Genomic DNA, 58,170 nt, shown 5'->3' with positions numbered 1-58,170 from the left:
AGGTGCGAATACAATCTTAAAGTGTTAATTGTAGGGCAGGATAAATTGTTTTGTCCTATGTGGAGAAAGGGGATGAGTTGAAGAGCCTGATAGCCACAGGGAGGAAGGACTTCCTGTGGCGTTCTGTGGAGCACCTCGGTGGTCTCAGTCTGCGACTGAAGGTGCTGCGGTAGGATTCCAGTGTGGCCTGAAGGGGGTGGGACTTGTTGTTGAGGATGTTGAGCAGTTTTCTCAGCATCCTCTGCTCAGACACCTCTGCCAGAGACTGCAGTTCCACTCCCAGGACAGAGCCAGATCTCCTGATGAGCTTACCGAGCCTGTTGGCCTCAGCTGTATTTGTTGTATAAACACTTTTATATTGCTTTTTGCTTTTGATATTTGTATAATTTGTAATAATTTGTTATTCTTTTATTCGTCACTGTGTGTAATGCTACTGCTGCACTGTAATTTCCCAGCCTGGGATCATTAATGTCTATCTATCTGTCTATCTGTCTTGCAGTCTGAAGCGTCGTGCAGTTGAATGCTGACTGACCGATGGACTCCCCCTCCTCTTCGCTTCCTTTCTGTCTGTCAGAGTCACGGTGACCTCAGTGAGGAGCTCAAATCCTCTTCTGCTTTCACATCAGACAAACAGTTCTCCCTCAACATTCAGCGGAGTCTCTCTGTTTGGGTCGACATCTGATGAATTTCTAATCGAGTTGAGAGTCATATTCACATATTTTCTCACGCTTCAGAGAACTTCCTCTGAGGTTTGCTTTGGCATGTCAGCAGGATGCAGCATAAAACAAACTGCTCTCATTTTCCTCTGCTGTTTCCAACAAAAAATATGAGAAGGATTTCTGTTTCACAGTCTCTGGTTTACTGCAGCAGCCTGATAATCACACTAAACTGCCATTCAGCTTCACTTTGTTCTGTGAACTGAATCAGAGAGGTGACTTAAGTCATGAGCAGCAGAGTCATCTGATATCAGCATCATTACAGGACTGTGATGTGGTGGACTAACTGCTCTCAGACCAGCTGCAGATATTGTTTTCAATTGCTCTGACTACATGTACATGACCTATGGTGCTGTTTGTGATGGCAGTTTGCGGGTTATTTCATGTTTTTAGAGTGCATTGACTGCTGTTATCCTCTCACATGAGCAGTGTTGTGGACAACAGACGATGGAAGATGTTTGCCATGTTTCCTCCCTGTAGGTATCAATCAGCACATCTGAATGCTGTGACTCTACACAGTCCATCCATTTTCCTCCGCTGTTCTGGTTTGGGTATTCTAGACGTCAGGTTGGATCCCAAGTTGGATCAGATATGTAATCCCTTCAGTTCTGGGACATTCTTTGACATAAAAACTAAAAGTTTTCATACTGTGACAGAGGAGGAACTTTGTTTCAGATCCATTAAGGCAAGTGAAAGTGAAAAGTGAAAGTGAAAATATCCTTTCAACACTAAATTTTGGTCTCCTGCCAGTATCATTCCCTGAACTCCACAGAGAAATTCCTCCTCGTGGAGGTGTGTCTGATTGGATGCTCCTCTGTGACACAGCCACCAGTGGAACAGAAACATGGCTGCCTCCTGGTCCCAACTGAGCCACTCAGAACAGCCTGAAACACTTCAGCCTTCAGTTGGGCTGAACTCCACTCATCCTGAGCGGCATATAATCAAGAGTTCTGTTGTGTTTTCTCTTGGTTTCTGTTGCTGGAAGTGTCTCTCAGGGCCTCACTGACTGTAAGCTGCTGATAATCATCTTTTCACAGCATGAAACAACAGCTTCTGGGTGTGTGGGGACATCCTGGCTGAAATTCTGGGAAACAACAAATCAGGATAAATCAACAATGATGAAAACATATCAAACAGTGCACTTTAAAAAAAGAAATCAGACGCTTTTGTGAGGCCAAACCCCTAATTCACTGTAGTAAACTGGAACCTGAAGAAATAACTGTGAGAACTTTCACAATTTTACAGTATACCATAGTTTAATAACATCCATTCATCCATTTTCTATACCGCTTATCCGTCAGGGTCGCGGGGGAGCTGGAGCCTATCCCAGCTGACTACGGGCGAGAGGCGGGGTTCACCCTGGACTGGTTGACTGGGGGCAGTCGTGGATCAGCGGTTAGGGTGTCGGACCCGTAACCGGTGGATCGCTGGTTCGATTCCCCGTACTGGTGTCCATGGCTGAGGTACCCTTGAGCAAGGTACCTAACCCCCACTGCTCCCACGCGGTCGCCCACTGCCCCGGGTTTGCTGTGTGTGTGTGCACGTCACTTGGGTGGGTTAAATGCAGAGCACAAATTTTGTTGCAGTGAGTTCCCTCCAATGACAAAATATGTCACTTTCACCTTTCAATCGCAGGGCCAACACACAAAGACAAACAACCACACACTCTCACACTCACACCTAGGGGGCAATTTAGAGCAGCCAGTTAACCTAATGTGCATGTTTTTGGTATTGTGGGAGGAAGCCGGAGAACCCGGAGAAAACCCACGCAGGCACAGGGAGAACATGCAAACTCCATATAGGAGGGCCCAGACCAGGATTCAAACCTGGAACCCTTTTGCTATGAGGTGACAGTGCTAACCACTGCACCACCGTGCTGCTCAGCTTAATAACAATAAGTGCTAATTAACTGTAAATACAAAGAAACTCATAAATGAGATGATCAACATTAACATAGTTGTATGTGCCCTACAGGCATCATAGATAACAATTAATCAATTTATCAAGTTTTCATATGTACTCTGATGTACAACTGCAGGCTGTGAAATTATTTGTGAACATAATTTCTAAATGAACCAGTAAAGTACCAGATTGATGGGTCCCCAGACTTGTTCCCACAATCTTGTCTTTATTCTTTCAGTTTTCTGTTGACAGTGCTGTGCTTCAGACCTGATTAGATTTAGGGACAAAAACCACTTGGTTTGGGTCACATAATGATCATGTTTTACCTTCAAATAGAATGTAATGTATCTGTGGTTTGCAGAAATGTAAAATGGCAACATTTTATTTTGTCAACCGGGGCAGTTACCACCATATTTAATAAAATTTAATCTGTTGATTACTGATGATGAGATCATAAAGTATCCATCCATTTTCTATACCGCTTATCCGTCAGGGTCGCGGGGGAGCTGGAGCCTATCCCAGCTGACTATGGGCGAGAGGCGGGGTTCACCCTGGACTGGTCGCCAGTCAATCGCAGGGCCAACACACAAAGACAGACAACCACACACTCTCACACTCACACCTAGGGGCAATTTAGAGTAGCCAATTAACCTAATGTGCATGTTTTTGGTATTGTGGGAGGAAGCCGGAGAACCCGGAGAAAACCCACGCAGGCACAGGGAGAGCATGCAAACTCCACATAGAAGGGCCCAGACCGGGATTCGAACCTGGGACCCTCTTGCTATGAGGCAACAGTGCTAACCACTGCACCACCGCGCCGCCCATCATAAAGTATATTACCAGAATTTTAACCACAGTGTTGGTATCAGATCTAAATGTTTCTTAAGGTTCCAGGTAAGAAACCCTCAGGTGGAATATGTGTTTTTCAATCCCAGTCAGCAGTGTGAGTAACAGAAGCTAATGTTCACAGTGTTTTTCTTTCACCCTCATCAGTGAACAGATCAGTGTGTTCTCCTCCCACCACTCATCTTATCCTTTCATCTCTACACTGTTTGGAATGTGACTGCACAGCTGCAGAAAATAGAAACTTATCTTTTGTCTCATCTCAAGTTTTGGCTTTCAGGACAAGTTTTGGCTTCTTCCTGTTGTGAAACAACTTTTGTAAAGCACTTAGTGACAGCACCTGTTGAAACTGCACCCCCACCAGAGAAACACAAAGTCTTATTAGAACTAAACTTCTTCAGTTTCAATCATTTGTCCCTGTATCATCATGGCTTTTTAAGACTAAAAGTTTGACAAGCAAACAACTCAGTCAAGCGCCGAGTTGTGCTAATGTTCATTACAGCCCACACTTCTGTTCAGGCAAACACACTGAAGGTATCAAACTTTCATAGTCCTCATCTTTCCTGCACCACAGGTCCAGTCTCGTTCCCTGGGGGTCAAATATCCCATCTCTCTGTGCCTCACCCAGATCCAGAGGGTTCCCTTCAGTGTTTAGATGAGATGCTGCATCTGCATCATTTTCATCCAATCAAATCAACTGCACAACACAATGTAGTTTTCAAAGCAAAGAAAGTCCAAACAGGTTGAAGGTTTCACATATGACTTTCACTCAGAAGACCAGAGTTTGAGTCCCATGTAAAAGCACACACCATCAATCTTTTCCAAAACACAAAAATGTTGTTTTAGTGCTTAAACTTAACTTTTCCTTTAACATTCATCATAACCACAGTCTTTCTCTAACGTTAACCATTCTGAGGTTTTCATAAAATGAAATGATTGTTTATTATACCTGTTTATACCTTTCTGGCAATGAAGTTGTGTTTACTGTGATATTGATACCTGCAGAGTATGTTTTTTGAAACATTTTCCCTCTTTCCTACTTAAAAACAGGCAGTGGGGCTGCCAAATACGTTCCTGTTAACAGGGAATCCTTAACACATTGTAGAACAGCCTACTAGAGCCGTCTCAAAGCTAATTTCATTTCAGTAAAATCCAAGCTAGGTTTTAACACACAAACCTATACAGTATTTCTTTTATATGTCCACTGAAATTTTTAGAGTTTCTATCGAGTCTCGTCCTTAAAACAAATAAGGTAATTATTATGGATAATTTCAATATCCATGTGGACAATAACAACGATAGCCTTTGCACAGTATTTATCTCTCTGTTAGATTCAATTGACTGTCAGTGTGTACATAAACCCACTCCCTGCTTCAATCACACTCTTGACCTTGTTTTGCCATATGGCATTGAAGTAGAACATTTAATAGTCTTTGAACAAATTCCTCTTTTATCTGACAATTTTTTAATAATTTTTGATTTTATAGTACTTGACTACATACCACCAAGCAAAAACTCCTAAACTAGATACCTGTCTGATAGTGCTATGGCTAAATTTAGAGACTATTGCCGTGGTATAATACTGAGGTTCGCATATTAAAGCAAAATGCGCAAAAACTAGAAAGGAAATGACATTTTTCCAAACTCATTAAATCTCGCTCAATTTGGCAAGACAGTCTTAGATTATATAGGAAGGGTCTACGGACTTCCAGAGCAGCCTGTTACTCCAAATGAATTGAGGATAACAAGCATAACCCCAGGTTTGTGTTCAGCTCTGTAGTCAGGCTGACAGAGAGCCATAGTGCTATTGAGCCTTGTATGTCACAGTTTGCTCTGCCCCTCATCTGCTCTACTGCTTCCACCTGCTGCTGTCACCTGCCCTCCATCTCCAATCAACCCTGTATATATGCAGTTTCACTCCTCTCACTCTTTGCCAGAATGTCCTCGCTCTCATTCCTGACTCTCCAGCACTTATTCCCGGACTGCTTACTTGGTTTCGACCTGTTTTGCCACCAACCTTTGCTTCTCGTCCCTGGTTCAGTCTATACCCGTTACAGTACAATCTGGCCACACTCCCACTTCACTTAATTGTCTCAAGGCAATTGAGAGAGTGCTGCAGCAGCATGAGGCCATGCTGACTGCATCTGCTACTGAAGCCAGACAGGCAGCTGAGACTCAGGGACAAGCACTAGTGGCATTAGCTGGACAGATGCACCAGGTAGCAGCCCAACTTTATCAGCTCTTTTCATCTGCTGGATCTTCTCCGCCTCCTAAAGTATCGACTCCTTGCCTGCGCCTGTACCTGTCTCTTTGGCCAGAGATGCTTCTGAGCCCCGGGTGGGAACCCGGAGCGTTATGACGGTGATCGACAGACTTGTGGCCCCTTCCTCACCAACTGCTCTCTTTTGTTCACCCTGCAGCCCCATACCTTTGCCACAGAACCGGCTAAGGTAGCATTTGTCATCCAACACCTCACAGGCAGAGCTTGACTATGGAGAACAGCTGAGTCATACAGGCAGTCTCCAGCCTGTGCTACCTTTGACCTGTTTGCTGCCGAGCTTCGCAAGGTTTTTGGTTTCAAGAATTGTGGTTCTGAGTCTGCAAGGGGATTGATGGGACTGAAACAAGGTGAGCGAACGGTGGCAGATTATTCTATTGTTTTCTGCACCAGATCCAGCCAAAGCAGTTGCTCAAGCAATAGCTCAGCCCACTGTTATGCCTTTCTCCATGGTTTGGCTGACTACATTACAGATGAACTGGTTTCTCATGACACCCCCATCACCTTGGACTGGGTGATTGATTTAGCAATCCGCATCGACCAACAAATCCAGACTCGACAAGAGAAGCGTCTAAGGGAAACCCAACATTCTCTTCCTCCTCACTCCCGTAGGGGTGCTGCTGCAGCCAACTCCTCCTCCTTGGGTCAGCAGATTGGAGATCCTGAGCCCATGCAGTTAGGTCGCTCCTGACTCTCCCTGAATGAGACCAATCTCTGCCTCTATTGTGGGGCAGGAGGACACTACGTCTCCAACTGTCTAGTAAAAGCCAGAGCCAGAGCAGTAGTTGGGGAGACCCTGGTGAGCTCAACTGCCCTAACCTCTCCCCAAAACCAGACTGGGGTTTCAAGATGTGCTGTGCAAGCTCTTTTGAAGAAGCACAAAGAAACGGGCAACGTTGAGGACTGTAGATGCAGTGGAAGAAAACTTAGTGCAGCAGAAAAACACATCAAGTTTATTGCCATTTGAAACTGGGAGATGTGCAGATAGTCCTGGAACTGATGGTATGGCCCCCACAGAGCCCTGATCTCAGCATCATCAAGCCTGTCTGGGATTACATGAAGAGACAGAAGGATTTGAGGAAGCTTACATCCACAGATGATCTGTAGTTAGTTCAGTCAAGTTCCTTCAAAATCAGTGTGCGAGTGTACCTAGAAGAATTGATGCTGTTTTAAAGGCAAAGTGTGGTCACACCAAATATTGATTTGATTTTGATTTCTCTTTTGTTCATTCATTGCATTGTGTTAATTGATGAAAACAAACTAACACTTTCAAATTTCATCCAATCCATTTTTAAAAGCATTCTTAGTTTACAGCATTTTTCACACCTGCCTAAAATTTTTGCACAGTACTGTATATTGAAATCTGATTCAGACTTGTTTAACAGGGTGGTGATTGATGTGGAAGTTCCATATGAACTGACATGAACTGGGATTACAGAGGAATGACAAGAACACCAGAAAAGGTGAAGTGAGATAACATATTACCCATGCGTTGACAGTACAGACGTGTTGTTGCAGGTACACAATATGAAATCTGATACAGAAGTTCAGATTAAATAAAAGCTCTGCAGCTAAAGGTTTATCAGACACTGAAGCTGAAAAGGAGCTTTATAAAAGACCATCACCAGCTAATCAGTGCGGTTCATCTACCTGAAGTCCATGTTCAAACTTGTTTCATTGACTAACATACAGATGATACCACTTTTCTGTTTCTTCTGTGTTTTTCTGAAACTTGTCTTGTTGTTGCACTGTGCAGTTTGTCCTTCTCATTGAAAGCTGCCTCATTTTGCACCAGGAGAAACAGATTTGTTCCTCCACGTGCTGCACTGTGTACAGAAGGGTCTGCTCACCCACAACAACTCACAAAATCCTGGAACATCTGATCGAACAAGTAGAAGAACACTGGCACAACAACAGCAGGTTCTGAACATTTTAAGTCGGTTGTGTCGTGACCTGATCAGAAGACTTGTGCTGAGGTTTTTATGTTCCGCTAATGTGATGTTTTTGTTCTGAATTTTTATATAATGTGTTTAAATATATAATATAATATATAATATATAATGTGTTGTGATGAAATTTCCTTCACTAGAATCCTGCTCACTTCCTCCTCCTCTTCTTCCTCAACTCAACATTTGAGAACAATTAGCACATTATGATCAGGATTATGCTCCATAAGAGGTCCATAATGCTGGTCCTCGTGCTAACTCCTGATCTGTCATATGCAGGTCAGAATGTTTAGTTCAGAGGTTTAACGGTGTCAGGTCACTGACTCCAAACTGAACACACAAACACAAAGGACAACGGGTTGACACACATTCATAGTGCAGGTACTTTGAAGACTTCTTTCAAGACTCAGTGTAGCTGGTGGAGGCTGCATACACAAAGTGTTAACTAACAAAATATTTGAGCAGATTTCTTCATTTCAGTTGTCATTGTACTAGTTTTATTGTAGCTGATTAAATTACAAAGTCATTTGGAGCTGTGACAGCTGTTACAATTTGTAGTGAACTGGTTTTAAATACTTAAACAAGGGCTGCGTTCATCATACAAGTGTGAAACCTGACTGACAGAAGCTGGACGAAACTGAACACAACATTGTTGGTGAACAAATCTGGATCAGGATCACAGTCAGAATCGGGATCAGGATCATGATTACACACAGTGTACTGACACAGGTCCGGGAACAACATTCAGAAAGATGTAGAGTCAAACCAAGGATGTGAAGATCAGAGGAGGTTTATGAGACACTTCAGGGCTGCTTTGACTTGACAGACTGGAATGTACTCTGCAAACCACATGGCGAAGACATTGGTGGGCTCACACAGTGCATCAGACACTTATTAAGACCAGCAGATTTAGGAACACAATTCTGTTCCCCACTGACTTTCCTAAATCACTAGCACATCTCATTGCCCCTCACATCCTTTTTCTTCCTGGGACTGATTGTAGTACATTTTCCCATCTGCACTACTGGAATGGTCACATGCACCGACAGTAAATGCTGTGGCTGACACATGTAGCTTCTTGCACTATCCTATGATCCAGTTAGAGTTTACTATACATATCACTGGTCTATAATTGTTATTTTTAATCCAGAGCCACTTATATACTGTACAACTGTAAACATCATGGTGTAGACTTTATTGTTGACATCTGCCTGTCATTCCTCTATGTACCGACTATGGGCGGGGTGGTTCTCCCTACGGGCCGAAATCGAACTGATAGGATAGTGATTCTCAACATCACATAAAAAAAAAGAATACATGAATGTTACAGCAGTTCATTATAATTTTCAATACTATAAATTTCCTATAACTTGTGAAATGTTAAAATCATATTGAGGTGGTAGCAAAAAGTGAAACTAAACAGTTGAGATTTTGTTTTGCTTATCTTTTTAGTAATGTCATTTCTCACGTTGCAAATTGCTTTCCTGCCTGTACAACATCCATTGCACGTCTGCCCGTCCTGGGTGAGGGATCCCTCCTCTGTTGCTCACCCTGAGGTTTCTTCCATTTTTTCCTGTTAAAGGTTTTTCTGGGAGTTTTTCCTTAGTCGATGTGAGGGTCGAAGGGCAGAGGATGTTGCTGATGTTATGTTAAGCCCTTTGAGACAAACTGCTTGTAAAAATGGGCTGTACAAATAAAGTTGACTTGACTTGACTTGACACCACTTTATATATCAACTGTACATCTGTAAATATGACCATATTTACTTATGTAAATACTGAGATGTACTTAATTTGGTCTGTGACTCTCTTTATTTCATGTGTTCATTTTTGTCACATAAACAGAGCTGTGAATGAACGGCAGGGATACTGAGATGCCTCCACAGCTTGGATGTGGAGGCATCTCAGGAAACAAGCAGCGGTCAGATTAATGAGCCACACATGAGACACTCTGACAGTTCAAACACTCAGCTGGTGGCACAAATGTCATGATCCCTGTCTGTTAAGTGTTTCATTTTTTCCCTCATGTTTCATGTCTTGTCTTCCTGATTTATTTTGCGATCACTCACCTCTGTCTCTGTTCCAGGTTCCTGTCTGCCCTCCCCCTCCCCGTCTGTGTGCACCTGATCCCTGATTGTTTCTCCTGCACCTGCCTCGTATCACTCCCCATTAGTCTTGTGTATATATACCCTCTTGTGTCTTGTCTCGTTGCCAGTTCGTCGTTGTTCATAGCTTCACGTTCCAGCATTTTTCACAGCCATAGTCATTGCCACCTAGTGTTTGATCCCTACTCGTTTTCTGACCTCGTCTTTTGCCTCACGTCCTGGATACCTCTGCCTGTTTTGACTGCCTTCTTGTGTACCGACCTCCGCCCGGAATAAACCTTGTTTCCTGCTCTACTCGAGTCGTGCAGTTGAGTTCTTACTTTCTCCTAGCCAGGGCCTTGACAACAAAGCCATATAAAAACCTGAAATCTTCAGCAATAACAAACAATGGGCCCCCCTTTTACCCTCACCTCCACACACATGGATGCTGGGAGTAGCTGAGAGAAGAAGTGTGATATGGATTCTGTCTTCCATCATAGAGTCTGTCAGGTCTGTGAGGACCCCCCTCCATCACTGTCACACTCGCTACAGATACTTGATTTAAAAGGAGTGAAATCCAGCATAAACTGAGGATTCATGTTTGTTATGCCTACGTCCACCAACAACCCGTCTGTCTGCAGAGACTTTCAACATGGCCAGCTTGAGCACGTCCCTCTGGTCCTAATCCCCTCCTCCTGATAAAGCACTACAGCAGCTCCAATCCCTGAGGCATGTGGCATCCAGACTACAAACCCACCAACACCACTCCCAGCCAGCAGCCCGTTCTGACTAACACCTTACACCTGTAAAAGTTGTCTTCACAGGTTTCAAAACCGCCTCCATTGGAAAGGGGCTGGTTCTGGCTCACCTGAAAACCTGCCCACCTCCCCCCACTGGACCAAAGGTTAATACTGGAAACAAGTTAGTAGCGTTTTTTTTATCTCACCAGAGAGACCACATGAATCCATTGAACTCTGATGGCTTCAGTCGTGGATCAGCGGTTAGGGTGTCGGACCCGTAACCGGTGGATCGCTGGTTCGATTCCCCGTACCGGTGTCCTTGAGCAAGGTACCTAACCCCCACTGCTCCCCGGGCGCTGCACGCGGTCGCCCACTGCCCCGGGTTTGCTGTGTGTGTGTGCACGTCACTTGGGTGGGTTAAATGCAGAGAACAAATTTCGTTGGAGTGAGTTCCCTCCAATGACAAGATATGTCACTTTCCTTTCCTTTCCTTTTCCTTTCCTTCAGATGTCCTCCTCTACCTCCATGTAATCAAAGAGCAGATTTATACTCTTCAGTCAGACCACCTCCATCTCATTGTATTTGTCCTCGGGACAGCCTCGATCAAAGAACAACTCGAGAGTGTCATTAAAGAGACACATCATTTCAGCAGAAAACTTCAGCACAAACAAGACCTGCTGCTCCTTTTAATTCTCATTTAATTCTAATTCATTCCTGACTAATTTAAAGGTCAGTGACTCCAACTGTAAATGTTGCAGTGCAGTGGGGGTCCAAACCCCACAAAAAAATTGGTTCAAAAGTTGATGAAACATGTAATTATCCTTTAAAATTCTGTGAAGCTGGTTTTTCATGCTGGAATAAATCAATGAGAGATACAGATACAGATACATACAAGTACATTAACACATTGTTCCAGTGTTCCAAAAACTGCTATTTAAAAAGAAAAAGCAGCCCAGTGACGTACGTATGATCTTCACGCTGGTCCTTCCTGTTAAAGGCTGCTTCAATACTGACCTCGACATAACACACACAAACCAAACGCTGAAGGTAACAGAGAAACCTGAAACGATTATCAACCGCAACAATCCAATGTAGCCACCATCAGTTTATAGCCATAAAACACATTGAGCTTCACCAAACATAGCGAAATCTACTCAAAAGTTCAGTTTGTGTCAAGACAGAAAAACAACAATCCATTTAAAATATTCAACAACAACATTCAATCATCTAAACTTTATTTGTACAGCTTGGCTCTGTGAAAGAGCACACAAGACAGGAAAGGAATGACAAAAAACATACCAAATAAATACATAACTAATATTTATACCCATACAATGTACACACTGCACTACAAACAGTCAAAGGAAACAGAGAACCTCACAGGTGTCTGTTCCACTTCTGAGCAGCGGAAAACTTAAAGTCAGTTTCTAAGTCATGTTCCTGTGATCTCATCTGATCTGATCTGATCTGATCTGATCTGTAGTCCCAGAGATGTGAGGGGGGCTGTGGTGGTTTTTCATAGACAAACAGAATGCGGAACAGAAAGTCTTGTGCAGTTCGTCTCCAGTTGAGAACCTGAGGGCACGATGAGTGACTGCATCGACATGCTTGAGAGAGATGTAAATCATTACAGTCCATAACGGATTATTGAGTCCGCTGGACTGTTTGGTTCCTGTTTGCTTCTGAGAACTTCATCTACGTTGTGTACGTTGAGTCAGCTTATCATTCAGAAACCAAGACAAAGTTCTGACAGCTAACCTCTCATTTTGTTTTAAACCAATTTCAACTATTTATTTCCTTCAACATCATATCACTAATAATGACTGTAGATGACAATAAAGAAAGAACATTTTGATCTGTGATTAGCCCACAAATTGACTCCTGATCAGAATCAGAATCAGAATCGTCTTTATTGCCATTGTAAGTGAAGAGGTTTCACATTACTAGGAATTTGTCTTGGTGATTGGTACAAATTGGTGATTGAAACGTCCTCAGCTGAAACTGCAATCAGCAATTTGGAATGTTTTTATTGTAAATTAAGTTTTATAGATATTGCAAAACTGCATGAAATTTACCATCATTGTGCTGTAACTGTATTTTAAACAGTGTATCAGCAACTGGGAAATGTGCTTCACATATTAAGTGTTTTCTAGATATGTCTGAATTGAAAAAGAATTCATGGAGCCTGTAAAATGTGGTCACTGAATGCATTCAGTGTGACAGAAACTGAAAATGATTTACAATCTGGACTTCTATTAGAGCTTGGACTTCAGTTTTGACTTCAGTTTTGATCGATGCTTTGTTGTTTACAGAACAGAGCCGATAATCCAGGCAGAGTTATGTGAATTACAGTTTGGGTGTTGGGGTTTCAGTGTAATGCATGCTGACCGGTCGGGTCAGGAGGACACTGTGTTCCTGTTCCTGTTCAAACACACTCTAATCCAGGCACCTCCAACACTTTGGTCACATTCACAGAGTTCTGAGTGATTAACGAGAGAACAACAGCCTGTTCCCACTGAGTCCACCTCTACTTTGAGACCGATGGCGTCCTTTGAAGCTGGCAAGAACGTCTGTCAGCAGACTAAAGAGGGACCTGCTGCAGGTTTCTGAGAGCTGTGCAGACAGTTGGTGTGCAGTCTGTGAACTGGACAGTCTGTTGTTGCTGCTGGAGAAACTTTAGTGTTGGTTCATAAAGGAGCTGCGGAATAGCTGAGTGACGAAAGCAGCGTGCTGACCACGTGTTTCCAGCTAACATAACACAGCCCACTCTGTTTTCCACACAGCACTTATCCCCTCTCAAGACTCTGGTTAGGTCAACCTGTTTTTTGGGAAGGCTGCTGTTCAGCCCTGCTAAAGCGGACTGCTATCTTAGTACACTCCACCTCCATCTGTTCCAATGTGCTACTACTGCAAATCTGCTTATCGGCTCACCTACTGCCTCGCCAACAGGAACATTACGTTTGGAATAGTAACCATGAGAAGTAGTATTTACTCATCCATCCAAAACAACAACACACGGCCCAGTCCTGTTGTAAACACCGTGTTGTCCCAGCCTGTAATCCTTCATGCTCTGTTTGGGAACTCTTGTTTTCACAGCAGATTATCCAAAACTGATTCCTGAAAAGGAACATGAAGCTTTCTCTCACCAAGTCTGTAGTAAACAGAACACCACAGGGGATATGATGTGTTGTGAGACACACATGATAATGTTAGTTAACACTTTTAAAGAGCTTTGCAGAAGGCAAGGGGAAGCTGCAAACCATATTTAATTATTTTCTAAATAATTAGAAAATATTTAAAATAATGTTTTACCAGTTAAAAGACATTACAGGTTCACACATGAGGAAGAAGAAAGTCCCAACCACCAGAGCAAAAGTGTGGGTGCTGTGACGACTGCAGATGTGCTTAATCTTCACATTTCAGTTTTCAGGTTTGTGTTATAGTAACTCTGAGCTTAAGGTGCGGTTAGATGTAGGCCCAGAAACGACCTACTCAGGATAACAGAAGATCAGCTCTGGGACAAGTTGAACTGAAAGTCCTGCTTCACTTTCTAATGGAAATAATAAACTTTTGTTGGGAATGATGAGCTTCACATGTGGTGCTTTGCTGTAAACTGTAAAATGAACTCATAAAATAAAATAAAAAGTATAGGGACAATGACATCTCACTGTCTCACTGTTGGAGTGTTTCTGTGGGAATTTGTGCCCATTCATGCAGTAGAGCATTTGTGAGGTCACACACTGATGTTGGACCAAAAGGCCTGGCTCACAATCTCCGTTCCAGTTCATCCCAAAGGTGTTGGATGGGGTTGAGGTCAGGGCTCTGTGTGGGCCAGTCAAGTACGTCCACACCAAACTCATCCAACCATGTCTTTATGGAGCTTTGCTTTGTGCACTGGGGCACAGTCATGCTGGAATAGAAAAGGGCCTTCAACAAACTGTTGCCACAAAGTTGGAAGCATAGCATTGTCCAAAATGTCTTGGTGTGCTGAAGCATTAAGATTTCCCTTCACTGGAAGTCAGGGGCCGAGCCCAAACCCTGAGGAACTGTCTGGATACTTTTGTCTATATAGTTTATCTTCAGTGGAATTGAACTCACTTGTCTTTGCTGTGATCTCAGCGGAAACAACAACACAAACTCTTAGGGAACTGCAGCATGTTCACCTAGACAGAGTGTTTATTGTTGCCAGAGATTTCAACCATGCAAATGTCAAATCAGGACTCCATAAATTCCATCACCATGTGGACTTTGCAATGAGAGGGGCAAATGCACCCCATCTTGTTTTCATCTCTGTTATGTTAATTCCAGCAGACAGAGCGCTTGTCAGACGTGTCAAACCTGTTGTGAAGCAGGTGAAAACCTGGCCAGCAGCAGCCATCTCTGCTCTTCTGGACTGTCTTGAGCACACTGACTGGCACATGTTCAGGGAGGCTGCAAATGGTAGCAACTCTACCCACTTGGAGGAATACACGTCAGTGAGCAGCTACATCAGCAAGTGCATTGATGACGCGACTGTCTCCAAGTTCATCACAACACGCCTCAGCCAGAAGCTGTGGATGACTGCGGAGGGGTGTGTGCTGCTGAAGATACGAGCCTTAGACAACACCACTCACCCCTCGCACACGCTCTTCACCCTCCTGCTGTCTGGCAGGAGGTACCAGAGCATTCGGCCCGCCACCACCACCAGACTCCGAATTAGATTATTTCCCGAAGCCTTCTGATTCCTGAACTCCCAGGAACAGGGAGTCACACAGTCACACACATGTTCCCTCCACACAAACACACACACGCACACTTTAACAACATTGTGTCTTGTCTTATTGTTTTGCACTGTCTTGTCTGTCTTGTGCTTAACTGTGTATATACTGTGGATATTTGTGCATATTTATATTTTTTAGTTTGATTTTTTTATATATTTTTCATTCTATATTTCTATTTTTATTCTTTATTTTTATGTTTCTTGTATTTTTATTTTATTTTACTTTTGTGCAGTCCTCTGTGTAGCATCCTGGAGGAACGACGTTTCATTGCTCGTGCTGCACATATACAGCTCTAATGACAAACAAAGCTCCTTGAAGCCCTGAATCCTTGAATCCTTAAATTGCATATTTAAAAGAAGTGACCTGTGTGCAAAACATCAAACTTCTCTCCATTTTGGCTGAGCCTCTTTGAGAAAATGAAATGAAAATGAAGCACCAACTTGCAGTCTCCAACGAACCAGAGCGCTGATTGGCCTGGTGGGTTGCAGTGCATCATGGTTTTTCACCTTTTGAGCCAAAGGGAACACCACAACACTTTTCCTCTTTTTTCTAAGGTCATGTAGCACCAATTAAAATATTAGTGTCTGTCTAAAACACAGACAGTTTCATGGCAGGCCCTTCTTTAATGTGGTGAAATTCTTCTTTCAATTAGTTGTTTCAAACTCTGAGAGCCTAGCCAGGAAATTCACCTAACATATGGTGTGTATTCTCACATTTCAGGAGAAAAGACATTCAAAGTCAGTCTCACTTTCATACTCAGAGCTCATTGTGCTTCAGGTAAGACAAACCAAGTCTGTTGTGTCATGGAAAAGAGTTTTTACTCAACGTCTGAACTAAAAGTGAGCTGATTAAATCCTTAGCTGGACTTCGACCTTTCAATCCACAACAGACAAAAACAGACGAAGGAAACATGCAAGGTGTTTGAGCAACAGAGGAAATAACGACGCGGTCCAAGAACAAGATTGTGGTTTGGGACAAGTATTAGAGTCTCAGTCATGGACACTAATGGCCTTGGGATCAGTGGTCCTGAGGTTCAGCTGGTGCCAGCAGGATCGTGACCACACAGATTAACTGTTGAGTAATCTGGCAGCCAGATTTGCCTGCACTGCTCAAGCGACAACACAACAGGAAGATAATGTAACATGACACTTAACGAGTGCTCATTTAACCTTCGCTAACTTACAAGATGATCCTGCAACCACACCACATTAGGAGGGAAGCGTCCACCTGAGGACTGATGAGGCACATCAGGTCAGGAAATGACCTGTGCTGCCATGACAAAGAGTGAAACTGAACCAACAGAGAGAAACAAGACAGAATCTGACCAAAACTGTTCCCATAATCGGCGCCTGTATTCACTCTGTTGTTCGTCTATGTGTCTTAACGCTCCTGTTGCTTCAGATCCACACACCTCCTGACCTGCAGTAACCTCCTCCCCGCTGTTCCTCACCTGATGTTCTTCATTTCCTCATTGGCCCTTTTCCACTCACTCAGTGCCAGATTATCTGGTTTACATCTGTCCAAGCTTTCCAGCCTTTGTTCTGCATGCCTGAATGCCTCCTTGATAAGTTTGCCTGCCTACATTTTTATCATGTCTACCTCTGAGTTGTACTTCCTGTTTTCCTGAGCCTTTTGACATCTGATATCTATTAAAGGGTTAGGGTTAAAATTGCAAATGTAGCCTAAGAGTATTTATCAGTAACTATTGGAATTTGTTCAACTGTAAGAAGAAGAGAAAAACATGGTCATATAAGGAAAATCAAATAATCAAGTGGACTTACAGAAAATAATAATAATAACAAACTGACGTGAATTTAAGAACTGTTGTTGGTCTTTTAAAGTCGTTGCACTTTTGTGCTGATATGAGACAGTTTAAAGAGCTCAAAAGATCAGAATTTTGTGTCAGTGTTACACAACATTACCTGTTTGATAGTTGACAGATCCTGCAGCCACAGACAAATCTGATGACGAAGGTGATGTTGATGGGTGAGTTTGTATCCAGGCAGATGGATGCAGACATGAGTAAACTCTGATCCAGCATCCAGCAGTCTTGTCTGTCTGTTCATTTTATAAATGAAAACCTGATGTGTTGAACTTTTGACTTTGACTTAGAGTAGAATTTAAGATCCTCCTCCTAACCTACAAAGCCGTGCATGGTCTGGCACCATCATATATCACTGATCTCATTGGACCATATCAGCCCTCTAGGGTGCTGCGTTCCTTAGATTCAGACTTACTGGTAATACCACCAATCTCCAAATATAAATATGGAGCCAGGGCCATCAGTTATCAAGCTCCTCTTCTGTGGAACCAATTACCAGCCTCAGTCCGGGCAGCACACACCCTCTCTATGTTTAAGAGTAGACTTAAACCCCTCCTTTTTGACAAAGCCTGTAGTTAGACCAACCCCTAGTTATGCTGCTATAGATTTAGATAGCTGGGGAGATCCTTAGACCCCGAGCTTTCAGAGCAGGAGGACTCACTCATCATGTCCCATCACTGGTACAGCACTAACTCGTCCTCTCCCCCGGAGCTCTTGTGCTCCATCTTTCCTTAGCGCTTCCGGAGCATGTTGCTGGATCCAGAATCTCCTACCCCGCCCTCCTGAGGCCTGGTACCACTGCTGGAGCCCTCTCCAAGGCCCTGCCTGGATTCTGCTGCTCCTGCTCTGCACTGTTCTCTCTATCCTCCCTTTCTCTCCTGTCCCCCCTCTCCTGTCTCCCCGTCTCTCCTCTCCCCCCTCTCCTGTCTCTCCCCCCTCTCCCTCCCAGGTGGTCACAGCAGAAGGCCGTCTGGTTCTACTCGACGTTTCTGCCTGTTAAAAGGAAGTTTTTTTTAAAGTTTACTTTATTAATCCCAAGATGGGAAATTACATCTCTGCAAAAGGAGATATGATGTTCTTGTCCACTGAGTTGATATGTTCAGTAAAGGCTTGCACTTCTTGCATTTTGAAAAAATGCCTTTAAATGTTGAACATTTTTTTAAAATGCAAGAAGTGCAAGCCTTTACTGAACATATCATCTCAGTGGACAAGAACATCAAGTTCACCAGAGAAGATGTCAAAGATAATAGTTTGCCCTTCTTAGATTGTGACGTCCACATAGAAAAGGACAGGAGCCTCCACATTGGGGTATACAGGAAACCCACACACACAGACCAATATCTCCTTTTCGACTCACACCACCCTTTGGAACACAAACTTGGTGTTATCAGAACCCTGCAACACAGAGCTGATAAGGTACCCACCAGCTCGGAGGCCCAAGGGGAAGAACATAAACACCTGAGGGATGCCCTCAAAACGTGTGGTTATCCCAGTTGGACCTTTGTGAAAACTGCAGCTGGTTCCAGGAAGAACACCACCAAGGTGGTTGAGGAGGAAAAACAGGACAAAAGAAACAACATAGTCATCCCATATGTATCCGGAGTATCAGAAAAACTCAGAAGGATCTTCAGCAAGCACCGTATCCCTGTGTATTTCAAACCCAGCAACACACTCAGACAGAGACTGGTACATCCCAAAGACAGAACACCACACACTCAAAAAAGCAATCTGGTGTATGCTGTCCAATGCAATGAGGAATGCTAAGACCTCTACATTGGGGAGACAAAACAACCACTACACAAGCGCATGTATCAGCACAGGAGGCCCAACTCCTCAGGCCTAGATTCTGCCGTCTACCTACACCTGAAGGAGAAAACTCACTCCTTTGAGGACAACAATGTCCACATCTTGGACAGAGAGGATAGATGGTTTGAAAGAGGAGTAAAAGAAGCCATCTATGTGAAATTAGAAAAACCATCTCTCAACAGAGGAGGAGGTCTGCGACACCACCTATCTCCAATTTACAATGCTGCCCTTTCATCCCTTCCCAGGAGATTCAACAACTTAACTTCTAACTGACTCCAACGACTGTCGTTATAACACAATAGAGCATTAACCAAGTCGAAACCAACTTCACCATCCACAACGACTGTCTCTCAACGACTGTCGTTTGTCACAATGGAACACTAAACGAGCCTATGACACCACTGGCCATGTGAATGCCTCCACAGAGGTTAAATACCTGGATCTCCACACCAGCTAGTTGGACTAGTCCCAGGCTAGTCAAGCGAGCATGAACTGATGAAGCCTCTTGGATGAGAGGTGAAACGTCTTCAAAGACAAATAACTAAGTCCAGTTGCATTCGACTGAATTTCCTTGAGATAACCATGACCTGGATGAATGAGAATATTCACAGGCTCTGCATTTAACCCATCACTTATTGAAACACACACACATGCAACAGCAGTGAAACACACACAGGAGCAGTGGACTGCACCAAGCACCCAGGGAGCATATTGGGAGTTAAATGTCTTGCTCAAGGGCACATCAGCTGGCTAATGGCAGGGACATTATCACTCCAACCCACTCAAATTTTTCCTACCTGTCCGGTGGGAGAATCGAACCAACGACCTTCCGATCATAAGCTGCTTCTCCAACCTCTAGGCCACGGCTGCTCTCCACTGTGGCCAAATGCTGACTCGGTGTGGGGCTTTGCCCTGGGACCTGTTTCTCTCTGATCCTCGTCTTTTTTTTTTTTTTTTTTTTTTTTGAATGTGTTGTTTGAACACCTGTAAATTGTCTTGAGATAAAATTGAATTTAATTGAACTTAATGATAATTTCATTAAAACGCAGGTGATAATGATGTCTGCATGCTGTTTGTCATAAAGGAGCATAAATATATCAGGAGTTATCTTCAAAATTCAACATTTTAAATGCTTCCTCCTCAAATTCACAGTAGAAAAATGCTAATATAATCTGAGTGTGGTTTGTGTTTTGTTGGGCCAATTGTTGAGTAGCCTCTGCCATCAGTGTGTGAAGTGTGTGAACATAACAGTCTTTTTATTGTGATTCAGTCAGTGTGACTTAGCATGTGATCCCTGATCACATTTTGATGACACATTATACATCCATATGTTACATCACAGGGTTTTAAGCCTTTCTTCAGTTATTTAGTTCCTCCTCATTCATTCATTGCCACGAGGAACAAAATGAAATGCGTCCCTCACACTTAACAGTTAGATATGTTAAATACACATGTCCTGCCTGCCCTGCAGATGGATTGGTGGACAAGACAGCTGTCTGTAGGGCAGGATGGACAGGACGGACAGGACGGCTGTCTGCAGGGCAGGATGGACAGGACAGACAGGATGGCTGTCTGCAGGGCAGGCTCTCTCAAGGCTGCTCCTCCAGGATCTGAGATCTGACATAAGACAGGATTCACCAGAGCAGATACTGGACTCAGAGCTCGTTGTATCTAATGCACATACAAAAGCATTTCCAGCACTCAATTTGGCACAACATGACCTCTATTTTTTCTCTTTGTGGCCACTGTGGGACATGCATAATCTGTCAGAATAAACTTTAACCATGTGAAAAATGATCAGACACAACAACTTGTCTAAAAGCAGTTTGATTCAGGAGTGGATCTTGATCATGCTCTGCACTGTGTGGACTTGAACCTCTCGTCAGGTTAAACATTCACTCTCGTGTTTAAAAAGTGTCTGGTCATGTGACTACTGATGTGTCCAAAAGTTCTACATTTACCATTCAAGTGCCGTTGAGTCAGTTGAACATGAGCTCACATGTGAGAAGCTTGTCTCACACAGACAATATGTTGTTTACTGCTGGAGCACTAATTGTTAAATGAAGCATACGCAGCATGCTATTGTTACTGTTCCTGTTTGCTGTGGACACGAGGTGTTATGACAGCGTCTGAATCGGGTTGGTGTCCACACTGGACGTCCTCGTGTCACGCCATCCTCTAATGAGAGTCTAAACACAGGCTGATCCTGAACCAGCAACACCACCTCCACAAAGACAGCATTCTTCAGCTGGGGCGGGAAGTTGACTTTTCACTGTGACTGAGCGCTGACTGTTCTGATCAGCCCCTTGTTCACATGTTCACACGGATTCTGTGTGAGTCCGGCTGAAGAAAACAGCTGAAACCAGGTCAGAGTGTTCGCATCCAAACAGGAGTCCAGCAGAGACTCATCAACCTCCATCTTCATGTTCTTCTAAATCAGAGTACACACACACACACACACACACACACACACACACACTCTGATTGTCTGACATGTGGACAGGAGGAGCTGTGGACTGAACCAGCAGCCCTGTAGTCTCTGGATCATGATTTTATCACGGGACAATTTCACACACATAAATGGTTTCAAAATGTCCATAAACAACATTTTCTGGTCCCAGTTTAAGATCCTGTCTCTCATCTGATGACTTTGGTTTTCAGGGGCACTTGGAAAAGTCAAAAAGTTTGTAGTCACACAGTAGACTGTTCAAAAGACTACAACAAAAAGATGGTTAGTTAACACTGCTGTCTTGCACTTAAATATTGCTGTTTTACTTTACTTATAAATATTGCCGTGTTTAGTTACATATAACTGATCTTTTGTAATCAAACCACTTCCACTCCCCAGATTTGCTCTCTTAACTCCTCTTCCATGGAGCTGGTGGAAATGTTGTTGTCACTTTCAGCCAGGCTTGTTGCTGCTCAGCAGTATGACATCATTCCCATCATTAATCAATAGGTGGTATTATTTTTTATTGTTTATTATTATTGTTATGACAATATGTTTTTTTGATTGAACTAAAATATGATTTTATTGTTACTGCGAATGATTCAATATGGCACAGACCTTCTAACATCAAAGACCGTAAACTCAGTGCAAAGTCGTCTCATTTTGTCCCTCTGAAACCAGTGCAGTTTACAGCTGTAAGTAGGTTCATTGTCGTGATTGTTTAAATACATCTGGTCACTTCTTTCATAAGCTATTTCTTCTGCCAATTTATTTTTATTTGGTGTCATTATGCTTTATAATGCTTAATGTTTTGTACAGATGGACAGTCAGTGTTAGGAGAAACTAGGCTGCATCAGTACAAGGACACCATACACGCACTGATAGATTATAGATGTGTGTGTGATTTTAGCCCTTGTGATTGTCAAAGTTTAAAAGGATAAGGAACTACAGGAAGGTCTGTTCTTTCCAAAAAAAATGAATGATTATAATCTGCCGTGATCAATAATCTACTTAGGATTTAGAGAGAATTAGAGTCAGTGTTTTGGCTCCATCTGAGCTGAAGGTGTTGCAGTCAAGTTGCTCTGGATTTGATGAGGTCAGGTGATTAAAAAAGTGACAGATCTGAGCAGAGAAACTTATACTTCATGTGGTTCTTCTTTTCAGGGTCTACAAACAAGAGAAGGTTTGTCCACTGAAGACAAACAGAAGAGTGGATATGTTCATGGGTTTCATGCAGTGATTTAAAACATCTACTTTTGCATCAGAAACTTTGGAGCTGAACTCAAAAATCAGTTAAGTGACCTGTACAATGAGCGCAGATCAGACTGACTGTCAGTGAGTTCGGTCAGTGTTGGTATCAGAAACATGTTGCATTAATCCGGCCTGAATGAGTGAAAGGAATCGGGCTCATGTTTGTGGTGAACAGCGTGGTCTCAGTTTGTGTTCTTTGTGTATCGGAGGTGAATGCTGTGTTTGTGTCTGTGATGGATTCATTTTTCTCGTGCTCAAACACATGACGCAGATACGGTTCAAACTCCTCATTTTACACTGAAAAACTAAAAGCTGTAGGTTCAAAAATTAAACCCTGCCAGCTTTATGTCCAGAAGTCTTCTTGGTGTTTCTGTGCTGAACGTTTTGTCCTTTCAACATAAAAAACAAATAACAAAAAATAAAATTAGCAAGACTTCTTTCATTTTACCCAGATATGAATAGTGATTTGAAATAATTCAGAATCAAGAAGTTGATTCAATCAAATTGAAAACCCTTTAAGTGGTAATAATAAGGTTCAGATCAGGTTGAGGTTCTGTCCTGGACCAGGACAGTCCTCCTTCACAACTGGTCTTCTGGAAAAAATCAACATGAGCATTGATGAACTGAATTGTAGTCCACAGATTGGGTCATAAAACTAACCATTCTGAACAACAGTGGGTGGGATGCAGGTCGGTGAAATAATAGGCTACATCTTTATTAAAGGAAAATATTAATTACAAACCTATTCTTACCAGGTTTTGTTGGTCTGCCACAATCACTTCCTACTGACTCAGGATAAAAATTCTTCTAACCACATCTCATCTTCAGACCAAAATGGCCGTGAGCCGTGAGCACAGAGTGAGTACCCTTAAACCACATAGGTGCTGTGTGGTATTAGGATAGAGATCCACTTCTCTCATGACCAGCAGAGGTTCATAACACTGAAGTGAGCAAATTATACCCAGCTTGTGATGACTCTGACTTTAAACACTGGTATGAACAAAAATATGAAAACTTTACTGCATGAGATCAATGTCTTTAATTCCTCCTTCCACATCACATATCCACACACTTGCATAGTTAGCCTGTTTAAAGCTTGCTGTTTGAGTTCATTAATGACTTGCCAGGTGCTCCTCCTCCAAAAAACCCTCAGTTTCCTCCCATTATCCACTGGTATCCATGGAGAGCAGCTGGTGTGGACCAGACTGCAGAGGAAATCTGTGACACACTGACCTCAATCTGCAGCTTTGTTGTTCACTTTGTCCTGCTAAGTGGACTGAAGCAGAGGGCATGTGTGCAGAGCAGCCCTGACCACTTTGTCTTCATGCTCTCTAGCTGGTCAAATGATCACAACATCGTCAACCCCCCTCAAACTCCACCAAACGCCCACAAACCTCACCAAACAGCGCCAACCCTCGCCATCCTCACAGGTTGTCCTCATGTTTTACTTCAGCAGCTATTTATTTGACCATTTTAGTTCTGTTTCTTTGACAGAGAAAATCAGCAACAAACTGCGTCTGTTCTCCGTGTTTTACACTCTATAACCTGGTATGTCTAGTTCTTCAAATCTCAAAAAAACTTAACTGACAGAATGTTTTCAGTCCTAGAAAGTGATTTATGGCAATCTTAAATAAAAACTTGAATGGAGCATTTATTTCTGGGATGTTTGGTCTGTTAGCAGCTTGTTAACGTCTGTCCACCACTTTGGTCCAGAATGGGGCACGTCAGCTGATCCAAATCCATCCATCCATTTTCTATATCACTTATCCATCAGGGTCACAGGGGGGCTGAAGTCTACCCCAGCTGACTACAGGTGAGAGGTGGGGTTCACCCTGGACTGGTCACCAGTCAATCACAGGGCATGTGGGGGGGCGGAGAACCCGGAGAAAACCCACACAGGCACAAGGAGAACATGCAAACTCCACACAGAAGGACCCAGACCAGGATTCAAACCTGGAACCCTCTGGCTGTGAGGTGGCAGTGCTAACCACTGCAGGCATTTTATCACATTTTCTCCTTGAATCAGCAGATCCAGGCTACCGTACCTTGACTTTTTCTCTCACAGCATTCTCTGATAGCAACGCCTGCCCCCAGCAGGACATTGCTCCTTGCCACTGCAAGGAATGATCAATGTTATTCACCTGTCAGCGGTGCAGTGCTCTGGCTGATGGTGAAATACATGCATCATGTATCATGTGGCGCTGTCGCCTCGGGTTTGAATCCCGGTCTGGTTCCTTCTGTGTGGAGTTTGCATGTTCTCTCTGTGCCTGCGAGGGTTTTCTCTGGGTTCTCCAGCTTCCTCCCACAATACCAAAAACATGCACATTAGGTTAACTGGCTGCCTTTTGTTGCCCCGAGGTGTGATTATAAGCTTGTCTGTTTTTGTGTGTCAGCCCTGTGATTGACTTGCGAACAGTCCAGGGTGAACCCGGCTCTCGCCCGTAGTCAGGTGTGATAGACTCCAGCCCCCATGTGACCCTGACGGATAAAGTGGTATAGAAAATTGATGGATGGATCATAGAATATTATATGCTGTAAGTCTTTCATGGTCACAATTACATTTCCTCTCTTCTGTTTGTCGTATATAGACCGAATATCCCAAGAAATAAAAATAACTTTACCATCTAAACAAAAAAGTGAATTTAGTGCCAAGTTTAAATTTCTATTTTTACCAAACCTAAACCCCAGAATATATTGGGACAAAACTTTGAAAGGACCGGCTGGTGAATCCAGGTGCCGCTTCCCACCACCTTCTTCTCCTCCTGCAGTAGCAGAAGTTTAGTCATCGCCCTCTGCAGTCCGGATCAGGTGGCATCTGCAGCCTCAGTCTGTGAGCTGAAAGTCGGCAGCAGCCAACACGAGCACCAAAACAAACAGCCAATAGTGTCACAGTCTGTATTTAGGCAGTTCTCAGAAACACGGCACACTGGATTCTTGGAGCAGCCCGGCTGTTGCCAGCCTGTTCTTGGCTCGCAGACGGCTGGCTGTAATGACTGCTTTTATTCACAGTGAACTGCAGGCATGTTTGGCCCAACAAGCTGCAATCAGACCCAGCTCTGCTGGACAGCAGTGAGGAAAAATGTTTTCCTTGACATGAAAGGCCTGCTGTGGTACGAGTCTGTCCTGGGGAGGACATTACACAACAGCAGATTTTTATCTAATTACCCTCAAAGAATTTCTTACACAGAACTTTTTTAAAACTCCGCTAGAGAGCCCAAGAGCTTTTTAAAACTTATTTTATGGTTGACATCTCACAGAACATCCTGACTGGAAACCTGCATCAGGTCTGCTGATATTCCCTCTTTTTCTTCTTGTCATTAAACTCATGATCATCACATACATGAAATGTACAAAACAACACGATCACAGTTCTTTGTAAGGTTGTCTATGTGATGACGCAGTGTTTCCTTTCCATCATGTTTAGTCTTGACTCCCTTCCTCACCTGCTGACACTCTCCTCGACTTTAGGGAATGAAACATAAAATTAGCTTGAATAAAATTACAGGTTTCTCTGGGTTTGAATATTGTCGGAACAGTTAGAGTAGTGTAAATACGCAACTCCGCAACATATATAACAACAGCCTTAGAGATTTTAACGTGGAAATGAACAGATTCCTCATCTTAACACATCAGTGAGCAAAAAGTACTCACAGTACATGCTCACACCTGTTCCATCTTTATATGGTTACAGATAAGCTGAACTAATTGAAATCAACCAGTTGTTCTCTCTCTTCAATTGTTTTTTGGCTATACAGAAGTCTAAATCCTCATCTAACCCTCTTCCTCAAACAGCTCAACAGTTGATGAAATCCATTTCTTTGTAGGTGTACAGGTTGATCCACCCTCCTGTCAGTGCACCAAATGAAGCTACAGCCAGCAGCTGGTTAGCTTAGCATAAAGACAGGAAACAGGGGGAAACAGCTAGCTGCCTCTGTCTGAGGGTGACAAAATCATAAGCTGATGCCAGTAGCTGATGCCACGGTCTGGCAGATGTGGAAGTGGTATTCATGGTCACATTGAACTATTCTCCAGAAACAAATAAGTGTATTGTGTAAGTGCTAAATGTGTGAATCCACAGTGCATCCATCTTAAGGGGCAGCTTCTATTATTCTTTGGTTGAGTTCTCTGAATGTTTCTCTTACTTGTGCTTCTCAAAGTGGACAGGCTAACCGTTCAGTCCTTGTTCACAGCATTTAGAATTCACAGTTCAGGACTGATCTGAGGTCATCTGGGGTTTCTCTTCATTTTTACATCTGTGACCTGAATATAAAGAATCAAAGCGCATCTAAGGTGACCCGACAGTCGTCTGCGTCTTGTCCGGTATGTGGTGGTCCCGTTCCTGTGGTGTGTCTGTTGTCATTAACCTTCAGGTTACAAGGTGATGATCGGTAAAGCTGATCAGGGACACGTGAGGAGTGTCCCCTCTGTCTGTGCGGGATGTGATGCATGTCAAACGCTGCTCAGATTAAGGGAAAGGGGTTAGAGCAGCTCAGCAGGTGTCTTCACAGCAGCAGATAATCATGTCAGACAGGCGGAGACGCTCACTGTGTGCTGCTGACCTGATCCTGATCACAGAGGAAAAGCTCAGAACGGCAGCTCATGGGAACAAGCAGCAGGTGACAGAGAGTAGTGAGCTAAGTAAACGTTAAGGTAATATAATGTAAAAACTGAGGTGCATGGGGAATAGGTTTTTGGGGGATTTTTGGCAGCAGGACCATGAGTGCTCACTGAAACAACTATTAATACACCTATTAACACTACTGTGTGAAAGCCATGGTTGTACTAATGACAGCTGGTCACAGCCACAGAGATGTTTGTTCCTGTGGGAAAGCGCTGTCGCCAAATTTGCAATGTGTGATAATCAATAATAATAATAACTAAGATAAACTAAGCAAAGGGTCACAAGTTGGGACTTCTTTGGTACTGACTTTGCTTTGGCAGTGTAAAAAACATTCACCATCAGTGAAAGCTTTGCCCTCTGACAAGCTTGTGTGACATTTGCATTTGGATAACTAATTATCACCACTGATTCTTCCATTGTTGACTGGTTTGTAAAATATGCTCCCTGGCAGTGCAGTTGGAACAGTTTCAGGGCTTTATCTTCTCTTTCCCTTCATGAGGTTTGTGGTGTAGTTAGCGTGGTTGAAAAATATCTGTAGATGTTGTTTTCTTTGAGCACTGCAATCCTTTCTAGGCATATCAAACATTAAATAGTAGTACAGACACACTGTAGTAATGTGCACTGAGATTCATTAACAGAATACTGCCTTTCATTGAATTCTCAGCCTCTGTCTCACTGGGACTGGGCTGCTGACCTTTGACTTCTGTGTTTGCTTGGCAGTAACTCTGTTATCTGTGTGGACAAGCTTGCATATGTCTGAAAAGTGTTTTGGTTGTGTGAGATTTAAAAGCTAGTAGAAACAGACTTAGCAAATAAATTATAACTTCCATGAAACATGTGACTTTTAACCCTAACCCTAACCCATTCATTCATACTGATAATTTCAGCTAAGCTAAGGAATAATGATAGGCTCTCTGAAAGGAATGGAACTATAACATATCCAGATCCATCCCCATGATGGATGAAACCTCTGGAAAAACTATACATTATCCCCTTTTCTACAAATTAAAGTCTGACTTAAATAACTGTTTAAATGATGTATAGCTCATGGTGTAAAGTCCATGATGCAAATGCATTCAGGGCTTGTGCAGGTGGGTGAAATAGTAGGCTACAAATATTAATTAATAATAATAATAAATATTAATTATAAACCTGCAGCAAACCTCTAGTAGCAGAAAACATACGTGAGTATCCCCATAAAAGAGACACCACATGTGCACACATGAGGCACATCAGCTAAACCTAAACCACAGATTGTTTAAATCTCCTTACACGCTGACAGGATCGTCAGGGTCTGATGTTAATTAATGTTCTATGTGTATAATGTTCTTCTCACCCTGTCCAGGTTCATACAGTGAACCTGTGTGGAGTAAAGTAGCTGTACTCCTGATAAATCCTGGGCTTCATCAGATCTGTTTGAGATCATTTCAGAAGTTTAATTCTGTTTCCTCTGGAGAGTTTCCTCTGCCCTGTCAGGTTTACAAATACAGCTCTTAGTTTTGGTGCTTAAATGTCCCACCATATTTGCTGCAGTGATGTTACTGCAGACATGGGAATGAGCAGAGTCTACGTCCATTGTGAAGCCGCCCATGTAGGCGCATTGTCTGCATAATACACCCTTAAAATAGCAGTACTGGTGCCTCAAGATAAAAATGTGGCAACAATGAGCCTCAACACCTCATTTTAAGACCAACACAACCATGGGCACAGAGGTGGGGGGGTTAGGGTTAGGGTTAGGGTTAGGGTTAGCACACATACATGTTCTGCTTACACCATGGGGCACTTAGGGTGAAAATGACGGCATCAGTCAGAAACTAACAGTGACACCTGTGCTTTGCCATGCTGCAGTGTGCCATGCTGTGCTGTTTTATGCCATGCTATGCAGTCCCGTGCTGTGTGGTGCTGTGCTGTGGCATGCCGTGCGGCGCCAAGGGGTGCTGTGCTATGCCATGCCATGCCATGCCATGCCATGCCATGCCATACCTCGCAGTGCTGTGCAGTGCTTTGTGCTGTGTTGTACTGTGCAGCACTTAATGCAGGGTATAAGATAGAAACAACAAGGTGTTTCATCCTGTGTGAATTTTGAGTGTTAAGAAATCAAATCAATATCAATCACTCAATACTAATGGTTATTCTATATGTGTCTCTGGTGTTTGTGTGTTTTTTTCTGTTTGTGTGTGTGTGTGTGTGTGGGCTCTAGAGTAGAAGCAGGACTGTAGTCCCTCCTCCCCCTGCAGCTCCTCTATATATACAGGGAGGCAGGGACGAGTTGAGCACTGACTCTGTTAACAGTCTGAGTGTGTACAGCAGAGAGGGAGAGCGGGAGAGAGACATACACACTAACTGGAGAGAAACACTGCACAGTAGACTCACTTCTGTTTCTTGTCTTTTCATTTGAAGCGGGACTAAAGAGAACAGACAGGCAGGTAAAGCAGACAGACAGGCAAATCAGGTGATCCTCTGATGATGGACGATTACACTCTTCCCCTCTGGATTTACCTGGGTGTCTTGATTGTGTTTGTTGGCGGAGCCATGAAGAAGATTTTGGCATCCCACCTGAGTGCCGCTCCCCCGCTGGTGGCCTGGCTGGGGGCCACCGTCCTGGTGGAGCGGCTATGGGCGCTCTGCCTGCCCGCTGTGCTGATGCTGGCACTGCTTGGTCTCGCCTGCTTTCTCTACTTTGCCGTCAGGACTGGCACGCCGCCTGCCACCCTGTCTGCCCACGGCAAGTCTGTCTTGATCACAGGTAAGAAGAGGCTCCGTCCACTCTTTTAGGTGTGTGTATGTGTGGCTCATAGACAAACAAAAATGAACTCTGTGCAGTTTTACTCTAAAAATTAAAGTTTTAAAGAGTTTTAGCTGTTGTTGGGCTAGCCTTGTTTCGACTGGATGTTTCATGTATTTTTTAGATTTGGCTTCAATTTAAGAGGTCTGGAAAATGGTTTTAACTTGTGCAGAAACATGAAAAACACCATAAATTGAGACACAAGGTTGTTGTTTTATTTTGTTGTTGTTTTATTTATACAAAATCAGAAATCATAGTACCTCAGTGGACTTAACAGTCTGTACAGCTCTCTGTGCTTAAAGCCTCAATTACAGTGTGGATTTTGATCTGAATTTCCTCTCTTAGTGTGATGCCTGAAATTAAAGTTTATGTGAGAGCTTCCAGCTGAAACTTCTTAAGAGAAGACTCAAGCTGCTCATTTAACATGAGTATCATTTTTCCCAAAATTGGAACAAATTTAGTTTGTTTGGTCAAAACTCTAAACTCACAAAACATGAGTTTAAATTTCAGAAAAAATGTCATACCTGTTCAGGCTTGAATTTTGTGGAAAAGTGCCAAAAATGGTGAACACCGGTCCAAAAGTGTCGGTAGAGCCGGGAAGGAACTGGGCTTTAAAATGTTAAAAGGTAAAATTTCATTATTGTGTGTGAATATAAATGTTAAAGTTGCACCAAACTTTCCTTTAAAAACCATTGTATTTGTATTGCTGCTCACAGCAGAGGGGTGATGTGATCCCACAGAGACTCAGTGTGTGTTTGGGGCATAAGCTTTATGAACAGTGGGCTGTGAGAGAGTTCCCCTTCACAATAAAAGGACGTGAGGAAGGTGTGTTCACAGCTTACTGACGAGTGCTTTTGTCCCACTTTCTGTTATCAGAGTGTTGTGGAAATGAGCCTGATAAGAGGACTGATTAGTTTATAGATCTGCCAGTGTGTGTGCTGTGTGTGTGTGTGTGTGTGTGTGTGTGTTGTGTCTATCGGTTGGTTGGTCTTTGGATCAGCCTTCACGCAGACTTAATCACATTTTGGTTGCTTGACGGCCAGCTGGCTCTGGGCTCTTTGTGTCGTAGTTAACGAGATAATCAGATCTGCAGATTAATGTGACTGTTTAATAACAACACACTCTGCCTTTGTGTAAGTGTACTCTCACGTAACATGCACAGAAACAGATTTACTGTGGAAACTTTCTCAAACTGGTCCTCAGGTAACCTGAAAGGTGGAAAACTGCTGTCACCAAAGGACTGTGGTGTCATATTACTTGTTCTATATGAAAGACATTGTATTGGATATAATAATAGTGGTTTGAATGAATGGAGTTAGTTCTCATTAGTCTTTCAGTTAATCACATCACGTTTTATCTTCAAATGCCTTTACTGAGTTACCCAATGTTCACTTTACTGTAAGACCTGACAAAGTATGAGATTTTTCCATTCATGAAACTGGAACCAGCATCCATTTCTGACTGCCATCTCGTTTGAATGATTATTTTACAATGATAAAAATAGTTTGTTTTATGTCTAATGTTTTAGTTCACTCTTTTGTGACTTTTGTGTGTTTTCTGTGGGACTTATTCAGACAGACAACATGAGGAAGTTTTGGCTTCTCTTTTGGAAATCTCATGTCATCCATCTTCATATACACTCTGAATATGAATTCAATTTCTCAGATTCGCTTCCAGTTATGTGTTTATAGAGATTATATAGATGTTGACTGACTCATTCTTGACCAGAGTCAGACAACAGACTCAGTACTCATTAAAGCCAACCTGACCAGAAAGTGGCACAGTGAAATTGTTCCACATATCCTCCTGAAATGTGTGTTTCGAGAGTTTTGGTGATGTAGGAAAACTGGTGAACAACTGTAGAGGGAGAGCTAGCTACTAATGACAACCATTTGCATGTTGATTTATTCATTCGTTCATTCATTTTCTATTCATAGATTTTAGATTCACTTAAAAAAAAAGTAAAACACAAGCAGAATCAACACAATTATGTCTCAAACCACTAAATTTAACATCCAATCAAATGTTGTACACAATGAAAAATTAATTACTTTTCTTTCATCCTGTCGGCACGCACTGCCCTCTTGTGGCCTAAAAACTGCACAACACTCAAAACTCAACAAAACAAAAAACTGGACCTGGTACTCAAAAGATGCAACATAACTTCTCTGCACTCATGCATGAAACTTTTTCTTCAAGTTTTTCAATTGTAGACAGTAACATATTGGACAGTAGATTATTAACAATCTTAACAATCCTTGGTTAGCATTCATCTACGGCTGCACTGAGTCTTGTATTTGCTGCTGTCTTTTTTCGTTCTTCCACCTCCAGCAGTTTGCTTGTGCGCAAACATTTTTAGACTTTGAACAAAGGTGTGGTCGACATCTCCAACAACCACCTCCCACGCAGGAAGGAGCGCTTGTTTGATCGGGATGAAAGAAATCTAGGTCACCCAAATATCAGCTGTATGTCACTGTGCACATTCACACAGTAAACCCAGCGAAACGTGTACAGGCAGGGAACACTTAAGCCTTTTTAAAGCCCTCAGCAGAATTTCAACTCCCACCATGACCGTGTGCAGTCACGTATGATCACGCATGCTGCTGATAATGTTGGTGTTCAGGAGCTCAGCCACTCGTGGGCAACTGTGAGCACCCACAGGCCATGCAGGAAAAAGAGCCTTGTGTTCAATACAGATAACTGAAGGAAAGCACAGTGAGATCGCATGTCTTCATTTTTATATGGGATCTGATTTCTAAATGTTAAGTGCTGCCATCTGACATGACTGAATCTAATAAATGCACAGTAATTTAAAAAAAAAAAAAGACAGAGAGTTTAACATTGTCTTTTAACACTGAAAACGGACTTTAGCTGTGCTGGGGATGTCGGTATCAGTCAGCCCATGATGGTATCCCTGACTGTGCCATCACTTTAATTATTGTATACGAAACTTTATATGCTGGTGTGACCACCAACCGAGAGACTCTCTCAGATCATGGGAAGTGTATCAAGTGAACTTTCTCTTTTAAATGGTACCAAATCACAGACAATATGCTTTTATGCTTCTCTGTAAAATTATCAGGAAATGATGGACCATTAAACTCCTTAATACTGTGCTATTACTACTGGCGGACAAAGGGAATGCAGGAGAAGGTTGACTCGCTCCTAGTAAATGGCTTCAGAAGGTTGTCTGGTGTCAAGGCAGCACAGTTCAAAATCCCAGAGATTCTCACATGACCGTTTCTGAATTTCACCTCTCGCTAGGTGGCATTTACGAGCTGAACACCTTTGCATGCATGCAAACACAAAAACCCACGAACAGCAGAGTACTTTCTCCTGCAATAGATTGGTCCTCCTGAATCTATGCAGTTCAGTAGGAAACTGGAGAACTTAGGTCTGATTACAGTGAGCTGGCTTGGATGCAGTAAAACAGACGATATCTAAGAGGAGATTTGAATCTGGTCCAGAGTCAAGATATTAATCAACAGCTTGCTCTTAATTGGCTCTGCTGAAAGCTGGTAAAGGTCAGCATGGGGTCAATCTGGAAATTAGTGCCAGGGTGGAAAAAAAGGCCCCAGTAAACCTCTTAGAAAGCTAATTGAACTGCTAGAGGCACATTCCTTGAAGGATGAGGACTGAAGTCGCAGGCTTGCTGACTGGGCAGCGCTGCACGCTGGAGTCCTGCCACCATGTGGAGGAAACCTCTCAGAGGGGCTCCTGTGAAGACTGCATCTATACAGCACATCTGTGTCACACTTTGTAACAGTATCTGAAGCCCAGTAGTTACTAACTTTTAGCCTTAAAACTTTACTAACTTTGTGAGAATGAGTAAATCCTGTCATGGAACCGTCGGCATAGTCTGGACCTCTTAATCTGTGCTTACATCTTCCATTTTTTCTGATTCGAACAGGTCGCGTAGGATGAAGTCTTTATGAGGTTGCCTTAGAGACATAGCAACTCTGTGATCAACATACTTGTGACAAATGTGGGTGAAGATTCTGTAGCATATGCAAACACTAAAGCACACATGTAACATGTGAACACATGAAAACAAGCCAGCAGCTCTGGTTTGTTTAGCAGGTGAGCTGCCCTGTTAATAATCAGCTATCACTGCTAATCCATGGCCCAGTTTTTGAGTTTACATATACTCTTTTACCTTAAGACAAGCATTTGAAATGCCTGTTAAATTTATTTGGAAAGATTTAGGAGTCTTGAGTTGCTAAATGTTCTTTTTTAAGTCATGTTTTCCAAATCTCTGCAACTGAAGGAGTGAATTCAAAATGTTTATGATTCTCAGACAGAATGACCACAAAATTCAGAGCATCAGAATGGCTTTGATGGCATGAGCATCTGCTAAAGCTTCACTCTTCAGAATTAAATAGTTTTGACTGGCATTTAAATTATATCATCTCTAATCACTACAGTGTTGAATCAGTGTTCACAGAAGATGTGATGAATGGTGCCCATGTAATTGTTGTGAGCACACTGGGCAGAGCCAACCAGATTTCATTGTACAGTAAGTATAATGACAATAAATGTTTCAATTCTGTTCTATTCTATTGTATTCTAAAAATGGGTTTTGATCTGGCTCTAAACTAAATCTAAGTCTAAGTCTTGTTCTATGTCAACTGAACAACAAATGAAGTCTGATATGCCTTCCCGCTTTGACTCAAAAATCAATCAAAACTGAGCACTGTCATGTTTCAGAGCAGAGAGCCATTGAAAATGATGACAACATAACAGATTCAGATAATCACATTAAAACCTGAAGGAAAATGTAGAAGATGCTGAAAATCAAAATCGGTCCTCAAATTTCTGTTTTCTATGCGTTCCTGAAGAAGCTGAGGAGCAGAACATTCTGGGCTTCATGAATGCAGCAGGACCAGCTGATATCACTTCAGAATCAGAATCAGAATTCCTTTATTTATCGAAGGAAAATTCTTTTTCGTACAGACATTGCACTAGCAGACAAGAAAGAAAAGTGATAGATATAAAAATAGGATAAACAAAAGCAAGATAAATATAAATCTAAAAATACAGGTATTTACATGTGCTAAAATATATAATATATATATAAAATACATAAAAGTAATATATAATATATAAAAGTAAGTATGTGTGTCCGTCACAGTGCAGAGTTTAACAGTTTGATGGCGACAGGCAGGAATGATTTCCTGTGTCGCTCTGTGGTGCATCGTGGGAGTCAGAGTCTGTGACTGAATGAGCTCCTGTAGCTGATCAGCACATTGTGGAGAGGGTGAGAGGGAAAGTCCAGTATAGTTCTTATTTTGGACAACATCCTCCTCTCAGACACCACTGTCAGAGAGTCCAGTTCCTCTCCCACAACATGGTGGCCTTCTTAATGATTCTATTGAGTCTGTTAGTGTCCCTCACCCTCAGGCAGCTGCCCCAGCAGACAGCAGCATATGTGATGGCACTGGACACCACCGACTCATAGAACATCCTCAGCATCGTCCTGCAGATGTTGAAGGACCTCAGCCGCCTCAGAAAGTAGAGGCGGCTCTGGCCCTTTCTGTAGACCATGTCCACGTTCTTGCACAAGTCCAGTTTGTGGTCTAAGTACACCCCCAGGTATTTGTACTCCTCCACCACCTCCACAGTGGCCCCTTTGATGTTGATAGGGGTCACTGGAGCCTTAGTCCTCCTCAGGTCCACCACCAGTTCCTTGGTCTTTGTCACATTGAGCTGTAGGTGGTTTTTCCCGCTCCATGTGACAAAGTTGTCCACTACCGTCCTGTACTCTCTGTCACCCCCCCCCAGTAATACACCCAACCACTGCAGAGTCATCAGAAAATTTCTGAAGATGGCAGGTCTCTGTGCAGTGCGTAAAGTCAGTGGTGTAGATAGTGAAGCGGAAGGGAGAGAGGACGGTCCCCTGTGGAGCCCCGGTGTTGCTGATAACTTTCCCTCAGCTAAGAGAACTTCTCAGCTCCACTAATTATTGAGCAGGGTCATCATTCTCATACTGAACATGGCATGATCCTGGAGCTCGTCCAAGGCCAAGCCCAGCTGAATTCTTTCATTTCTGTGATTGATTTCATTTAGTTTATTAAAGACTAGAATGCGTATAATGCACAGAGATGTCAGTGTGTCTCATATCAGGGCAATCAGTCAAATTTTGTGGTTTTTCTTTTTTTCCAATGGAGTTTATCCTTGTGAAAATGTATGCACCTTCTCCTCTGTTTTTACCCTGAAGTCATTCAATGCTGTACAACAGCTCAGGTAGTCAGACTTACAAAAGACTGTAGCAGATTCTCAACGAGTCACCAGAAATCACCGGTGCCCCATTAATAAAATGCAAATTCTGAATTGCGAAATCATTTCAGAGGCATTAAAATCACTGCTGTCCAGGACAAACTGGTTGTTACCTCTATGATGTGGGCCTTGAACTCGTCAGCTCCTGGGCCATGTGTATACGTCTGCTGTTGTGTTGAACCATGCTGCGACTGCACTAGAATCAAACTCCCTCATCTTAACTGTGTGCTTATTACTCACAGGAGATCTAAAATTACACAGCTGCAGTAAACCATAACACCAGCTGTTCTCACCTTTTCTGTTCTATTCTATTCTAAGCTTGTTGAATCAGAGTTGTACTTTCTTTCTTCTTTGGCTCTTCCTTACTTTGATTGTTTATTTTTCTATTTATTACCAGTTGTATTTTCTTCTTCCTATATTTTTCTTCTTCTGTTGTTTTTCCTTTTTCCATGATTCCTTTTCTTTCTTTCTTTCTTTCTTTCTTTATCCTCCTTTGTTTTTTTTTTGTTCCATTTTTCTTTCCATTAATTGTTTTTATCCCTCTTCCTTCCTTGCCAATATAGAGGAAAAGAAAAGAAAAGAAAAGCTTCTTTCCTCCCTCTGTCCTTTCATTTTCTTCACTCTTTTCTTCTCTTTCATACTTCTTGTACCCGTTTCTCCTCATTTATTCCCTTCGGCTCTTCCTTCTACTCGTTCTTCCTCTCCACCCTCCTTCTCTTTGTTACCCATCAGCCATGTTTTTCATTTCTTTCCTTTTTTGCTTCTTTTCTCTCTCTCTTACTTTAACACCCCTTTCATACCGGTCTGTATTTCTTTTTTCTAACTTTCTCGTCTCTCCTTTCTTTTTAAATTCTCATTCTCTGCCATTTCCTACCCTATCTTTTCTTTAAATTTCTTCTTCCTCTTCTCTTAGTTGGTTTATCCTCTCAGGAGTTGGTATTTTTCTTTACACCTGAAAAAGTCTGTGCTCCTCTTGTGTTACAGAGCAAAGTCCTCCATGAGATTAAAACACAGCAGCAACAAAAGGAAACCTCATCTCACCTGTTGTAGAACACACACAATACACCTGTAGTGTGTGCCTGCATTGTTTTTTTCTAAGGCTTGTTTGATTTGACCAGCTGGAAATGCTGAAAAATTCAAAATGCACCGAATTTGCATTGAAAATGTTTTGAGACTTAAGAAAAAAGAATATTTGTGCAATTCAGTGTTTTGCGGCTGCTCCCGTTTTATTATAAAATGCAGATTAGATTAAGGGCAGGTAATTTGTATTCAGTAACCTGATCTGACCCCCTGTTATGTAATAGATCTGTGTTTAATGTTTACTCAAGAGTTCTGGATGATCAGCATTAGTTATTTAAGGAAAAAAAACGACTGTTCCTCCTCCTGTCACATGACCTCTGCTCACAGTTGGACGACAGTTTGTTATGACAGAGTTTTCCAAGCGATGAAGCAATGTTTGACCTTCACCATGTGAGTACGCAGCAGCACAGAGAGAGAGAGAGAGAGAGAGAGAGAGGAAGAATGGATGCAACAGAACAAACACCAGGAGCACATTAGAAAATATATCACTTCTTCTGAAAACTTCTCAGAAACCACTGAAACCTCCTCAATCCCTTGTTAGAGCCTAACAATTGACCCCTACAATCTCCTGAAGGACTGTTAGAACCTATTCAGGGTTTTGTACAGCCTTCTATGTGAAGAACCTCTTTAAGCATCTATAAAAGCTCTTCATGGAGCCTCTATAGGGACCCTTGGAAGAAGTTTCTCAAGAATACTTAGAAGTTTGACCAACCCCGTTCATGGATTCCAACGTCTTCAGTGATCCTCAGGAACTTCTTAATGATCAATAAAAACCTTTTCAGAGCCTGCTAGAATCTCATCAGTGACCTCTAATACCTCAAGATCCTTAGAAGCGCCACAGGAACCCAATGAACCTCACAGATGATAAATGACCCCTAAAACCTTCTAAAATATAGTTAGGACATGACTGGTGATAGAACTTCTTCAAGGACTGATGGAATCTTCCCACCTATCGAACGTCATCACTTAAAAATACTACTAAATACTGTCAATAAAGCTGATTCTTCTTCTTCATCAAAAACCTCGAGCACCCACAGCAATCCATCAAGGATGCTGAGTACGTTACCAATAACCCAGAGAAACTGATTACACTTATTCCAGTTCAAGGACACCTCATAACTCCTAAAGGACTGATAGAACATCATCAGGGTGGTGAATTTCATTAAATATTCCTGAAAGACCACCATGAGGTGGAACGCTTGCTTTAAGCACACTTTAAGGTTCTGTGTGAACTCTGCATGACCCTCTCATCAGTCTCTCTCATGGTTACATTCCTGTGTTGCTTCCTGTGTAAATGATGATGTTCTGCTTTGACAGCTGTGATTAAGATTAAACATGAAGTTGTTGGAACTGTGATGACTTCCAGCTGTATTTGACTGCTGGACAATAAGACAACGTAAGCTTTCAACCACAGAAGACAGTTATTTACAGACACATGGCTCCACTCCCACCTCTCTGAAGCTTTTTAATAGATCAGCAAGTGACGTCTCACGTGCTCAATGTTGACCATAAAATGAACCGTGAGGGGCCTGAAATGTTCTCCTGAGTGTTTCAGCACTGACCTGTACAGAAACCACTGACTGATTCTCATTTATGCTTTAACTCTCTGTAAATAAAACATGTAGGATCACATGGTGTCATTTATTACCTATGGAAGCCTATTTTGTCAGGTAAAGAGAAAAAGTTATACGTAATAAGAATAAAAAATACTAAAGATCAGACCCCAGACAACTTGAATTAGCAGTCACTGTCCCTCCACTCCAGTGCTGAACACCAAAGTCTCCCAGGGCTGTGTCCTCACCCCTCCTCCTGCTCACACTGAGTACCTATGGAGGTCCCTCTATGTTTGGGACTGACAGTTGCTGTGTTCACCCTGCCATCACCTGCCCACAGATTTAGAAGTATCTGTTGTTATCTTGAAACAGATACAGAAGTATCCTTCCTCAGACTGAGAGTCCTGAACTCATCCACAATAAAAAAACTATTTTTTCTGGAAAGCATACAGGGACCCCGTTCTTTAGAATGACCAATAAAAGAAACTTGAGCCTGACCAGTCTCACTTATATTACCTTGCTTTTCTCAATCGATGTCTTGTGGAACTTTTATGTGTTTACATAAATAGTTTTAATGCATGAAGTCATTAAGTTACTTTACATTACATTACACAACAGTGACTTACAGAATAACAAGTTTCAGTACAACAGAATTAGACTAAAGCAATAAGAGCTAGAAGTGAATTTAAATTCAGTAAATGCTTGTTTGAGCTCTCCTATCTACAAACGTGCAGGATGTTAGAACGTCATGGTACCGTGGACCAAGCTGCCATATCTGACACATTATGAGTGAGAATGGAGTGCTCACATGTGTATGGATGAAAATCTGTTCATGACGGTGATGCTGCTATGTGCAGATGTTGAGGCCTCCACTAGGAGACACATTAGTGTTTTGACCCCTACATCTGTCACTGCTTGTATGTCTGTCTCTGCACAGACTAGCGTTTATTTCTTCTTCTGAGGGGCCCATTGGTCACATTATGCAACTTTGCTCCTCCTCAGAGATGAATCCATTTCCTGCAACCTCACACTGTCTACTCTCTGATGAATCTTGAACTTTAACAGTTCATTTAAACAGGGGATGTTCCTTCAAGCTCACATTTCAGAGAAAAAACCTGTCCTAATAGGAGCTCCACAGCCTCATGCAGCTAGTGTTCATCACCTAGCAGGACCAGCTCCATCTCTCATTCTGTCTGAAACTTGAGGCCACATCACCCATCGCTCTCAGAGAAAATATGAATGCTTGCTGTGAGAGGTCAGCAGTGGACAGGATGAAGAATGTGGGACAGTGTGTGGTCTGAAAGTCGCCGCAGCACACAGAGTCCCAACTACCACATTGTGCACAACAAAGCCGAAGTGCTCATCGTAAGTTAAGCAAGTCACAAAAAACAAAACGTCCTCCTAAAAATGCAGAACTCCTTCTTTTCAGAGTCATATCGCAGGGATCAAACACACTGCTGGAAACAAGACTTAGGCTTGATCAGACGAAGTGTGTTTTGTGGGTTCACCACACCATCTTTCTTGTCGTAGCGAAAAGAGCAGTGCTGTGCACCCTTAAAAAATTGTTTTAAACAGTGAACACCAAAATGTGTAATTTACCTCCAGGCCTGCTGTTTGTTGTTCAAATCATGGCAGTTATGGTTAGTAAAGTCAGATGGCTCCCAAAAAGCCAGCACATATTATTGTCCAAGGGCTAGAAGCAAAGGCAACCAGACTTCTATTATGTTGTTGAAGACAAAAGAAATGTGATTGCCTTCACTTCTAGTACTTTAACTATCATGACGTGGATGACTGAGAACCTGCATTGACAAGCAGCTGTGAAATTTGTCATCACCACCATAACGTCTCCTCTCAATTCATTCAACGGGACAATGGGGGAAAAATACTAATAGTGGCAGGTGCTTTTCTGCTCTGAGGTAAAGTTTTTCAACGCGAACCATTCAAAGTTTTCTCCAAACCTTTAAAAAAATACACATGAAAAAAAGATGCCTACGACTGCACAAACCAATCTGTGAGCTCTGGAGTCTCCTGAAACTCTCACATCATCCATTCACTTTGATTGGCCAAACATGCTGACATGCAAACATGTACCGTGAGCTCTCAGTAAACTGAAAAACCACGTAGAAAAGAACAGAAAAACATACAGAGATATGAACTGCTAAACTTCAACATATTTTGTTTAAAACAAGATGTCCATTGCAGGTCAGTATTTTGGTCCGCTCAGGTATGGCTGCTGCTCCGCTGACTTAAGAGTGTGTGTGTGAGAGAAACCTGACAGCATGAAACCTGAAACCACACACACACACAAGTACATGCATGGTTATCAATCAGGTTGTAGACTGTTTGTGTAATGAGGAGTAGAGCGGCAGGACTTATTTCTGGAGCCAGCGTACACTCTATTTTTCTTCTCGGGACGTGACTCTGGAAGTCCTCCAAGGACAAGCAGCGTGCCAACGCCTTGACGCTCTCGCCAGCAGAGCTCTTTCAGACCCCCGCCGCCGCACAAAAGAACAAACAGAACAGCGAGTACTGCCGCAGATCAGGTTGTAGGTGCTGGGATTTCTGGGAAAGCGGGGGAGCCGTGAGCTACGTGACAGGTCCTTGTCTCTGAGGGATCTGCCCCCTTCTGGGAAAACATATGTGGATGTGTGGACTCAGGGGATTCTGTCCCATCTCTGCAGATCTGCTTAAGATGTTTGAGTGTTTCACACGGCAAACACATTTGACTTGTCTGTGAATAGAACAGTGTGAATAGGTTGCTATTATTTTTATTTATCATGTCAGAACTGGAGTGCTGCATATACAGAAGAGTTCAGGCCTTAAACTGAGACCCAGACCTGGCCTGAACCCTGAGACAGGCAGTCAGACAGGACCCGACTGAACTTTTCTGGTACTGCCCAACATGAGACATGAAGCGAGCCACCAGGCATACTTTAGACAAAGTCCTATGCAGCTTTGAATCAACTCCCATCAGATAATCCAGAGTGATGATCAGAGCAGCCAGAAGAATCAGTGAAATCATCTCTGCCAAGTAAAAGCTGATGGACGCCACAGACAGGAAGTGAACAATGTTATTAAAATGTTGCAGCAGTAAATTACAACCCAGATCCTTGTCACTGTCTCGTTTGTCTCTGAATGAATGATGCCGACCTCTGAGCTGTCTGTCCAAACCTGTCAAACTGTTATCAACATATCCAGACAAGGATTATGTCATAGTCTGCTCTGTTTGAGACGACACAGTTGATCAGTGATCTGCGGCTCAGATTAAACTTCAATACATTAATGCTATCTGCTTTTCTTATCCCGCCAGCCCTGCAGGAAGATTCTTGACGCATCACGACAGCTGCAGCACATTAAACTTTTATAAGGCTGTAAAATCGGACAATAATCTACCAGTGTTACTCTGTGAAATGTTTCTCTTCTCATGACGTTGACAGGCTGTAAAATTTTTTAAGTAGCACATAAATTTTTAGCAGAGACTTTGATTTTATCTTTATAATGTGAAGACCTGAAGCTTCTGACAGACGAGCTGCATTCACTCTATGAAGAACATCAGTAAGTTTTATGAAAATACTGATGAACATTATTACCAGATGATTCAATTCAATTCAATTCAATTTTATTTAAAGTGCCAAGTCATAACACAGTTATCTCAAGACACTTTACAGGTGTGTAAACAACAACAACAACCAAAAAGAACAGAATCAGAGAGAAACAGGTCCCAGGGCAAAACCCCACACTGAGTAAGCATATGGCAACAGTGGTGAGGAAAAACTTCCTTTTAACAGGCAGAAACCTCCAGCAGAACCAGACTCAGTGCTTTCTGCTGTGACCGCCTGGGAGGGAGAGGGGGGAGAGGAGAGATAGGGAGATGGAGAAAGACAGGAGAGGGGGAGATAGAGAGAAAACGGAGAAATAGAGAGAGACAGGGAGGATACAAGATACAAGATACAAGATAGGTTTATTTGTCACATATACAATCATACACGGTACAATGTGCAGTGAAATTCTTTGTGTCCCTGCTACCAGGGCCATGGAAAGGGTTCTGGATCCAACAGCACTATCAGTGCAGTAGGCAGGATCATAGAGGGCTCGGGATCCAGCAGTGGTACCAGGCCTCAGGAGGGCGGGGTAGGAGATTCTGGATCCAGCAACAGGCTCCGGAAGCGCTAAGGAAAGATGGAGCACAAGAGCTCTGGGGGAGAGGACCAGTTAGTGCTGTACCAGTGATGGGACATGATGAGTGAGTCCTCCTGCTCTGAAAGCTCGGGGTCTAAGGATCTCCCCCAGCTATCTAAACCTATAGCAGCATAACTAGGGGTTGGTCTAACTATAGGCTTTGTCAAAAAGGAGTTTTAAGTCTACTCTTAAACATAGAGAGGATGTCTGCCATCCAAACTGAGGCTGGTAATTGGTTCCACAGAAGAGGAGCTTGATAACTGAAGGCCCTGGCTCCATATTTATATTTGGAGATTCGTGGTATTACCAGTAAGTTTGAATCTAAGGAAAGCAGCACCCTAGAGTGCTGATATGGTTCAGTGAGATCAGTGATGTATGATGGTGCCAGACCATGCACGGCTTTGTAGGTTAGGAGGAGGATCTTAAATTCTACTCTAAATTTTACTGGAAGCCAATGTAGAGAGGCCAGCACAGGTGAAATGTGGTCATGCCTCTTAGTTTTAGTCAGGACACGAGCTGTTCGAACTGTGAAATTAACAACGAGTTCTGAATGAGCTGCAGAGTCCTGAGGGACTTTTAGGGCATCCTGACGAAAAAGACTTACAGTAATCCAGCCTAGAGGTAACAAAAGCATAAATGAGCTTCTCAGCAGCATCTAAGGAAAGGACATGCCTGATTTTTGCAATGTTACGAAGGTGGAAGTACGCAGTCCTCAAGATTTGTTTTATGTGCATGCTGAGAGACAAGTCCTGATCAAAGCTAACACCCAGGTTCTTTACAGTGGTGCTAGAGGCAGGAGCTAGTCCGTTATGAAAGGCCATATCATTAGCTAAAGATTGTCTAAGGTGTTTTGGACCAACTAGTAGAACCTCAGTTTTGTCTGAGTTCAACAGAAGAAAGTTGTGGGTCATCCAGGACTTAATATCTGCAACACAGGATTGCAGTTGTGTTAGCTGATTGCTTTCATCCGGCTTTATTGATAAATACAATTGGGTGTCGTCAGCATAACAGTGAAAATTTATAGAGTGCTTTCTGATCACATTGCGTAGTGGGAGCATACAGATTGTGAATAGTATCGGGCCAAGCACAGAACCTTGTGGAACACCATGGCTAACCTTAGTGTGCATGGACGAGTTGTGATTCACATGTACAAAGTGATGTCTGTCTGATAGATAGGACTTGGACCAGCTTAAAGCAGTTCCATTTATACCAATTTGATTTTCTAGTCTCTGTAAAAGAATCTGGTGGTCAACAGTATCAAATGCAGCACTGAGGTCCAGAAGGACAAGTACTAAAACATAGCACTGGTCAGAGGCCATTAACAGGTCGTTGGTGACTTTTACTAGTGTGGTCTCTGTGCTGTGATGTTCCCTAAAACCTGACTGAAAGACTTCGAATGGGCTGTTATTATGGGGATACTTGCACAGCTGACTGGCGACGACTTTCTCCAAACTTTTTGAAGTGAAGACCAGGTTAGAGATAGGCCTATAGTTTGCTAAAACTCCTGGATCAAGAGCAGGCTTTTTTAGCAGAGGTTTGATTACAGCAACTTTAAACATCTGTGGGACATAGCCTGATGTCAGGGACAAATTAATAATGTCTAGTAAGGAGGTGTCAAGTAAAGGGAACACTTCCTTAAGTAACTCAGTAGGAATAGGATCTAAGAGACAGGCTGTGGATTTAGAGGAGGAAACAATAGAAGCCAATTGTTGATGGTTGTTAGGAAGAAATGAGTCCAGGTACGTATCTGACTTAGTGGTTATCTCTAATGTTATCTCATGTTAAACATGTCTATAGAGGTCTATAGTTTATTTTATTGATGTTGTTGCTGTCCCTGCGATTGACTGCCGACCAGTCCAGGGTGAACCCCGCCTCTCGCCCGTAGTCAGCTGGGATAGGCTCCAGCTCCCCCGCAACCCTGACGGATAAGCGGTATAGAAAATGGATGGATGGATGGATGGATGTTGTTGCTGTTGATATTTATTTACATATATTCATGATGATTCCACAGACTCATGTATGGACCAGTTCTGTCATTTCTTTAGTGTCTATTTCTGTTTCGGTCCGCTGAGAAAAAAATAAAAACCAAATGCTCTGTATGTGTTCGTGTGCCTACCAGTAAAACTGATTGCTGTAAAGTGAGGATCAGCGGCAGACTCTGAGATGCAGGATGGAAAATGAAAAAGGTGGTGGAGCCCCAGCCAGCACAAAGTCATGATTTATTGATGGTCAAACAGTTACTTAAACTATGGTTCAGATTAAAAATGTTTTATTATGTGATGCAGATGTGATAACTACATCCATGTGATAAAACACACAGAGAAGCATTAACTCTTAGAGCCGCAACTCTTAACGGTTGTCCTTCAACTGAGCACAAAGGGCAATTTGTCATATTTCATCGTCCACAGTGGTGTCCAACAGGGCACTTCAGCCCTGTTTGTTTCACACACGGGGGCAACACCTCCCACATACCCCCATGAGTCCACCAGTGCTGGGAAGACTGTGGGCTTCATCTGCTTCCTGACAAAACACATCTGCTCCCATTTAATTTGTTCTGCAGCTACATCTGCTGATTTTTTCTTCCTGTTCAGCTTGCAAAACTCCCCAAATTTCTTTCCTTAAAGAGATGCCTGAGTCCAATTATGACTGGAGACGCAGTCACATCAGAGAGTTTAAAAGTGGAAGGTGGGCCTCCCCAAGAGGACTCCGAGCACGGGAGGCTCAACCCGAAAAAAAATATGACATCAGATATCAACAGGGAATCGACACAGAGTCCAAACGTGTGTGATTTAAAGAGATACTTCACTGCTTTTTCTCCCAGAGTCAGAAACCTGGTGTATTAGCTGCATTCCACACAGGGAGGAGGAAACTCTTGTCATTGCTTATCTTATGATTTTGTTGTCTGGGGTTTGGTGTGTCGGTGGAAAATCATCAGATGACAAGAAGTGTGGCCATGTCCCTGCAGGCTGTGACTCTGGATTCGGACATGCAACGGCAAAGCATCTGGACGCTCTTGGCTTTGAGGTGTTTGCCACAGTGTTGGACCTGTCAGGACATGGAGCCAGAGAGCTGCAGAGGATCTGCTCCCCCCGTCTCACCCTCCTCCAGGTGGACATCACCCAGCCGCAGCAGGTCCAACAGGCTCTGCTGGACACCAAGGCCAAGCTGGGCCTCAAAGGTAAAGATGCCTTGTTGTCAGTTCGATTAGCTTTTGTTGTGTGTGTGTGTCATTTATTCATTCAGAGGTTTTCAGTTTGAGAATGAGCAATTTGATTGGTTTTACCTGTCCACAGTGGAGCCAACAAGTGCACCTGTTTGCTGCATGTCATGACAAAACTTTGTCACAAAGGACAGGTGCACAGGTGAGTCCTCGGCTGCACCGAAGTCAGACTCTCTGAGAAAGGAGTGAGTAAGTTTCACATGAGTTCCTGCAAGCGCTGCAGGGCTGTGTAGACACTGTGGTTTCAAAGTTAAGGCTTCACACGCAGAAGGTTCAGTGGCCTTCAAGCAAATTATTAAAGTCCACAAGGTGCTGAGGTGAGACACCAAATAACAGCTAGAACTGATCTAAGTGCAGGCGACTGAAGGGGGAGGAAGGGAGGAGCTGAAGCAGAGAGGAGATGCTGGCTCACGTTTCACACATTGAATTCAGGGTAACTCTGTGATTGGCTCAGACCTGAAGCTCCCCCTGGTTTTGTAATTAGAGTTTAAGTTCAGCGCTCTGAGTCATCTGAGGATAGAGTGTGTATGTGTGTGTGTGTGTGTGTGTGTGTGTGCGTGTGTGTATTCCTGCAGTTGTGGGGACAAAAATCTGTTTACAGTCACATTGTAAGGATCTGTCTTACTTATGGGGACAAAATGCAAGTCCCCACAATGAAAACCATTAAATATTAGGGTGAAGAGTTGCTTTAAGGTTAGGCTGTTAAAGTAAGTAATTTAGTTTATTGTTATCGTCAGGTGGTGGTTAAACCTCCTGGAAGTGAATGGAAGTCTTGACTTATTAACCAGGCTGACAGCACGGATGCTTAATGTTTTTGAGAAATGGATGATTACGAGTGTGCTGTTCCATGAACACTGAAGTCCTGTTGTTGGGAGAAATCTGCACTGGGAAGATGTTTTGTCTTCTAACTCAAATAAAGATGTGAGATTTTACTGACCGTGGAACTGTAATGTAATCCAGTACCTTTGTAAACATTAACGTTATAAAATGTCATTTCATCATAATCGTTTCACAATAAAAGACTGTAATGCAGCTCACTTTTATTTACTTTGACCATTTTTCATTTCAAAATGTTTTTCCAGTGAGTTTTGACTCCATGATGACAGGTCGAACTGGTTCTTTGGTCAGAATAATCAAAGTGAAGTTTAATACATGCAGGGAGACTACCCTGTAGAACTTTATTTTGACAGGACTGAGCTTTTACCATCAAACTGCAGACAGGAAATTACCTGGGCGGGTCGCTCAGGTGTTTGGCTGTCAGCCAAGCTGGATATTTTTTTTCTTGTTATCTTTCATCAGCTTTGGAACAGTTCAGGCCTAAACAAAGCCCCCACAACGGCTTGTGAAACAAAGCTTGGGATTCTTGGCCCTCCACTTCAGATAAGGGTGAGCGAGGTTTGCTTACACTGAGAGAACAAGAAAGAGAGGTTGACCTCATGGTGTCCTGTGTTGGCAGTGAGTACAGTCTTATCTCCACACAGACTGCAGGACATCATGCACGTAAACTAATGTCTTAGACAGGATTTTAATTTCACAGTTCGAAGCAGAGAACATCTCTGACAGTCGGTGTCTCATGATTTGCTTGACTGTAAGGGCAGTTTTGAGAATGCATGCAAGAAATACTAATAAAAGCACACTACTCAAACATTAAAAATTAAAAAGTCCGGTACAAGCAGAATGTGTAATAATTTAAGGTGGATGGCAAACAGTGTGTAGTGCAGATTCCAGTGAGGAATGTTAACGTGTCCCACCCCCGTGGCGTTAATGATCCGCATAACGTGTCGCTGGAGCAGGACAGTGACAGCAGGCCGTCACTGAAGTTGCTTCTGTGCCTGGAGATGAAGCTGTGCAGTGGATGCAGTGAAAATAGTGGATTATTCGTTACTGACAGGTGCTTGCTCAGTACCCGTCGCTCTGCCACAGATGTCAAGCTGTCCAGCTCTGTGCTCACAGCAGAGCCGCCTTCCTCACCAGACATGAGGTGTCCCTCTTTCTGATGCTGCCTCTCTACCGTACCACAGCATAGTTCTCCATTCGCGCATACTGAGGTCTACCAGTCAGGTAGTCTGTAATTCATGCCACCAGGTGTGAGCCAACCCTCATCTCTGTTAGTTTATCTCTGAGGAGCAGAGGCTGGATGGTGTTGAAGGCACTGGAGAAATCCAAGAATGGAATCCTCGTAGCACCGAGGTGAGAGAGAGATTGGTGTAGCATGTAGACTATGGCGTCCTCCACTCCCACCTTCTCCTGGTGCGCAAACTGCAGAGGGTCAAGGGCATGGCGGACCTGTGTCCTCAGGTGTTGTGGCAGCAGCCGCTCCATGGTCTTCATCACATGATTAGTAAGCACAGGTAGCTGATGACAGTGTAATAATGATTCTTTATTAAAGATTCTTTTTTATTGTCTTTGTACAAAATGTACAACAAAATTAGGGTGCACTCAAGAACTGGATTGAGTGTATTAAAATGCTGTAAAAAATGCTATAAAATAAATAGAAAGTGTAAACAGATGCTCCCATTTCATTCACACAGAACACACATTTTACACTACATTGTTTAACATATACGCATTGCCAATTTATGCAGTAAAAAGCGAGATTAAAAACTGTATTTTCCATAATGATAAATAGCGCACATAGGGTGTACTTTCAGGATAAAAACGGTTCATAAATCTTGTGGTGTGTTTTGGTGGATCTGTGGTGTTCTCTGGAAAACAGTTCAAACAGATGATGAGCAGGATGAGTCCTTCAGGATGTTGTGTGTCTTTCACAGGTGGTGAAGATGTCATCTGGGGCAGGTAGCAGTTGGTTTGTGATGTTCTGTGTAGTCCTCATAATTCTCTGCAGGGATTTTATGTCTACCACACCAGGATGCTATGTGTGAGGACGCTGTCAAAGGAGCAGCAGAAGAATGACACCAAAAGTTGTTGCGATAGGTTTACCTTCCTGAGTGTTCACTTTTGTGTCTTCTTGACCAGTGCTGTGATGTCTGTTGTCCATGAGAGGTCCTCTGAAATGTGTGTGCCCAGGAATTTGATCAGCCCCACCACAGTTGTGTCATCTGCAAATTTAACTATGATGTTGCTGTTATGAGCCGGTAAACAGTCATGAGTATACAAATCACAGAGGAACAGATTCAGCACAGAGCCTTGCAGAGTTCCATCCAACTGACTGTGGCTGGTTTGTCAGGAAGTCCTTTGTCCACAGGCAGATGTTGTGCTGTCAGGTCAGACATCTTGGAAAACAGTCTGCTGGGTAAGATGGTATTAAACGCAGAGCTGTAGTCCACAAACGGCAGAAGTGCATATGGCCCTTGTTGTTTCAGGTGGTGCAGTACAGTATGGCGTGCAGTGGAGGTGACATCATCTGTGGACCTGTTGGTTTTGTACTGGTGAGGTGGCACGGCAGCCTTGATGTGTTACAAAACCAGTCTCTTCAGGCACTTCACTCGAGGGATGAGGGATGTTACATGCATGTTTATAGCAATATCAAGCATGGGTTTTAAGGCATCACCTCTCCCACATCTTAGACAGTCTGGCCACATCTCCTTGTTTTTAACTCCAGCATAAACACCACTTATCCACACGGTCAAACCAACAGCTAGAGCAAAACAAGCAAGGCCAGAGCAACGAAGAGCTGAGCTGCAGTGTGGTGGATGAGTCGGAGAGAGTGGAAAGAGAAAGACGTGTACAGAGACTTTAATCCACATGTGATGAGATACATGTGCGAACAACCTCCTCCTGATCAGCGAATGACACAGATGTTTTGATATGCTGAGGGTTTTTAATTGGAAGCAGGTGATTGAGGAGGCCATCATCAGTTTGTACCCTGACGGTTGGAGTGACTCCGGCATTTTCAGACTCTGTTCTGGTTTTAACCAGTGCTGAAGTCCAGGATGATTGTATAAACACTCCTTTTATCTTTGTGTGTGTGTGTGTGTGGCAGGTCTGTGGGGCTTGGTGAACAACGCTGGAGTGTGTGTGAACATTGGAGATGCCGAGCTATCACTGATGTCAAACTTCCGTGGCTGCATGGAGGTCAACTTCTTTGGCACCCTGAGCGTCACCAAGAGCTTCCTGCCGCTACTGCGTCAGGCCAAAGGACGCATTGTCACTATCTCCAGCCCCGCTGGTGTGTCCAATGCACACGCACACACACACACACTGTAATAAATCTTCATTGAATGTTCCAGAACAACTGAACCACAAATGAACTGACTGCTGCTCTCAAACTGCCAAACCAAACAAACAGGGCTGCTGCTCGTCTCTGCCGTCTGTTTGTCCAAATCAACTCTGTCGTCTCGCCAAAATATCAGCACAACCAAATCGATCACAAATGTTCAGCTGCCCTGGCAGAATTCATGCACTCAGCAGATTTCATCCGCCTGTTTTCACAATCATTGTGTGTCTTAGTTTATTACCAACAGCACATGAAGAAATTCGACATGAAATGTGATCAGATATCAAGTAATCAACGACTTGTGAGAGAATTTGAAAAATCAATAATAAACCACCATATCAGCATCACAGATCAACATCAGTATCAGCAATATAAAGGATGCTTGATTGACAGATGGTTTCACACTCATTTAAAATGGACTGAACTAATCAGATCTTGCTGAGGAAATAACGAGTTCGCACTTCACCATAAAACATTCCTTCAGGTGTGAATGCAGGACATGAAGGTGCGTTTGCTCACGAGGGTTACAGCAGACAGTGATGATGATGTTTGTTTTGAGAAGCAGCAGCAAGTCCTCCGCAAGGAGGCTGACTCGAGGACTCAGTGATAGATAGATAAATAGATACATTTATAACACAATAAAAATATTAAATACTTATAAATAAGTACTAAAATAAGTCCAATAGGCCAATAGCAACATGATCAGGTCTAAATCACACATTGACAGAGCTGCCAGACCTGCACACACACCTGGGGAGGCAGCCAGGTGACAGTCTTCCTTGTGCGTTTCCAGGTGACCAGCCATTTCCCTGTCTGGCAGCATACGGAGCTTCTAAGGCAGCTCTCAACCTCTTCTTCAACACTCTGCGACATGAGCTGGAACCTTGGGGGGTCCGAGTCTCCACTATCCTGCCCTCTGCATACAAGACAGGTAACACCACCCTGTAACTGTCTGCTCCAACCGCAGGTTCACGTGTTCCTGTGATCTGATTCTAGCAACACAACCAGCTGCTAGAGCTGATCAGTCGCTGAGGGCCTCTGACTGAACTCACATGTTTCCGGTTCAGTTTCAGGGTGAGAGGCAGCCAGCGTGGCCTGAAACTTTAACCTGTTCTGCTCCAACACGTGACGCTGTGTAACACTTGTTCTGACCCATAAGTCCAGAGAGAGTGAACAGACAATAAAAAGCAAAATCTTTATGATTGAAAATTGTGTTGTTCCCTGAGACAAACAAAAGCTAAAGGAGATGACTTGACTATGGAAACTTTTGTTTGGTTACCAGACGGGACAGAAAAGGTGACAAGTTGTGATGAAGCATGTATTGAGATGAGGTGTAGAAACAGCCAGTCAAGTCTGTTTTGGCCCTGACTGGTCAGGAGTAAACTGTTCCTGATATTTGAACACTGTGGTTTGGCCCTGTGTTGAACACGATGCTGAGGAGAACACCTCATAACGAGGACCACATGTGGGACAGACCATCTGTTCTCACTCACACAGAAACTCTAATTGCTGGCTTTTGATTTTGAAAGTCCTTCTGGATGTGAACCAGACTGTTGGCCAATAGAAAACCTCCTTCAGTTTTTACTGTCAGAGTGCGTTTACACGGTGGCGTCATGTTAATGATTCACTCTGTGCTGTGTTCAGGCGACTGTGGAGTTCAGGGAATCCACACTGAATTCTGCTCAGACATAAAGCAGACATGGCTCAGGTGTAAACAGAGAGCTGGGCACACTTTATCCTGCTGCTCTCGTGGTAATCCTGGAGGAACAGGTTTGTATTCAGACTCCTAATCCTGCTGTTACTCTGCTGAGCTTTGGAGCAGCTCAGTTTGGCTCATGGCCGACTCGGTCGATGAACTTCATCCCAACTTTTTCATGACATCCTCCTGTCATCAGAGACTCAGTGAAATCAAACTTCACAAATGAAGTTGGCTCTGCTGAGTCACATGTATTAAAACCAGAACATTTACTGGTCTGTTGACTCCTGAAGCTTTAAAGGAAAATGACACACTGAGAGCACTGGGATAAGAACTGGAAGTGAGGCTCAAATGAAAGGCTCTGTCCAGGTGCTACGTTTGGCTTCTCCACGTCTGGAGATCAGGGAGGAGATCAGGGTGAGCTGCAGAGGGAGACAGAGGGGTGGGGGTTGAGGCAGAGAGAAGGACAGAGGGAGGGAGAGAGAGGGGGAGACAGAGGGGTGGGGGGACAGAGAGAGGGAGAGACTGAACTTCATCACTGTTTCCACTGAGCAAATGACAGAAACAAAAGTTTTGTATGCCTCCCAATAGGTGCACACCTTGTTTGTTTCAAGTGACTTGTTCTGTGACTTGAAATGAATAAAACAAATTGGACTTCTGGTGGAGCGAGCACCTGAGATGGCCGCGTAGGGCTGTTCACCATACCCCCTCCTTTATATTGACTGATATCCTAAATACAGAAAATAAGCATGCGGAAAATTGTAACTTCATATTAATATGCAACCAGTCCAAAAAACCCTTACACAGTATGGTTTGAGAAGCGCAACTCGACAGACTCAGGAGGGCACGGAGGAGCACATGGCCACCCCAGACCCACAACAGATGGATACCGCAGCTGAGCTGACGAGCATTAAAACGCTGCTACAAGGTATCTCATCCAATATGAGCGACCTGAAATCGTGCATTGATGCAGTTAAAACAGCGGTGGAGAAACTGGGAGCTCGAGTGACTGCTGAGACTTGTATTTCGGCCCTGGAAGATCAAGACCAAAGCCTGAGTGTGGCGGTGGACATGGCTACCAAAACAATCGCCCAACTTCAGGAGAAAATAACTTAATTAACTTAGTTAGCTGGCTGCTGTAATAATGTTCGCATAGTTGGAATAGTGGAGGCTGCCGAAGGAGGAGACATGCAGACGTTTGTGCGGCCTTTACTGGAGGAAGCATTGGATATCGAAATGGGACCAGACTTCAAGATTGAGCGCGCCCATAGAACAGGTCAGCGGGGCAACAGAGACTGGCATATCTTGGCATGTTTCCTGAGGTTTGAAGCCAAAGAAGCAGTGTTAAGGGCGGCCCAAGAGAAGGAGCGTGTGGAATGGAGAGGCAAGTGGGTGTCTTTCTTCCAGGACCTCTCACAGGATATTATTCAGAGGCGTAAAAAGTTTGACGGAGTAAAGAAGCAACTGCAGGAGAAGGGGCTTCAGTGCACTATGCTATATCCAGCTGTGCTGAAAGTTGTGGTGGACAATATCCGACACACTTTCACTTCTCCAGAGGAGGTGATAAGCTTCATCTCTAAGAGAGCCTCATGAAGATCCCAATACGTCACGAAGGATATTATTGATTTTTGGAGATGTCGGGTGAGCTATAGGTATATCCATAGCCTATTGTTCGAGTATGCTTTTGTTCACCATGTTTAAGGGGACAAAGAAGTTAAATTACTGTAATATCGCTGTATTTGTTTTTTACAAATACAGCGATATTATTACTCTTTTTTTAGCCTTTTTTGGACTGGAATATAAGTAGAGGACATTAATTCCTGTTATTTATGAGAATTAGGTTTTGGGCTCAATGGGTTGTACAAATGTCCGGTGTTGTCATGCTTGGTGTTTTTTGCTATGCTTTGGCTTTTGGTTTTGAGTCCACGTGTCATGTTTCTTGTGTGTCTTGTGTTTCCATGTGTTATGTTCAAGGTTTTTGAAAGGTATTTTGAAAGTGTCTCTTCCTCTGTGTGCCCTGCTTTCATGTAGCTTTGCTTTTGGTTTTCTTGATTGCTTTCTCCCTCATAATGTGTGTCACCTGTCTCTCGTAACCCAAACCCTGTCTGTTTAGTCCTTGTCTTCCCAGCCACCTTTTGTCAGTGCGTTTTCACATTGTCATCATGTTTTGCCAGGATACCTTTGTCTTGCCTTGCCTTGCCATGCCATGTTGTGCCAGGAGTTTTTTGCCACAGTTTCTCTTAGTTCCCTTGCAACAGTAAGCGTGCCTTTTTGAGTTTGATTAGTTAATTAAACGTTTTTGTTCGGACCACTGCCTCGCATCACTCCCTTTTTTCACTCTGCATCGGGGTTCAGCCTTTTCTGTGTCAGCCACGACGCCCATTTGTGACAGGTGTATGATATCGGTGTGTGTATTTGATATGGGTGGGGGGGTGTTGTTTTTGTTTAAGGGATTATGGAGAACCATTCTGTTTCTCAAGGTTCTCACACGTGTGTCTCAGTTTCTATATGTGGGGTTTTGTTTTTATTTTTTTGTTTTTTGCTATTTATTTTTTTTATATGTACATACATACATATATAATATATACATATTATATATGTGTATAGGATTGTTCTCAGACACTGGAAGTCAAAAAATGCTATCTCATTTAATGAATGGATGGGAGAAATGACCAAAATAGCCAATTATGAACAATTGATTTTTAGGCTGAATAATAGGGAGGAATCTCATACGAGTTAGTTGATTGGAGAAGCTATGTGGATGTATTTTCATGTAAACAATAAACCACGTCTTGAGGGTGACAAAAGTCTGACATGTTGCAGGGTGGAGGCTGTGAGAGTGAAGGAGTCGAGAGAGGTTCTGGTAATGTGAACTATGTGCATGTAGACGTATATAATTATTTCTGTGTTCGTACTGACAACTTTATTTGTACAGCCCATTTTTACAAGCAGTTTGTCTCAAAGGGCTTAACACAACATCAGCAACATCCTCTGCCCTTCGACCCTCACATCGACTGAGGAAAAACTCCCAGAAAAACCTTTAACAGGAAAAAATGGGAGAAACCTCAGGGTGAGCAACAGAGGAGGGATCCCTCACCCAGGACGGGCAGACGTGCAATGGATGTTGTACAGGCAGGAAAGCAGTTAACAACATGAGAACAACATTACTAAAAAGACAAGGAAAACAAAATCTCAACTCATAAAAATTTGGGTTCTCTTTGTGAGTAATATTTTTCTTCTGTTTATTTTTTTTATTTCTTTTTTTTCCCTCTTGTGTCAGGAAGTATGTTGTTTTGTTCTTGTCATTGTTCAAGTGCATGTATGTTGGTTCTTTTGATGCACTGTTGAAAAGCAATAAAAAGTGAATTTAAAAAAAAAAAAGAAATGAGTAAAACTAACTGAATGATTCCAGCAGAAGGTTTATCACAGAAAGTTTGGATTGTGGTGAGTTGACTCGAGTTCTCTGGTTGTTGCAGGTCAGTCCAGTAACCACACCTACTGGGAGCAGCAGCACAAACAGCTGCTTCAGAGTCTGTCTCCGGGGCTGCTAGAGGACTACGGCGAGGACTATGTGACAGAGACCAAGGAGCTGTTTCAGATCCACGCCCGCCAGGCCAACCCCGACCTCAGCCCTGTGATCAACACCATTGTCCAGGCGCTGCTGTCGCCGCAGCCGCAGGCGCGTTATTTTGCTGGGTCCGGTGTTGGCCTCATGTACTTCATCCACGGCTACTGCCCCTTCAGCATCAGCAACCGCTTCCTCCAGAAACTGTTTGTGAAGAAGAAGTTGATGCCACGCGCTCTGAGGAAGCAGTCGGGCTTCGACCTGAACCTAAGCCTCCACAACAACAACAACAACGAGGAGAAACTGAAGTAGCTGTGAGATGGTAGAAATGTCCAGGTGTTACAACCCTGCAGCAGTAGAGGACCACTTCACTCATAGAGCTGTATCCTGTCCTTTCCTATGTGCTGTTTTTAAACTGTTGAAGGGATCATAGTCATGCACCTAAATGGTTTCTGTTTTGTTCCTGTGTTGTCTGGCCTGGTGATCTTCCCTTGTGGACAGCAAGGGTGCAACTGTAGCTGGGAGGGGACTGACAGGGGCAGGGTCTGATCGATCAGAGAACACATCACCTCCACCAGTGAGATCAGATCTCACTGACTTCATGTGCCTTCACTATGCAGAGGACAGAAACACGAGAGATACGGTGGATCGAACACTACAGCAGCTTGTTCATGCAATGTTAGAAGAAAAGAACCAAAAACGTGAACACAAACATGCTCATCCTGGTTTGTCTGCTTAATTACACTTTATTTTATCTTCATTACAAGCATATTCCAATCATTTCTTACTCAACAACTGACTTTTGATCCTCTGTGCTTACCTTAGTTCTGTAGTTCTGTGTACTCACAGTTTGACCAGGATGTGTCCCTGTGAAATGTGTCCTTTGTGATGAGCTAACCAGCGACAGTAGCCTGACAGGCTAGCAGAATCGGTTGCTGCGGTAACAGCAAGCCTCCACAGTTTCTGACAAACCTGACAAAATCAGTACAAGTAAACCACCTGACGATGTCACTTCAGATTGTCTGTCTTCAGATCAGAAATCTGTGGGGACACATTGTGTAAAACGAGAAACAAACTCCACCCACACGGTACGTTGAGAACCCTGAAACAAGTGCGCTGCTGTAGTGACGCCTCCACCCATCAGCCCACGTGTTCCTGACACCTGAGTGCAGTTCACCTTCAGACCACAACACAGTTACATGTGTTATCTCTTTATCCTGAAAAAAAACCCAGACTTTCAAAACAAAAGCACACATTCAGTGTTGTTTGTTTTATACTCACAAAACCAAAACATGTTACTGTACCTTAAATTGGTTTTCAGAGGGGGGGGTCTGTCCCCCGAGTCCCCTGTGTCCCCTCACCCTGGTCACTTCAGTGTTTTCAAAAGTTGAAAGATCCATTTTTAAGTGTCTGTGAGTGTTAAAATGTGCTGTTTGAGGTTAGAGCAGAAGAAGAAAAGCAGAAGTTCTGTTTTCATGTCCCTTGGACATCAGCATTAAATTCAGCAGTTTGAAAGCTCTGAGCTGAAAACCAGACAGTCCACTTATATTTTGGTTTTGTTTCCTTGAGTCTTCATGTTTATGAAACAAAAAATGCAGTTTTCTTGTTCGTGTCAGAGAACAAGCACACAGACCAGCTGGAGTTTATTTTCATGTTCAGGATGTCTCAATGTTCCGTCATCGTGATTCAACGGATGAAAGTCAAAAAAACGTGTAGCAGCTGTTTTCTCCTGACGTGACGAACCCGGCAGAACATGAGCCTCGTCTGGTCGGTCGGTCGGTTTTCTGTGCGTTCGAGTCTCACCTGACCTGCTCTGTTCGTTTGTCAGCCTGATTTTTGTTTGTGAATCAAACTATTTATGGCATCTGTTCTGTTATCATGACTTAAACTGTGAATTTTGTATTTAAACGAAATTTTAAAAAAACAACAAAAATATGCAAAATGTTCACTTGGTTCATACTTTGCTAGAAATAAAGTTAACTTTTTCAGACTTTTTCAGCATCCTCAACTGTTTGTGGTGTGTGTGTGTGTGTGTGAGTGTGTCTGATGCTGAATAAATTGGGGATGTGTGTTGGGGGGCATATGGGTGTTTTAGAGTCCAGTACTCATTGAAACACGCCTGAGTGAGCAGCGCTGCTGACTCCCATCCTGACTGAGGAGGGTCAGCTTCCTCTCTGGTTCCTTTGGGATGTCTCACCAGCCATCCTAGTCCCCCTGTCCTCACTCAGTCCTCATCAAGTCCAGAGCAGACACCAACCCCCCAAACAGGACCAACAGCTGAGGCTCAGCCGGGATCGTCTCTACCTGCTCAGGTGTTACACAGAACGATAACACAATCGGGGGAAACTGAACAAACCATTTTACCACAGGATTACATCTCCCACCTTCTATTTGCTCTATTTTTCACACATACTTTTTAGAT

At 43.1% G+C, this 58,170-nt stretch overlaps 1 protein-coding gene across 1 annotated transcript; it reads left to right on the top strand.

The window, feature by feature from the left end:
* The first annotated feature begins 29,496 nt into the window (after positions 1-29,496).
* Positions 29,497-57,738, top strand: hsd11b2 (hydroxysteroid (11-beta) dehydrogenase 2). The gene is made up of 5 exons (XM_046398559.1): positions 29,497-29,963; positions 46,056-46,268; positions 50,254-50,439; positions 51,281-51,418; positions 55,660-57,738. Exons 1-5 carry the CDS (start codon positions 29,681-29,683, stop codon positions 56,058-56,060), a joined length of 1,221 nt encoding a protein of 406 aa, XP_046254515.1. The 5' UTR covers positions 29,497-29,680; the 3' UTR covers positions 56,061-57,738.
* The last annotated feature ends 432 nt before the right edge of the window (positions 57,739-58,170 follow it).

This window comes from Scatophagus argus, chromosome 1, assembly GCF_020382885.2.
Source record: "Scatophagus argus isolate fScaArg1 chromosome 1, fScaArg1.pri, whole genome shotgun sequence".
NCBI classification, from domain to species: Eukaryota; Metazoa; Chordata; class Actinopteri; family Scatophagidae; genus Scatophagus; species Scatophagus argus.
The sequence above is the reverse complement of the archived record's forward strand: the minus strand, read 5'-3'. Positions and strand labels throughout refer to the sequence as shown.

What these genes read in the sequence shown, in the direction of transcription:
- hsd11b2 (XM_046398559.1), top strand. Translation starts at nt 29,681, where the DNA reads ATGATGGACGATTACACTCTTCCCCTCTGGATTTACCTGGGTGTCTTG. An exon ending in GGCCAAGCTGGGCCTCAAAG is followed by an intron (nt 46,269 to 50,253) that starts GTAAAGATGCCT and finishes TGTGTGTGGCAG; the next exon opens with GTCTGTGGGGCTTGGTGAAC. An exon ending in GCCCTCTGCATACAAGACAG is followed by an intron (nt 51,419 to 55,659) that starts GTAACACCACCC and finishes TGGTTGTTGCAG; the next exon opens with GTCAGTCCAGTAACCACACC.